Consider the following 72,089-nt stretch of genomic DNA (forward strand, 5'->3'; position numbering starts at 1 on the left):
AAAGGAAACTTAGTTTGATAGCATCCTGTCTGGCAAGAACTTACTTATCAATAACTGGGATGTGAAATCCTCATTTCTGTGTTTGTTCTATCACTGTAGTCCCCATTTCCCTATTGTTTGTCTGTATAATTTCTGTCTGGTTCTGTGATTGTTTCTGTCTGCTGTATAATTAATTTTGCTGGGTGTAAACTAATTAAGGAGGTGGGATATAATTGGTTACATAATCATGTTACAATATGTTAGGATTGGTTAGTTAAATTTCAGTAAAATGATTGGTTAAGGTATAGCTAAGCAGAACTCAAGTTTTACTATATAGTCTGCAGTCAATCGGGAAGGGAAGGGAAACTGGAATCATGTTTTGCTAAGGGGGAAATAGGAACATGAACACAGGTACGGCTCTGTGGTGTCAGAGCTGGGAAGGGGGACACTAAGGAAGGAAACTGGAATCATGCTTGCCTGAAGTTCACCCCAATAAACATCAAATTGTTTGCACCTTTGGACTTCAGGTATTGTTGCTCTCTGTTCATGCGAGAAGGACCAGGGAAGTAAGCGGGTGAAGGAATTAGCCCTTAACATCTTGGTGCCAGTGACTCGGATGGATCACATCAGATAGGTGAGTGGAAGCCTGTAAGTCCCCCTCCCCAACAGTCTGCACAGCTGCTTGGAGGGGGTATAGTGAACTCTCGTGATGGTAGTTGCGGGTTCTGGCAAGCCAGGGTAAAGGATTTTTTGGATAAATGGATAAGGAAGTACTAGGGCCCATACCAGGTGCAGGAGTCAACCTGGGATGAGATTAAAAAGGAAATGGAAGCAATGTTAGGGGATCCAGAAGGATGGGGGGTGGCTAAGGAGCCCACCATCCTTGGTATATGGGTAGTAGAAGAAGGTCCATGCCCATGGGAACTGGATGCCTTCCAGGGAAAGGAGGCACTTCAGTCTGCTTGTGAGAGGTTTGAAGTAAGGGCAGCATTATGGGAAGCTGCCAGTAATCTTTCAAGTTTGGTGCTGCTTCAGCATGGGCTGCTGAAGGGTTGTAAATTAGTTAGTGGTGGTTAAAGATGATTTGGCACAACAGGGTTTAAAGTCAAAAGCAGAGTTAACAGACTACCTTTAGAGACTGGAGCTGGGACTTGGTCCTGGGGGAGTGGAGAGAAAGAAGGGGAAGGGGAAAAAAAGTTTCAAAGTGCAAAATGGCAGGGTTTGCAGGAGCAGGTAACAACCCCTACTCTTCTCCCAGAGCCAGAATGAGAACCTGGGGATAAGGGTTCCCTAGTGTTTCAACCCAGGGAGCCTACTCTTGGCTCAGAGCTAGCTATGTCCTTTTCTTCTTTTCCTTCTTCTTTTTCTTGGTTTACTTAATTTGCTGCTGGTAGCCTATACTTTAAACTGACCTGACAGGCTTAATTGGTTTCTTTCCACCTCTTTCCCCTGCCTTTCCACACTTTTTTGTTTTTCTGAAGTTTTAATGGAGGGTATTTTGGATACTTATGTGAGATGTTTTTGGTTATTTTGGACAAAGTATGAGGGAGGTCTGCTGTATTCCACTGGAATTTTTGGAGTCAAAGATCCATGGGCATCCATGGAGACAAATGTTTTACTGCCTCTTTGAACAGTCTCAAGGTAAAGACAGCACAGGTTAAGGCAGCTGTGTGGCAATAATTGTACTTGGTGGCTAAGTTGTTACAGACAAATTGCACTACCTTAAAGAACTACATGTAGGAGTAAGTGATTTAGAGAAGTGAGTGAAAACTTACAAATAGCTTTTGCAAAAATTGATAATACAGGGTTTGGAGGAAAGTAAACATTTGGGAGTTGTGGAAATGGTAAAAGGTAACTGTTGTGAAGATGTTAAAAGAGTAACAGTTGTGGTGTTACAAGAAGGAGGTTTTTGTTTAATGATAAAACCCAGTTATATAAACGTAACTGTAGGTGCAACTCTGTGCAGTCACATTGGATAGAAGCTTGGTCATTAAATTATCCAAGGGGGTCAGGTAGAGTGGCTACTACCACCACTAGGCTTCTGTCCTCAGAAGCCTTTACAGCTATTCTGAGGAAAAATGGGCCCTTTTCCCACAGAAATGGTCTATAAGGGACTGCTGCAGGCAGCAGGTGGAGAGATAATCTGATCAAAATTATTTGACTATTGGGTAATGTAATCAAAATCACTAAAGGAATGTAAGGGGTTGCTATTGGAACTTAACTTGGCTGCCCCTGGTTGTGTCTAGTTGTACAAGATGGGAGTGTAATCAAGGTACAGTTGTGTAAAACAGTAATCGCAGTGCAAGGGATGTTAGGCAAAAGAGAATTGTGTGTGTGTGTGCACAGGAAAAAGAAAAGGAAAAGGGGAGGAATGATGGGAAAACTAAGCCTCGGGATGGCTCTGGGGGATCAGATTGTTGATTTGGTAAGTGTGCACAAAAACTCTGTGGGCATGGGGGAGGCAGTTACACCTTGTGTAAAATTAATATGGCTAATGTTATGGAGGTTAAACTATATGGAAGGAATGTGCATTTTCCCAGGACGTGTGCAATGTATATTGGAGAATGGAGGAAAAAATGCAAACAAAACATGGTACTTAGTTAAAATTCTATTAGGGCTCCAAAAGGAGCCACAATAGGTTGTGCTTTCTTTTTCAGATCTCTGTGTGATTTGGAGCAGGAGAGGAAAGTGGAAAGTAATCAGAACTCTAGTGGAAGTGGAATGTGTCCCTTTTAAGACAGTCTCTGAGCTGCTAATAGCTTTGGATCCAAAAGCAAGCTAGAAAGCCTCTGTGTAAATGCAAATTACCTAGCTGATGGGCACAAAGGAGCTACAAATAATGAATACATCTGGTCAGCAAACAAGCTACTAGAAGACTCTGATTATGGCCCTCCAGGAAAGGGAGGTGAAAAAACCAAATCAAGCTTGAAAATAAGGGGAACAGGTTAACCCTAAGGGGTGTGTGTGTGTGGGTACAGTTCTAAAATCTAAAGCTGTCTCTCAGCTATTACCTGAGAATAAACTTAAAGCTTGGTACAGCAGAGAAACTATTGCAAACCTAGTCAGTTGTACAAGAGGGGAAACTGAGGCACACCACCTCATGAATTTCATAAATGGCCAGTGAGTGGGGTAATTCACTAGCCTGACTATAGAACAAAATAAGGACAGCCTGAAAGTAATTCTTCTGTTTTTCCTGCAATTAGCAAGGAAATTTGTAAAAGAAAGTGGTATTGTTATTAAGCCATGATCTGTCCCCACCAGGGGGGTGGAAATTATTTCTTTTGTTTTTCAGACACTCTACAAGCAAGCTGGCTCCAGCAGAAGAATAATGAGAAGGGGAGGAGCTCACTGGGAATCAATGGAGGGGTGTGTAAAATAGTGTAAATCAAGAGAAGATGTTTGGATGTGCCCCTCTCATATGACTATGGAGGAGCAGGATCAATGGCCTATGCAAGGGGTAGACAATTGGGTGTATTGTGTATAAGGTGTTTTGCTGGGAATGTACATATTACTGGGGGCACAATTACATCAGCTCATAACCAAACTACACACATCTACTTGCTGCTATCTGAACTTTGGTGCACAAATGGATCTGTGAATCTTATTCCTGTGAATAATCAAACCAAGGCATACTGCCTGATTCCATACCAAGTAGTTAAGCTGGTTTGGACAATATCCCACTTCTCTGTGAACATTCAATGGACTTATGATATGGACAGAAGCACACAAAACCTGCAGGGGCAGCTTGTTGCAACTGCCAGCAACTGGACTCATAAGATCTTGACCCTGTCGAAGGAGGAGAGGCAGTGTTTTGGTGGTGGCTCGGATGTTGAGCCATACTGCAGTGGTCAGGACTCGGTATTGCTTTGGATTTTGTATTGTTAACTGTACTTGTGTTACGTTGCATATGGAGATAACCTATAAGTAATGTAATAAGCCCTCCAAACCCTACAGTGTACTAGACAACCTGGACCCAACCTTCTCGGGCCTGCTATAATGGGAAGTCTAATTGGAATAGGTGTGGTACACCCGTACGAGAGAAGGTGCAGGGCTCTATACTACACAAGGGGCAGTGGGACAAATGGAATATCGACATCTTCCACCTTGATGCCTGGCCCTATCAGGAAATGTGTCACCATATGTCCTATGCTTTTCCAGGGATACCTGGGCAGGAGGATCCCAAAAGAAAAGGAAAAAAAAGGGGTGGAGTGTTAGGATAAAGATATTCAGGCCAGTCTGTAAAGGCCTATACTCTAAGAATTTAGGTGTATTCTTATCACTTGGCTAGTTCTAGAGGTATAAAAGAAAGGAATCAAAATCACTGTGAGCCGGTGTAAGGGCCTTCTCTTACTGTGACAGTCTGAGGCCCTGTTCTTAGGCTAAGGACTTTGGCTAAGCAGCAGAAGCAGCCATAAGCTGGGAAGCGAACAGAGCCTGGGTGCAGGCTCTGGGCTGGGGCAGGGGGTAGGGGTGCAAGTTCTGGGATGGGTCAGGATTGCAGTGCTTAACTGGGCTCCAAGGCTTCTTATTGGCTGCAGGGGCGCTGGCAGCACGTGGAGGCACAGCCCTGCCCCGGGGACGCAGGGAGGGTCCGGCAGCCACTGGAGCGAGCAGGCAAATGCCTCTCGGCTCCGCTGCACTGCCGGTGCCCCTGTGCGGGAGCCCCCAGGGGCAGCAGGTGGGGCCAAGGGAGAGACCCAGACTCAAAACTGCTGGAGCCCCACAGGCCACATGCGGAGGTTTGCAGGCCGCAGATGGCCCGCAGGCCAGGAGTTTGAGACCCCTGCTTTGCAGGTTTGTTTACCTCCCTTACAGGCAGAGTCAGCCTTCAGCTAGGAGGCCTCCAGCTCCCTCCCTGACTGACTTCTCCCTGGCTGCCCCCTGCCTTCTGGCTCCCTGCCAGCCTTTATAGCCCTTGGCTTGTCAGGCCAGTAGGTGTTGCCAATCCTCAGGCCAGCATCAGGACTTTTCCATCAGCCCCAATCTGCTTCCCTTGACTGGAGCTGACTGGGCAGGGGCTAATTAGGTGCTTTTGCACAAGCACCCTGCTACAAATATATATAAAAATGGGGCCAAAGCTGGAGAAATGACAGATCAGAAACAGATGAATGAGACTGAAAGACCAGACCAGGAGATCCTGGGAGGATGACCATCATCGAGCAAGAAAGGACTTCTCAGTGTCCTGGAATGTGGAAACTTGGGCCCATTTACCTATTCTGTCTTGTCTGTTATTCTTTGTTTTGCATAAATGTATGCCTACACTCTATGTCACAATAATTCTGTCTGAGATTGTGTTAAATAAAGGTACAATAGATTAAGCCTACATTGGGTGGACGTGTGACTCCGTTTCCCACTCTACACTCTCAACAGCCACTTACACAATTTGCTAAAACAGAATACGTTCCACATAAGTTCCCTCATCTCTGCTTCATACACTAATTTAGCAAAGGTGTCGCACTGATCTAATAATCAGAGCAACAAGTGGGGGCCTGTTATCCAACACATACAGGTTACGTAAGTACATACCATATTATATAAATGTCTGGCAGTTATAAGAGCTGAATTGGTCTATGTTTTTTCCCCCACAGAGTTCTGTTCACTCATGCTAAGCTACATCTCACACTACCCTGCAATAGTATAACTGATCATTTAGCACAAGCAGATATGAAACTTGGTGCCTTCATGGACCAGTACCTGGAATATTGTGTTGAAAACAAAGGTAAGGAAGGTAAAGGTTCAGAACTACACATTAAGGAACTGGGATGAACTGTTAGGCTGAATTTTAGTGAGGTGTAAAAGAGTTTTGTAACTTGTAAAATCCTCCTAGAAGTAATGCTGTAGTATATTATTTTTGACTTTTAGCAATAAACCTGACTGACATTGGTTATTTGATCTCCTGAACATATTTCATACTGAACCAAAGTGTGGTCAAGAAATTGACTATACAGTTTATCAACAATAGGTAGCAGAGGGCAGCAGATGGTGAATGACAGGGAACTAGGCACTAGGGAACAGCAGAGAGACAAGACTAGGAAAGGAGTGGCTATAGTAAACAAATATATATAATGGACACTAGGGGCAGCAGAGGGTGGGGGTGGGGAAGGGGTGGTTACACTGTATAATGTGCACTAGGGGAACCAGAGGGTGAGAGATGGGAATATGGAGCTATATTCTTTAATGGGTGCTTGTGTAACTCACACACCTCTTTAGTGTGCTGCTCTGTCCCATCTAGTGGCACCGAGACCACTTAGAGATTAATGAGTGTGCTACAACCTTAGCTAAGAACATGTGGCTTTTAGCTCATGCAGTAGAGGCTTATACATTTAGCTCCAGAGGTCCCAGGTTCGATCCTGCCTACCGACAACTGGGGTGTGTCAGTGTTACACTTGATAGCTGTAGATGTGAGGGATAGAAAAGGACGTTTAACTGAATACGGGGGGGGGGGAGGCAACAGCAGAGTGTGTGATGAGAAAGGTGTGACTATATTAAATGTGCACAAGGTGGCCACAGAAAGTGAGAGATGGGATACAAATTTCTATAGGGTATATTGATCTGTATGAGGGACACAAGGTAAGAATTAAGAAAAAGGTGACTATACATAAAATGGGCGATAGGGGGCAGAAGAGAATAAGTGATGGCAAAGGGATGGCAATACTATATAATTAGGGCTTCTGGTTTTAAATTTTAACTGATAAACACCAATAAAATGTCCCCAATACAAAACAGATAAATTTAATAAAGTAAAAATGGATGTTTATTTAATGAACAACAGAAAAACATCAGAAATGGTTACTCAGTTCATGTTGACATTACCTCTTTTCCCTGTGCAATTTATTCATATAGGCAATATCTGAGCTTCCTGGCTTGTATCTAAGGGCTTCCCACACAGAAGCAATAATATGGATTACGGGGGCATGATTTTTAAGATGTACTAATGTGTTACGCACTAATTAGGAACAAATTAATCCTGACAATAGTAATGGTCCATGGTAGAAATATCAATAATTATGCAGAAAAGGCAGAAGTGTTCAACAAATATGTCTGTTCCATATTTAGAGGGAAAAACAGATTATGTAGTCTCATCATATGGTGATGATAGCACTCTTGCCATTCCACTAATATCTCTAGAGGATGATAAACAGCTGCTACATTTTTAAAAGAGCAGGGACTGATAACTTGCATCCAAAAGTTTTAAAACAGCTGGCTGAGGAGCTCACTCAATGTTAATGTTGATTTTCAATAAGTTTTGGCCCACTGGGGAAGTTTCAGAATACTGAAAGAAAGCCAATGTTGTGCCAACTTTTAGAAAGCGTAAACAGGATGATATTGACAAGATAATGGAGTGGCTGATATGGGACTCCATTAATAAAGTAAAGGAGAGTAATGTCATTAATGCCAATCAACTTTAAACTGTAGAAAATAGATTGTGTCAAGCTAAATTGATATTTTTTGATGAAATTACAAGTTTGGTTAATAAAGTTAATAGTGTTGAAATAATATACTTGGACTTCTCTACAATGTTTGACTTGATTAGGGTTAGGGTTAGGGTTAAGGTTACACAACTTTTGATATAAAAAAACCCCTGGAACAATATACAATAAATACGGCACACATTACATGCATTAAAAACCTGCTAACCAATAGGTCTCAAAATGTAACTGTAAATGGGGCATCATCACAGAGTGGGGTTATTTCCAATAGTGTCCAGAGGGGATCTGTTCTTGACCTTATGCTGTTTAATATTTTTATCAATTACCTGGAAGAAAACATAAAACAATCACTGATAAAGTTTGAAGAAGACAAAAAAAAGTGGGAGTGTTAAATAAGGAATAGGACAGGTCACTAATACAGAGTGATCTGTGTATGCAACACACTTTGCACAATTTGCTTCCAGAGTTTACTTTGGATGTTTGATTTGGGAACCCGGGTACAAGCAAACAATATTTGTTTTAATATGGCTAAATGTAAACATCTATAAACAAAGAATGTTGGCCGGGGGACTCTATGCTGGAAAGCAGTGACTCTAAGAAAGATTGGGGCGGGGGATGGTGGATAATCATCTGAACATGAGCTCCCAATGTGACACTGCGGGCAAAAGTGCTTATGTGATTCTAGGATTCATAAACTGGGGCTTCTCGAGCAGGGGTAGAGAGGTTATTTTGTTTGGCACTAGTTTGACCACTGCTTGAATATTTTGTACACTTCTGGTGTCCACAGTTCCAGAGGGATGTTGATAAATTTGAGAGGGTTCAAAGAAGAGGTACAAGAATAATTAAAGGCTTAGAAAACCTACTTTACAGTGATAGACTCAAAGAGCTCAGTCTGTTTAGCTTAACAAAGAGGTTGATTGACTAGATTGCAGTCTATAAGAATCCACATAGAAAACATACCCTCTCCCCCCAGAGTCTAGCTGCAGGGTTCCCCCCAGACCAGACACTCGCATGCACCACCTCAACCCCCAGAGCCCACCAATCCAAAGGAAGAAACCATTTCAAAGGTTCACTGAACTTCATACAATGCACAGTCAATCTGTAGAACTCTTTGCCATAGGATGTTGTGAAGGCCAAGACTATAACAGTGTTCAAAAAAGAACTAGACAAATTCATGGAGGATAGGTCCATCAATTGCTATTAGCCAGAATAGGCAGGGATAGTCTCCCTAGCCTCTGTTTGCCAGAACCCCCATGACGCTTCCATTTTATGTGCCTGGAGTGCCTTCAAGACCATGACCTGGTCTCCTACTTGGAAGGAACGCTCTCTGGCATGTTTATCATACCAGGCTTTTTGCTCTTTTTGAGCATCTTTTGAGGTTTTCTTTAGCAAGGGCTAAAGAGGTTCAGAGGGTGTTTTGTCAGTTGGTTACAAGTCCAGAATGTTAGTTCCTGGAGAAGGTGTCAACCCCTCCCACCACTGCCACTATTCTAGGGTACAGATGTGGGGACCCTCATTCCTCCAAAGCCAGTTACATCCCATCCTTTGAGCCATTTATCAAACAGATCTGTCATCTGGTTTACATAAGCCACATTACTTAGTCCAGGCCCTCTCTTAAGGGTTCAAAATTTTACTCTGTAAGTTTCAGGTGTAACTTGAAATTGTTTTAAAATCAAATCCTTGAATTTATCATAGTCAGAAGCCTCATCAAGAGGCATCTTGTTGAATATGTCCAGAGCTCTTCCAGTCAATTTTGCGACCAATGTGGTCATCTTGTGAGCATCAGGAATTTTATGGAGTGTGCACAGTCTCTCAAAGGTGAGAAAATAATCTGCAATATCACTGGATTCATCATACTGTGGACATAGTCGCTCCCATTTGAGGATTGTTGGGGAAGGATTGTTAGGGTTATTCAGTGTATTCTGCTGAGTCCTTGCCTTCTCTATCTCCAGTGCATGCTTCCTCTCTTTTTCCCTCTCCTCCATTTCTTTTTCTTTTGCCTCCATAGATCTCCAGTGGGCAGCCTCTTGGGCAGCCTCCTTTGTCTTTGCCCTGGCTTTTTCTCCAGCCATTTCTGCCTCCCTAGCAGCTTTTTCTTTGACCGCTTGTGCCTCAATCTCCATCTGTCTGAGTTCTACCCGTCTTTCATGTTCCTTCTGTCTTTCCTCAGCTTCAAATTGGCTAATTCCAGTTTCTGTTGGAGATTGCTTTCTCTCATCCTAGCCTCTCTGTGTTTAACCTAGCTATTCCAGAGAGTTAGAAAGAAAAAAAAACCTGCTTGTGAATTCCCAGTTCGCTGTGCTGTAACCTGATACCTTTGCCTCTGATAGCTGTTCCCAGCCTACAGAAAAATTCTTGTGTTAAAAAAACTAACACCTCTGCCTCCAGGCAGAGACAGAAAAAGCTCTAGCTGCTTTCAGTTAAAAAACCAAACCTCTTCAGGTCTGTGCTTTTGGTTCAAAATGATCTCTGGTTCAAAATGATCTCACTGCTGTGCCACCATGTCAGGGTTCACTCCCCACTCTGAACTCTAGGGTACAGATGTGGGGACCCGCATGAAAGACCCCCTAAGCTTATTTTTACCAGCTTACGTTAAAAACTTTCCACAGGCACAAGTTTTGTTTTGTCCTTGAACAGTATGCTGCCACCACAAAGTGATTTAGACAAAGAACAGGGAAAGGACCACTTGGAGTTCCTATTTCCCCAAAATATCCCCCCAAGCCCTTACACCCCCTTTCCTGGGGAGGCTTGAGAATAAACAAGATGAGCACAAATCAGCCTTGGATTTTTAAGACCCAAAAAACCCAATCAGATTCTTAAAAAAACCAGAACTTTATTAGAAGAACAAAAAAAGATAAGAGAACAACTCTGTAAGATCAGAATGGAAGATAATCTTACAGGCCGTCAGATTCAAAACATAGAGAATCCCTCTAGGCAAACCGTCAAGTTACAAAAAGACACAAAAACAGGAATACACATTTCCTCTAGCACAGCGAATTTCACAAGCCAAAACAAAGAAAACCTAATGCATTTTCTAGCTAGATTACTTACTAACTTTACAGGAGTTGGAGGGCTTGTATCCTTGATCTGTTCCCAGCAAAGGTATCACACAGAGAGACAAAAGCCTTTCCCCTTGCCCTCCAGATTTGAAAGTATCTTGTCCCCTCATTGGTCATTTTGGGTCAGGTGCCAGCTAGGTTACCTGAGCTTCTTAACCCTTTACAGGTAAAAGGACTTTGCCTCTGGCCAGGAGGGATTTTATAGCACTGTATACAGAAAGGTGGTTATCCTTCCCTTTATATTTATGACACTCCTCTTGACCTGCTGCTTACAAACAGGGAGGAATTGGTAGGGGAAGTAGAAGTGGGTGTCAACCTAGGCTCAGTGACCATGAAATGGTTGAATTCAGGATCCTCACAAAAGGAAGAAAGGAGAGTAGAAAAATATGGACCCTGGACCAGAAAAGCAGACTTTGACTCCCTTACGGAACTGATGGGCAGGATCGTGTGGGAAGCTAATATGAGGGGGAAAGGAGTCCAGGAGAGCTGGCTGTATTTTAAAAAAGTCTTATTGAGAGCGCAGGAACAAACCACCCTGAAGTGCAGAAAGAACAGCAAATATGACAGGTGACCAGCTTGGCTTAACAGTGAAATCTTTGCTGAGCTTAAACTCAAAAAGGAAGCTTACAAGAAGTGGAAATTTGGACAGATGACTAGTGAGGAGTATAAAAATGTTGCTAGAGCATGCAGGGGTGTAATCAGGAAGGCCAAGGCACAATTGGAGTTGCAGCTAGAAAGGGATGTGAAGGGTAACAAGAAGGGTTTCTGCAGGTATGTTCGCAACAAGAAGAAGGTCAGGGAAAGTGTGGGACCCTTAATGAATGGGTGAGGCAACATAGTGACAGAGGATGTGGAAAAAGCTGAAGTACTCAATGCTTATTTGCCTCGGTCTTCACTGACAAGGTCACTCCCCAGATTGTTGCACTGGGCATCACAGTATGGGGAGGAGGTGAGCAGCCCTTAGTGGTGAAAGAGCAGGTTATGGACTACTTAGAAAAGCTGGATGTGCACAAGTCCATGGGTCTAGATCTAATGCATCCAAGGGTGCTGAGGGAGTTGACTGACGTGATTGCACAGCCATTATCTTTGAAAATTCGTGGCGATTGGGGGAGGTCCTGGATGATTGGAAAAACGCAAATATAGTGCCTATATTTAAAAAAGGGAAGAAAGAGAACCTAGGGAACTACAGACCGGTCAGCCTCACTTAAGTTCCTGGCAAAATCATGGAGCAGATACTGAAGGAATCAATTTTGAAGCATTTGGAGGAGAGGAAGGTGATGAGGAACAGTCAACATGGATTCACCAAGGGCAAGTCATGCCTGACCAACCTGATTGCCTTCTATGATGAGATAACTGGCTTTGTGGATATGGGGAAAGTGGTGGATGTGATATATCTTGACTTTAGCAATACAATCTCCCACAGCATTCTTGCCAGCAAGTTAAAAGGTATGGATTGAATGAACATACTATAAAGTGGATAGAAATCTGGCTAGATTGTTGGGCTCAACGGGTAGTGATCAACTGCTCAATGTCTAGTTGGTAGCTGTTATCAAGCGGAGTGCCCCAGGGGTCGGTCCTGGGGCCGGTTTTGTTCAACATCTTTATCAATGATGACACTAAGCTGGGGGGAGAGGTAGATATGCTAGAGGGTAAGGATAGGGTCCAGAGTGACCTAGACAAATTGGAGGATTGGTCCAAAAGAAATATGATGAGGTTCAACAAGGACAAGTGCAGAGTCCTGCATTTAGGAAGGAAGAATCCCATGAATTACTGCAGGTTGGGGACTGACTGGATAAGCAGCAGTTCTGCAGAAAAGAACCTGGGGATTACAGTGGATGAGAAGCTGTTTATGAGCCAGCAGTGTGCCCTTGTTGCCAAGAAGGCCAATGGCATATTGGGTTCTATTAGTAGGAGCACTGCCAGCAGATCAAGGGAAGTGATTATTCCCCTCTATTCAGCACTGGTGAGGCCAGACCTGGAGTATTGTGCCCAGTTTCAGTCCCCCCACTACAGAAGGGATGTGGATAAATTGGAGAGAGTCCAGCGGAGGGCAAGGAAAATTATTAGGGGGCTTGGGCACATGACTTACGAGGAGAGGCTGAGGGAACTGGGCTTATTTGGTCTGCAGAAGAGAAGAGTGAGGGGGGATTTGATAGCAGCCTTCAACTACCTGAAGGGCGGGGGGGGGGCGTTCCAAAGAGGATGGATCTAGGCTGTTCTCAGTGGTGGCAGATGACAGAACAAGAAACAACAGTCTCAAGTTGCAGTGGGAGAGGTCTAGGTTGGATATTATGAAACACTATTGCACTAGGAGGGTGGTCAAGCACTGGAATGGGTTACCTTTGGAGGTGGTGGAATCTTCATCCTAAGAGGTTTTGAAGGCCTGGCTTGACAAAGCCTTGGCTGAGATGATTTAGTTGGTGTTGGTCCTGCTTTGAGCAGGGGATGGGACTAGATGACCTCCTGAGGTCTCTTCCAACCCCAGTATTCTATGATTCTATGATCTTACCTTACATGAACTGCACCAGAATCTTTGCATTCAATGTTCTGCAGTTAGCTACGGTTGCTGGCCATGCTGTGTTGTTATCAGGTAACATGCTGGTAAACATAATAAAACAGATATGTCATGGCATATATCAAAACTAACAGATAACAGTCTGACTCAGCACTTGCACTATGCAATATATACAGAGAGTGAGCAGTTGTCCAGGTAGAGTGGCGTTGATACTGGAGAAATTCCCCAGATTCTATTTTGTGTTCTTAACCTCCATTCTGTGTCCCTGGTTTCTCTCTTGAATAAGCAGGAGTCACTTTGCCACCTATAAGCTGCAGTCACTTACCATTGGATGGTACAGGTCACATGACCAGAGCTCAGCGTAGAATGAGGTACAGCTACTAAGTGTTTCTAGGTGGAGCAGGCCAAGTAGAAGATTCTAAGGGTTACTAAAGGTCATTAGCAAAAAGCCAAGTGGTTCCAAGTTGGTGCCTTGACAAAAAGCCCAGTTGGGAAGGTCATAGCTCTGAAGTAAACAATGGGAAACACGTGTGGACCTCTGGCAGCATCCAAGGATGAGTTAATGCCTGACAATGAGCATGTGCTATCTAAGGTTAAGAATAGCTCATATAAAAGAACTGAAGCCTAGGACAGTATAAAAGGCAGACTATCGACAGACAGAAGACAAGGAGGTGCTTGCCAGAAGAGCTGCTGGAAAGAAGTTAAAGGCTCCTGAGAGATCTGGCAGCAGACAGAGGAGCAGAGCTGACTGACCAGAGCTGACTAGGAAGAAGCAGAAGAAGCAAGCAGCAGATAGAAACAAGCAAATAATACGTCAAAGCCAAAGGATAGAGTAAGCCTGCTAGTTTTTAATTATAGTATTGCATAAAAGTTAAGAATTGCGGTCAGTGATTTGTTACAGTCCTGCCCTGCCCCTGTGCCGCTCCGGGAAGCGGCTGGGAGCTGGAGGAGGGGGGGCACAGGGGTCTGTGTCTTGCCCTGGTCGCTCCTCCAGGTACCTCCCCCGAAGCTCCCATTGGCCACGGTTCCCAGTTTCCAGCCAATGGGAGCTTCGGGGGAGGTACCTGGAGGAGTGTACAGGGCAACACACAGACCCCTGTGCCCCCCAGGTCCTGGCCGCTTCCCGGAGTGGCGCAGGGGCAGGACAGGCAGGCAGGCAGGGAGCCTGCCCTGCCCCCGGTGCGCACCGGGCCGGACCCGCCCCCCGAACTCCTCCTGCAGCCGAACCCCCTGCCCTGAGCCCCCTGCTGCACCCCACACCTCTCCTGCACCCCGACCCCTTGTCCTGAGTCCCCTGATGCAACCCACGCCCCTCCTGCACCCCAACCCCCTGCCCTAAGCCCCCTGCTGCACCCCGCACCCCAACTCCCTGCCCTGAGCATCCTGCCGCACCCTACACCCTGTCCCCCTGCCCCACCCAGCACCCCAACCCCCTGCCCTGAGGCCCCTGATGCACCCTGCACCCCTCTTGTACCCCAACCCCCTGCCGCACCCTGCACCCCTCCTGCACCCCCTGGGGGCAGGGAGGGGACAGAGTTGGGGTGGGGATTTCAGGGAAGGGGTTGGAATGGGGGCAGGGAAGGGGTGGGAAGAGGTGGGGCCTCACGGAAGGGATGGAGTGGGGGCGGGGACAGGGCAGTGGGTGGGGGGTGGTCAGTGGTGCGGCCCTCGGGCCAATGTACTAGTTCTCATGTGGCCCTCGTGGTCATTTGAGTTTGAGACCCCTGAGTTGCATTAATAAAAATATACTTTGTTTTGAAAAGAATGCTGCCTGTGTCAATCACTTTATCAGAAGGTTACATACATGTCATAGAATATCAGAGTTGGAAGGGACCTCAGGAGGTCATTTAGTCCAACCCCCTGCTCAAAGCAGGCACAATCCCCAATTTTATTGCCCCAGGTCTCTAAATGGCCCCCTCAAGGATTGAACTCACAGGCCTGGGTATAGCAGGCCACTGCTCAAACCACTGAGCTATCCCTCCCCCTGTCCTCCAAGTGTTTTCCTTGACTAACCTGGAGGCCTATACCTTGGGAAAGGCAGATTAAGAGGGTGATAGGCTATTCCAGGGGCATCAAAGCCTATTTTTCAGGGTTACAGCATCATTATAGATGTGTATCATAGAATCGTAGAAGATTAGGGTTGGAAGAAACCTCAGGAGGTCATCTAGTCCAACCCCCTGCTCAAAGCAGGACCAACACCCACTAAATCATCCTGACGTCCCCTGAAAGGAACAGTGCCAGCTGTGATCCACAATCCTCTCTTGGGTCAATTCCATGCGTATGCTTTCTTGAGAGGATTTGTCAAAAAACAGTGCCAATGACAACATTGGAGTGGGCTTATTTTATTTGTTTATAGCTAACTTTAAAAGAATTGGAGCTATGTGAATGTATGATGTCTCTGTTCCTTTATAGCAAGAGGAAAATACATTAGTAACATGACAAGAATGTTCAGCAGAACCTATAAGAAATGGGAGCCCAAGTCCAGTTTAAATTCAAAAGCAGTTGGGTGTCTGGAAAAATTAATTAGGTTGGCTTGAAAATCCTAGGACTGATCTATCTATCTATCTATCTATCTATCTATCTATCTATCTATCTATCTATCTATCTACCTATCCTCCTGCACCTCCAATTATTAAGCAATATCATTCAGGTAATTAGGACCTAGAGTCTGATCCAGTATTTCAGCACTTCCTATGTCACTATATTAAATGTTCATTTTCTCTCGTATACTTTAAGGTAAAGAAGAATAAATTAGATGTTGGCCTGAGCTTTTGGATTTCCTGAAAGAGGTGGAGCTTTCCTTTTTCACTGGCAGAGGAATTTAAAATTACAGGGCAAACAGGAAAGCAAAGATGGAAATATTTCATAAACACAAGGTATACCATTCCTCTTACATTTTGCAGTTTCACTACCGATTGTCTTGGAAATGCTTCATCACACTTCATATGAAGTGTGAATGCTTCATATGAAGGGTACATTCACAAACAGCTCATAAAGAGTTCATAAATGATAAATAGATTTTTTAAATAAATGGCTAATCAATTATTATAGGGTACAACAGCTCAACAGGTGGTTTTAGTCTTGGGGTATAAGCACCCATAATATCTTTTACTGATGTGCTTATCTATAATGCACACTACTCCTGTCTTTCATGAGCTTATAACATCTATTAACCATTTATTAACTAATTATAATATGAAGCATGACCAAATAATTTCATCTCCAGCTTTTTTTTTCCGAAACTATTCTGAAGTTCATTTGCTCCATTTATTCAAAGACAATGCCACATTGTTTCATTGTAGCTATGCAATACAGACTCGGGCCCAATCTTGTTATATTTGGGAGCACCTAATATACATCCTCTGAACTGTAGGGTTCATTTTGACCAGTACTTATTTCCTATTTACCCTGTGTGATGGGGTGTATCAACCCAGCACTGGTAATGCAGGGGTTAAGAAACTGCTTTGGGCCCAAGAGGCTCCACCCCCTCACTCTTGCTGGGCATGCTTCCAATAGAGGGAGCAGATAAAAAGAAACAGCTCAGCTCAGTCTGGCCTGGATGAGGAGGACTCAAATGTTCGGAAGTGTCTATGAGTTTCTCAGCTGTTTTCATTGTAGTTGTAGCCATGTTGGTCCCAGGATATTAGATTTTGAATGATTTCTGGTAACATGTTAAGTCCTTATGTTTAACAAGCTGTATCACCTTGTATTTAGCTGCGACACTCTGAGTACCTTTCCCAGATCTGAAGAGCTCTGTGGAGCTTGAAAGCTTGTCTTTCTCACCAACAGAAGTTGGTCCAGTAAAAAATATCCCCTTACCCACTTTGTGTTTCTTTCTCTTCACAGTTTTCCCCCCATGTTGTTCCAGTGTAGGAGAAATGTCTGAAATCTCTCTAAACAGGCTCTGGGTTCCACCTGGAACATGCTTTAATGGATTTTCTGGATCTCTGTAGATTGTCCCATCTCTTACAGATTTTTGAGAGATGATACATTCTCTTGACATTTTTTTCCACAGAGTGAAGGTAAAATCCGAATTTCCCGTGAGCTCTCAGAAGGGGAAAAATTAGGAACAAGCAACAGAAAGGTGCAGGTGAAGAAATGCCTGGATAGCCTGGGGATTACCTGTAATCTGGTAGGAGTCAATTAATGTCTTACAGAATTGTAGAGGAATATATAGGACATTGACAATGGTAACGAATACTCATACAGAGCTGGTGAAAATATGTTCATCAAAAAGTTATGGGTTGTTGGGTTTTTTATTTTATTTTATGTTTTTGTTTGTTTTGTTTTCTGGTTTTATTTTAAAGGCTTTTAGAATAAAACAAACTGAAATAAATGGGACTTAAGTGAGTGGCTAAAATTAAGTGCATGTTTAAGTGCTTTGCTGAATTGGGATGAACTTAAATACACATTTAAATATAAATGATGGATAGAAAAGGCTGGGAAATATATTTTATTTTCAGAGGGAAAAAAGAAAAAAAAATTCATTTATATTGAATTTTTTCACAGATTCTTTTAAAACCTAAAACCTAATTTTTTCTGTTTCCTAAAACTAAGTATATTGTATGAGGTGTGTGCGTATATACATATGGCAGTTTTTTATTGTTAAACAATGATTTTTTCCAGGTTTTGGGCAAAACCCTAACAAATATCAATAAAAATGTTCCTTTTAATAAAAAAGACATTTTCCATCCCCCAAACTCCAAAACAAAACAAAACAAAAAACCTTGTTCAAAAATTTTCCAGCAGTTCTAATAATTAACAGTAGTTATGCTACATGGAATACGTAATATACACACACATCATCTATTATAACAGCTATTGGAGTTATTCTTGAAGAAGTAGAATTCAGGAAAGCTTGTGAATAAAGTTACTCATGGAAGTTGTCTCATTCAAATCAGTGTAAATAAAGACAGGTTTCAGAGTAACAGCCGTGTTAGTCTGTATTTGCAAAAAGAAAAGGAGTACTTGTGGCACCTTAGAGACTAACCAATTTATTTGAGCATGAGCTTTCGTGAGCTACAGCTCACTTCATCGGATGCATACCGTGGATTCCGATGTGGAATCCGATGAAGTGAGCTGTAGCTCACGAAAGCTCATGCTCAAATAAATTGGTTAGTCTCTAAGGTGCCACAAGTACTCCTTTTCTTTTTAGTGTAAATAAAGAAGTGTAAATAAAGACACTCCCAAATGTAAATGCTTGCAGAATTGGATCCTACGAAATATTCTTTCAAATTCCATGATGGGGGATATCCTAGGTGGGAATGGGAGGTGTTTGACTGCAGATGCCGTGAAAGTAACTTAGATGAGCAATGGCGGCTCCTCAGTAATCCCAGTTTATATGTTGTTGAGTCTTTTCCCTTCCTCAGGACGATGTGCCCAATATCGCCATCCTGGGAGCTGGTGGAGGTCTGCGGGCCATGATCGCCCTTCATGGAACCCTGCAGGAGCTACAAAACCATAGTCTCTTGGACACCATCATGTACCTGTGCGGGGTCTCAGGTTCCACTTGGTAGGTGCATGTCAAGAGATGTGGTGAATGAAAGTGTGTCCCTCTGTAGAACTGACAACCAGGGGAAATTATTGCTATTGTTATAATTAACGAAAGGATACGCTGGGTACTTCATCATCAATAGGAGAAAACTGTCTGTCCATTTCCTGAGGAGATGAGAATGGGTGAGTATGCCAACATGTTACCCGCACAATCTAGGGCACCATACCTTTACCCTACCATGGGCTCAAGGCATAACCCAGTTAATTTAGTCACCCCAAACTTTTCCATCCTGGGCTCGGGGGATAAGGCACCCATGCTTACCTGTCCTGGGCTCAGAGCGAAACCTAGTCAATTTATGTACCCTCCCTTACCCGTCTTGGGTCCAGGGAATAATCTTCAGTGGGTTTATGGGACCTTTTTACCAGTAAAAGAACCTTACACAGTAATATCCTTAACTTCTATTTATGAACAGTTACCAAAACAGAATACACAAGCTACGCATACAATTCTCACCACTCCTAATAAGGCAAATGAACATTTCTTGATGGCCAGTCAAGATTAGAAGTTTCAGGGCTCCAGCTTCTGCACGGTATGGTCAGTAGAGTGCTGAGGTCTGTCATCTCTGATCTTGAGCTGTGTCCTGGAGTTAGGTTCCAAAGAACTTCCCTTTGGACCTCAGTTTATATGGTTAAAACTTGGGTCCTACTTACCTGTACCTAAACCAATTATTTTAAACTAAACAGTATTTTTCACCAATCCTGGTCCATTATGAAACAATTATTTAACCAATCATACCCCATCACCTTAGTTGATTTAAATCTTTCAAAATTATTTATGCAACATACAGAAACAATTAAAGAAATAGACAGAGGCCATACAGAGAAACAATAGAGAAGTAGGGACCATAATGGCAAAACAATAGAAATATAGATTTCACTATCACAACTGTTGGTAAGTGGTTTCTTGCCAGACCGAATACTATAAAACAAAGTTGTCTATAAGCATCCTAAGATCTGTTTATTTATCTGGCAATGATGGGTACTATTAGGACAGGAGTGCCTTCTTAACAACCCAATATTAAATTTTTTGATGCAAATTAGATGGGACATGACTCCCTGGTTCTTAGCTCCTGGTGGCTGTTGTCCTACGGCTGTTGCGTCTTACTACAGAAAGGCCTTGGCCTACATACATTGCAATGTAAACCCAGGGTTCAAACTCAGACTCAAACTCAATATCTCTTCCATCTACACACAAATCATGCAAACCCAGAGCAAGGATCCTAGGACTCCATGAGAGTGGAGGGTCTGAGCATGAGTCAGGTGAGGACCAGGATTCAGGACTAATTGCTTTGCAGTGTAGACACAGTCCCACTGGACTCATGCTCTGGGAGTCAACCAAAGATGACCCACAGGCCAACTTCCTTTGTCCTCTTGACAGTCAAATTTGGTAGACCGTGAAGTTTTCCCACATTGAAGCAAGAACAAAGGGCTAATGCAGCCACGTTTTGGGAGGGTGCTAGAAAGTCTGGGATATGGGTGGCTGAATTCAGTCCCACATAATGCAGTGTAGACTCTAGAGCCCCAGGTTGTGACCAGGAGTTTAACAATTCCAAACCTGGGGTTACACATGAGTCTAGATGCTCAAGTCAATGAGTTGGTTGAGTTCAGGATCCTGACGCAGGGAAGAAAGGTAAGCAGCAGGATACAGACCCTGGACTTCAGGAAAGCAGACTTCGACTCCCTCAGGGAACGGATGGCCAGGATCCCCTGGGGGACTAACTTGAAGGGGAAAGGAGTCCAGGAGAGCTGGCTGTATTTCAAGGAATCCCTGTTGAGGTTACAGGGACAAACCATCCCGATGAGTCGAAAGAATAGTAAATATGGCAGGCGACCAGCTTGGCTTAATGGTGAAATCCTAGCGGATCTTAAACATAAAAAAGAAGCTTACAAGAAGTGGAAGGTTGGACATATGACCAGGGAAGAGTATAAAAATATTGCTCGGGCATGTAGGAATGATATCAGGAGGGCCAAATCGCACCTGGAGCTGCAGCTAGCCAGAGATGTCAAGAGTAACAAGAAGGGTTTCTTCAGGTATGTTGGCAACAAGAAGAAAGCCAAGGAAAGTGTGGGCCCCTTACTGAATGAGGGAGGCAACCTAGTGACAGAGGATGTGGAAAAAGCTAATGTACTCAATGCTTTTTTTGCCTCTGTCTTCACTAACAAGGTCAGCTCCCAGACTGCTGCGCTGGGCATCACAAAATGGGGAAGAGATGGCCAGCCCTCTGTGGAGATAGAGGTGGTTAGGGACTATTTAGAAAAGCTGGACGTGCACAAGTCCATGGAGCCGGACGAGTTGCATCCGAGAGTGCTGAAGGAATTGGCGGCTGTGATTGCAGAGCCATTGGCCATTATCTTTGAAAACTCGTGGCGAACCGGGGAAGTCCCGGATGACTGGAAAAAGGCTAATGTAGTGCCAATCTTTAAAAAAGGGAAGAAGGAGGATCCTGGGAACTACAGGCCAGTCAGCCTCACCTCAGTCCCTGGAAAAATCATGGAGCAGGTCGTCAAAGAATCAATCCTGAAGCACTTGAATGAGAGGAAAGTGATCAGGAACAGCCAGCATGGATTCACCAAGGGAAGGTCATGCCTGACTAATCGCCTTTTATGATGAGATTACTGGTTCTGTGGATGAAGGGAAAGCAGTGGATGTATTGTTTCTTGACTTTAGCAAAGCTTTTGACACGGTCTCCCACAGTATTCTTGTCAGCAAGTTAAGGAAGTATGGGCTGGATGAATGCACTATAAGGTGGGTAGAAAGCTGGCTAGATTGTCAGGCTCAACGGGTAGTGATCAATGGCTCCATGTCTAGTTGGCAGCCGGTATCAAGTGGAGTGCCCCAAGGGTCGGTCCTGGGGCCAGTTTTGTTCAATATCTTCATAAATGATCTGGAGGATGGTGTGGATTGCACTCTCAGCAAATTTGCGGATGATACTAAACTGGGAGGAGTGGTAGATACGCTGGAGGGGAGGGATAGGATACAGAAGGACCTAGACAAATTGGAGGATTGGGCCAAAAGAAATCTGATGAGGTTCAATAAGGATAAGTGCAGGGTCCTGCACTTAGGACGGAAGAACCCAATGCACAGCTACAGAGTAGGGACCGAATGGCTAGGCAGCAGTTCTGCGGAAAAGGACCTAGGGGTGACAGTGGACGAGAAGCTGGATATGAGTCAGCAGTGTGCCCTTGTTGCCAAGAAGGCCAATGGCATTTTGGGATGTATAAGTAGGGGCATAGCGAGCAGATCGAGGGACGTGATCGTTCCCCTCTATTCGACATTGGTGAGGCCTCATCTGGAGTACTGTGTCCAGTTTTGGGCCCCACACTTCAAGAAGGATGTGGATAAATTGGAGAGAGTCCAGCGAAGGGCAACAAAAATGATTAGGGGTCTGGAACACATGAGTTATGAGGAGAGGCTGAGGGAGCTGGGATTGTTTAGCCTGCAGAAGAGAAGAATGAGGGGGGATTTGATAGCTGCTTTCAACTACCTGAAAGGGGGTTCCAAAGAGGATGGCTCTAGACTGTTCTCAATGGTAGCAGATGACAGAACGAGGAGTAATGGTCTCAAGTTGCAGTGGGGGAGGTTTAGATTGGATATTAGGAAAAACTTTTTCACTAAGAGGGTGGTGAAACACTGGAATGCGTTACCAAGGGAGATGGTAGAATCTCCTTCCTTAGAGGTTTTTAAGGTCAGGCTTGACAAAGCCCTGGCTGGGATGATTTAACTGGGAATTGGTCCTGCTTCGAGCAGGGGGTTGGACTAGATGACCTTCTGGGGTCCCTTCCAACCCTGATATTCTATGATTCTATGATTCTAAGTCCCAGGTTAACAGATCCAGAGCCTGCTAACCTGATTTATACTAACATTGCTGTATGTACATGCCTTTTAAGTCTGACCCTTCTAAGATTTCTACATGGGCAAAAGTGACAGGGGCCCAGCCCTATAGTTCTAATTTAGTATTTATAACTCATATAGTGTCATTGTGAATCTCTTGAATTCTGGTGTTTCCCTTAGAGCCCAAGCTCCATCAGTCATGTGATTTTTGTGAGTCTCACAGCTCATCGAGGCTATAGAGGCACAGCTGTGCCACTGCAGTTTAGCTGCTGTAGTGCTTCAGTGTAGACACTACCTACACTGGAGGGAGGGGTTCTCCCGTCAGTACAGCTAATCCAGCTCCTTGACAGGCCATAGATAAGCTGACAGAAGAATTCTTCCATCCACCTAGCGCTGCCTACATAGGGACTTAAGTTAGCTTAAATATGGCACTCCGAAGTGTGGATTTTTCACCCCTTGAGCAACACAGTCATGCTGGCCTAACAGTCTAGTGTAAACCAGGCGTCAGCTTTCATTATTTTATGAAGCATACATGTCTGTCTCTGGTGGTTGTGGAGAAAAGCTTGGAAATGTGAACCCTACCAGCTCAAATGACAGAAGGCAAGTGAAAGGAACCCAAGTTTTTAAAATAAATCTCATGATTTTTAAGCCAAACTTGGGATTTTCTGTGACCTGACGTGACTTTTGGCATACTTGTAGTTTGCATTAGGGCTGAAATCAGGATAGCAGAACAGTGCCTACTACCTTCTTTGTCCCTTTTTCTCCAGTCGAGAGACTTATTTTAGTTGTGATTAAAGAGAGGCAGAGTGTGAACAATGGTTTGCGCCATAGGAAAAGTGAGAAATGCACATAACTGGTGTTTGTTAAACTGGAACAAGTGACAGGGTGTAACACAAGATGGGGATAACCAGGTGCAAAAGAGACAACAATGGTCGCAAGTTTGTAGGATAGGGTGGAGAGTTAGTTTCTCAATGGAAAAGGAGACTGTGTCCTTCAGAACATCCAGCTAATCTAACAGGGCCACATACTGATAGCCTTGCTCACAATGAGTAGCAGTTGACACAGGACCCTAAGGGAGTTAGGCATTCCATTGGTGATGCAATTCAATGGGAGACTGATACCAGTGGGTGACTTCCTAATTATCATAATTACTTATCTGCCCCACATTAACATAGTATCTGAGCACCACTGTATTTATCTCCATAACACCCCTGTGAGTTAGGAAAGTGCCTGTATCCCCCTTTTCCTATGGGGAACCAACGTTACAATCTCTGGGAGAGCAGGGAGCAGAACCTACATTTCCTGAGTTCTAGGCAAGTTTCCTAACCACTGAACCATTCTTCCCCTCCCAAACTTTCTGCACAAATAGTCCCACTGAAGTCAATGTTAGGGTGAAAGAGTCATCATGGGCAGGACAGATCTGTGGATGTTACAAATATCCTGAATGTAACCAGAGCTGTTCAAACTCGGTGTCATGGACCCTGTGTATTGCTAATGGAGATTCCCCATTTGCTCAACCTAGTAAGTACCTGGGGGATTTGGATTTTATCTCTGCTGATGCTGTGGCTTTCCACAGCAGCCATCCAGACAGCCATGTGATCCTTGGGGGTTACAAATGCATTGCCATGATAGAACAATAAGTGAAAATATTCTAATAAATAATTATGCAGACATTGAAAGGGCTGGGGGAAATTGCCCATATCCTGTTCCCCGTGCAAAGTGTGTTTTGTCTCTGTAATAGGTGTATGTCATCTCTCTACAAAAATGGGGACTGGGCAGAGAAATTGCAGGCCTTGGAGGAAAGTATGTGTGCTAGACTTTCCAAATACACCTGGAGCATCCCAAAGGCAACGAAAATGCTACTCGAGGCAGCTAAAGATGAAAATTACTCCCTGACTGAGTTCTGGGCCTACACTGTGGTCTATGGAATGTTACATGAGGTGGGTGAAAAACTCTCCCTTTTGTAACTTTCTAAGGTCCCCATCTAGCCCCACTCACCAACCTACCCAACCTTATGACTTGGGATTGCACGTTGATTTGAGTCCACACAGGAAAACGAGAGGGCTTGGACCCAAGTTGCTGTGGCACACCGGCTCTGACCTACCCCTCTATTAAGGACCTAAGACCTTGGGTCCTGAGTGCATGCTGAGCCAAGTCAGACTGATTTTTGTGTGCAGAGAAACGGGTCTTGGGCTCACACCTGAGTCAGACCCTGGGCTTAGTGTATAGAACTTCCCGCAGGGAGTCTGCAGGGGAAGTGGGGACTAAGTCTTAGGCTAATGGCTTGACCACTTAGTCATTGAGGAAGGTTTATTCTCATAGATAAATAAATGCTGAGTGGCTCCACTGAATTCTGTGGAGTTACTTGAGTTACTTCATCTATACACTTGGGTGACTGAGGGCAAACTCCACATCTGTCTAGCTATCATCTCAGCATGTGGAAATGTGTTGGCGCCCTGAGCTCAGGCTTGGACTGAGCTGTCAGCGCAGAGACTATAGGCAATGTTACAATCACAGTTTAAAAGTAGGAGTGTGTTTGTCTGAACTTATAAAATCTTGTCTGTACAGCTGGACAAGGGACACTTGTCTGAGCAGTGGAGTGCTTCTGAGAACGGACATAACCCCTATCCCATCTATGCAGCAGTGGATGAGCGAAGTTTTTCCAAAGTAACTGAATACTCTCCAGGTAAAAATAAACAACCAAATCTATATGTAATCTCAGTGTAAAGAAGCCTGTCATTTATTTCACCTCCATACAACTCCTCGAGGCAGCAGAGATGTTGAGGTTGTCTTTAGAGCTGATTGAAAATGAAAAAACAAATTGTGAAAAAAAATTAAAAAATTTAAATCTTTTTTGTTCACCAGGATTATTAATGGGCCCCTTTTTCTTGTTGCATGACATTTGTTTCCTTTGTTTCCCCTAGAAATTGTATCAAAACATATTTTAATAAGATTTTCTTTAACAAAATCTTGATTTTCAGTAAGAAAAGAGTAAGTGAAACAAAACCTTTAAAAAATTCCTTAAAATATCAGTAAAACTATGGCAGAAAATTTCACAAAACAGGGAAAATCCAGGTAACATTTACAACTGCTGGGAATAAGTTTTGTTCATGCAAAAATCTTTTTTGAGAAAAATTCAAACTCACTCTCTTGTTTTCTTTTTTCCTTTCTCCTATTTTGGAAAATCTTTCTAGGTGGAGACACACTTTATTTATTATCTTATTTACTTATTTAGATTTAACAATATAAAATTATGTGTCTTGAAGCATCTAGGAAGCTAACATCATTAATAACGCAGTAAAATTCCTGGAGCATGAAAGAATAATTTCACAAGAAACTCACCAGCCATCACTCCATTCACTTATAGATATGACTTGAGCTGATCAAAAATGATCCAACAAAGTCAAAATTTTTCATGAGTATAGGTCAGTTTTGACCCCCCCTCCAAAAATCATTTAGAAAAATACTGAAATGAAGTCTTTCGATTTTTAGTTTCAAGAAGACATTTTGTTTCAAAATTAATTTTACTTTAAGTTTTATAAAAACTAAATGAACATGAAATAAAAAGTCAAAATCACAATGAAACTTTTTTGACTGACCAAACTAAAATTGTCTTGAACACTTCTTTTTGCAGGGAATTTTTAGTTTAGATTTGTTTTCATTCCAATTCAGAACAAAACCAAATTTCACAAATGTGGAGTTTCCCTCCAAATGGAAAATAACAGCTTCTGCACAGCCCTAGATGTGCCCAGAATTTCTCTTATATTTTGGATGGTTTAGAACCAGGTGGTAGCTCACACATTTTGGGGAGGTGCTTAGGGACTACGATGTGGGGAGAACCAATTGGAGGGATTGTAGATGAATTAGGGATCACATGGGCCTTCTGGAACACTGAGAGAACTCTGCATTATGGGGCATCTTGGAAGACAGCATGACGTTCATTATGGGAGAAGGTAAGGTAGGAGGTGCAGATGTAGGGAATTCAATGGTGAAGCAAAGGGGATGATCAAGTCAAGCTGGGAGCAATATTTTCAATAAATTGTTTTTTCACTAAAAATGCATTTTCAGGCCCCTTTTTGTTGAATTCAAATATAATGAATAGTTTCAGTTGGGGAAACAAATTTTAAGTGTAAAACATTTTGTTTTTACTGTTTGATTTCAAATGGTCTTTTAATTTCAAATGTGGTCATTAAGAAAAGTGAAAACAGATTAATCAAGGAGGAAAGAAATGAGTCAACTAAAATGTTTTGTGGGACGTGAAATGAATAAAACAAAACAAAGTTTCATTTTCTGTCAACTCAAAATGATTTATTTATTTACTTTTTAATTTGGTGAAAAATTAGGTTGTTTTTTTCAGTTTGAATCAAACTAGATATTTCTCCAGAGTTTTTGGTTCAGCCCCTGAATTAAAAATTACATTATTTGCTCAGCTTTAGTGGTAAGAACTCTGAACTGAGACACAGGTGGTGTGGGGTTGTAGTTGGAGCCTGGGAGGTGAGGACCAATGGCTTCATACAGAATGTGAATAGGAGTCAAGGAGGAATATGAAGATGGGACAACATGGATGGGAAGAAACTTTATTAATGCAGATGTTGTTTGAAGCACGCTCACATTCCCCTGAGTTATGGATATCTCATGCCACCCTTTCCTGCTGATTCACCTGCAACCTCAAAACTCTTGCTGGGCTTTGTTTCCAAACTCTTTATTTTTCAGCATCCTGGTTTGAGTTCACCCCCCATGAAGCCAGCTTCCTTGGCTATGGAGCAAGTGTACCCATGGAATACTTTGGAAGTGAATACAAGAATGGAGAACTAAAGAAGCAGAAAGAAGAGAAAAGCATGAGTTACCTACAAGGTGAATGATCATGCCTCTTCTTCTTAGGAGATGGAGACAATTGACACAATTGAGCCTGGTTAGATGCATAGATATCGGAAATAAACCATGGAATACTAAAATGGAGAAATATTTACATATATTAGAAAGCTTTTATGTAGATAGTTGAGTGGGGTAAAAACCAGTTTTCATAAGCCATAAAAAATTTTGAGAATCAAAAGAAATTCCTTTCCTAAATCAGAACAAAAAAACAAAATTATTTTTTTTCACAAACTGAAAATAAAAAAAATGTTTTGGTTCAGGTGTGTCAAAATATTTCATTTAAATGAGAATATAAAAACAGCCACAATGAGTCAGACCAAAGGTCCATCTGGACTAATAGGTCCATCTAGCCTCGTATGCAATCTTTCGACAGTGACCAATGCCAGGTGCTTCAGAGAGAATGAACAGAATAGTCAATCATTGAGTGATTTGTCTTCCTATTGTCCACACCCAGCTTCTGGCAATCAGAGGCTAGGGACACCCAGAGTGTGGGATTGCATCCCTGCCTATCATGACTAATAGCCATTGATGGACATCTCCTCCATGAACTTATTGAAATCTTCTTTAAATCCCGTTATACTTTTGGCTTTCACAAGATCCCCCAACAACAAGTTCCACAGGTTGATTGTGTGTTGTGTTTTTGTTTTAAACCTGCTGCCTATTAATTTCATAGGGGGTCCCCTGGTTCTTGTGTCATGTGCACAGATAAATAACACTTCCTTATTCACTTTCTCCAGACCATTCATGATTTTATAGAATTCTAACATACGCCTCTTAGTCACCTCTTTTCCAAGCTGAAAAGTCCCAGTCCTTTTAATCTTTACTCATACTGTATCTGTTCCATATCCTTAATCATTTTTGTTGCTCTTCTCTGTACTTTTTACAATTCTAATATATATTTTTTGAGATGGAGGGACCAGAACTGCACACAGTATTCACGGTGTGAGTGTACCATGGATTTATATAGTGGCATTTGATACTTTCTGTCTTATCTAGCCTTTTCCTAATGAATCCCAACAGTCTGTTAGCTTTTATGACTGCCACTGTACACTGAGTGGATCTTTTCAGAGAATTATCCACAATGGCTCAAAGAGCTCTTTCTTGAGTGGTAACAGCTAATTTAGATCCCATAATTTTGTACATATAGTTGGGATTATTTTTTGCAAAGTGCATAACTTTGCATTTCTCTGCAATTAATTTCAAATGTTTCATTTCAGTTTTGACCCTTTTTATTTTTTACTTTTTCTTTACTATAATTAAATTAAATTTTAAAGTGTTCTTTTTAAAGAAAAAACAAAAAACAGTTTTTGTTTATAAAAAAGTAAAAATGAAACAATTTGAAACTTTATTCAAAAAAAAATCATGTAAAAAATTCATCCAAACTGACTCTTTTCAATCAACAGTTTAGGTTTGATCGAATGGAATTTTCTCCACAAGTGTTTCAGCAGAAAATCTCAACCAACTTTAGCACTTTTCATCCATAGCTCTTAAAGCACTTTTTCTGATTATCAATATGTGCATTGTACAGGTGGGGAAAAATGACATAGGAAGGGAAAATGACTCAAGTCACAACTGGGAAGTCACTCGGTGCAGTAACGGGAGATAAGGTTTAGGAACCAAGGTATCCTGATTCTCAGAGTGGTGCCCAATTAAGTAGACCATTCTGCCTCCTTTGAAGCTATGTCTACACTAGCACTTTTGTTGGTAAAACTTTTGTCTGTCAGGATGTGGAAAAAAATCCCTTTGACCAACGTAAGTTTCAACAACAAAACTACCCGTGTGGACAGTGCTATGTTCATGGTTTATGCCGACGGAAGAGAGCTGTCCCATCGGCATACAGCAGCTACATGGGAGACCTTACAGCAACATGGCTGCAGAAGTACAGCTGTGTCTCTCTAAGGTCGCTCTAAGGTCTCTAAGGTCTATAGTGTAGATATAGCCTGAGTTGATCACCCATGTTTGTGTTGCTTGGCCTTTTCTGCTCATTTGAAAACCCAGCCTTACCTTCTAGGGATTTTAAAAGGAGTTAGGTGCCCAAATCCCAATTTCATTGGGAATTGGGCATCTAATTACCTTAAGCTCCTGTGTAAATCCAAGCAGTAATTTTTTATTGCTCTCTAAAGGAAATGGGCCAATTTCTACTCTGTTACACCTCAGAGTAACTTCATTGACTTGAATAGATAGTCTTGTGGTTTACAGTAGTGTAACTGAGGTCACAATTTGACCCTTTGCTACATTTTGGGCCATCTGGAGGACAGTCCATTGGATACTGGTGAGGAATCTAATTAATGAATAACCTTAATTACCACACTCCCATATGTGGTCGCAATATGGAACCATTACATGTTCTCACAGTTTGGTCTTCTGAGGATTGTGAGACTTTTGTTTAATTCTGGTTGCTGGGTTTAGTGTGTGGATCTTGGGTAGTGTTTCTGTCTAGTGGTTTGCAGGAGGTGAGATTTGATGATCTCATGGTCCCTTCTGCCTCAAGGTCTATGACTGCAGGACTTTATGATCTATGGTATGTGTTTCTTTGGTTGTATTTCTTGACCCAAACTAAAGTCCTCCTTACATAGCAGAATGGTTCTTACCATGGAACTAGTAATTTTGGGGATTTCTCTCCCCACACTCTGGAAAATGGGATAATATTTTTTTTAAATACTGTGAAAATGTTCAGTGGAAATTTTTTGACTTTTCAGAAAAGAAAGGAAAAGAAAACCCCTCACAATAAAAATGTTCAGCGCAAAAGCAGTGAAAACCAAATCCTTTTGAAAACCAAAAAACATTTCAGTTTTCAGCCAATACATAAATAAATTAATACATAAAATAAAAAATAAAAAAAGTTTCTAATGAAAAAAACCCTTTTCATGAAAGCAGACATTTTACTTGACATTTTCATTTTGACAAAAACCCCAATTTTCTATAAAAAATAATGTGAAGAAAATACTGTTATGATCAACCCTAAGTAGAACCTGTGTAAGTAAACAGCTTCAAATCCTTTTATACTCTTTTCCTTCTTGTTTTCAGGTTTGTGGGGAAGTGCCATTGGCAGCAAAACGGAAAATGAAAAAGTAATAAAAGGTATGCCAGTTTCTGTTCTCATAGCACACTGGCGTCGGAGCTCAGGTCCTCAAGTTTGTTCTGGATGGGACTCTCTAGAGTGGAGTCTTCTTCATCAACTCCAGAACTAGCTTCCTGCATTGCTCTAAAATAACCCGCTGTAAGGACTTTTACAGCACAAGGCAAACTGCATCTCTTTGTGTGTGCTGCTGAATGTGAGGATATTTTGTGTTCTGCAGACTTTTTTTATTTAGTTATTTATTCTATTTTAATTCATGGCAAAAGTTCTTAGACTGGCTGTTTTAAATTTTTATTAGAGAAGATCAGAAAATCACAAATTTTGGTGGGAAAAATGCCCAACTTTTTCTAGTTGAAAAATAGTAAAATAAGTTTGAAAATTGGGATTTACTCCACTTTTCTCACATCTTTTTATATTCTTCCACATGCGACTTTCCCCAGTGAGTTAAAAAAAAGAGGACGATGAGTACAAAAGGGAGAGAGAGATTGTGAAATGCAGTGAAAATTCAAACACCAAAAATAGAAAAATGATATGTTTTGGTTTCTAAAAAATGAAATAAAGTGTCATCTTACACTGTTTTTTCTTTGTTAGGGTATGTCTACACTACGAAATTAGGTCGAATTTATAGAAGTCGGTTTTTTAGAAATCGGTTTTATATATTCGAGTGTGTGTGTCCCCACAGAAAATGCTCTAAGTGCATTAAGTGAATTAACTCGGCGGAGCGCTTCCACAATACCGAGGCTAGAGTCGACTTCCGGAGTGTTGCACTGTGGGTAGCTATCCCACAGTTCCCGCAGTCTCCGCTGCCCATTGGAATTCTGGGTTGAGATCCCAATGCCTGATGGGGCTAAAACATTGTCGCGGGTGGTTCTGGGTACATATTGTCAGGCCCCCGTTCCCTCCCTCCCTCCGTGAAAGCAAGGGCAGACAATCGTTTCGTGCCTTTTTTCCTGAGTTACCTGTGCAGACTCCATACCATGGCAAGCATGGAGCCCGCTCAGGTAACCGTCACCGTATGTCTCCTGGGTGCTGGCAGACGCGGTACTGCATTGCTACACAGTAGCAGCAACCCCTTGCCTTGTGGCAGCAGACGGTACAATACGACTGGTAGCCGTCATCGTCATGTCCGAGGTGCTCCTGGCCATGTCGGCCAGGAGTGCCTGGGCATACATGGGCACAGGGACTAAATTTGGAGTGACTTGACCAGGTCATTCTCTTTAGTCCTGCAGTCAGTCCTATTGAACCGTCTTATGGTGAGCAGGCAGGCGATATGGATTGCTAGCAGTCCTATTGCATCATCTTCTGCCGGGCAGCCATGAGATGTGGATGGCATGCAGTCCTTCTGCACCATCTGCTGCCAGCCAAAGATGTAAAAGATAGATGGAGTGGATCAAAACAAGAAATAGACCAGATTTGTTTTGTACTCATTTGCTTCCCCCCCACCCCCATCTAGGGGACTCATTCCTCTAGGTCACACTGCAGTCACTCACAGGGAAGGTGCAGCGAGGTAAATCTAGCCATGTATCAATCAGAGGCCAGACTAACCTCCTTGTTCCAATAAGAACAATAACTTAGGTGCACCATTTCTTATTGGAACCCTCCGTGAAGTCCTGCCTGAAATACTCCTTGATGTAAAGCCACCCCCTTTGTTGATTTTAGCTCCCTGAAGCCAACCCTGTAAGCCGTGTCTTCAGTCGCCCCTCCCTCTGTCAGAGCAACGGCAGACAATCATTCCGCCCCTTTTTTCTGAGCGGACGCCATACCAAGGTAAGCATGGAGGCCGCTCAGCTCACTTTGGCAATTAGGAGCACATTAAACACCACATGCATTATCCAGAAGTATATGCAGCACCAGAACCTGGCAGAGCGATACCGAGCGAGTAGGCAACGTCAGCGCGGTCGCGTGAGTGATCAGGACATGGACACAGATTTCTCTGAAAGCACGGGCCCTGCCAATGCATGCATCATGGTGCAGGGGGCAAGTTCATGCTGTGGAATGCCGATTCTGGGCTTGGGAAACAAGCACAGATTGGTGGGACCGCATAGTGTTGCAGGTCTGGGACGATTCCCAGCTGCTGCAAAACTTTCGCATGTGTAAGGGCACTTTCATGGAACTTTGTGACTTGCTTTCCCCTGCCCTGAAGCACATGAATACCAAGATGAGAGCAGCCCTCACAGTTGAGAAGCGAGTGGCGATAGCCCTGTGGAAGCTTGCAACGCCAGACAGCTACCGGTCAGTCGGGAATCAATTTGGAGTGGGCAAATCTACTGTGGGGGCTGCTGTGATGCACGTAGCCAACTCAATCAAAGATCTGCTGATATCAAGGGTAGTGACCCTGGGAAATGTGCAGGTCATAGTGGATGGCTTTGCTGCAATGGGATTCTCTAACTGTGGTGGGGCCATAGACGGAACCCATATCCCTATCTTGGCACCAGAGCACCAAGCCAGCGAGTACATAAACCACAAGGGGTACTTTTCAATAGTGCTGCAACCTCGGGTGGATCACAAGGGACGTTTCACCAACATCAACGTGGGATGGCCGGGAAAGGTACATGACGCTCGCATCTTCAGGAACTCTGGTCTGTTTCAAAAGCTGCAGGAAGGGACTTTATTCCCAGACCAGAAAATAACTGTTGGGGATGTTGAAATGCCTAGTTATCCTTGGGGACCCAGCCTACCCTTTAATGCCATGGCTCATGAAGCCGTACACAGGCAGCCTGGACAGTAGTCAGGAGCTGTTCAACTACAGGCTGAGCAAGTGCAGAATGGTGGTAGAATGTGCATTTGGACGTTTAAAGGCGCGCTGGCGCGGTTTACTGACTCGGTTAGACCTCAGCGAAACCAATATTCCCACTGCTTGCTGTGTGCTCCACAATATCTGTGAGAGTAAGGGGGAGACGTTTATGGCGGGGTGGGAGGCTGAGGCAAATTGCCTGGCTGCTGGTTACGTGCAGCCAGACACCAGGGCGGTTAGAAGAGCACAGGAGGGCACGGTACGCATCAGAGAAGCTTTGAAAACCAGTTTCATGACTGGCCAGGCTACGGTGTGAAAGTTCTGTTTGTTTCTCCTTGATGAAACCCGCCGCCCCTTGGTTCACTCTACTTCCCTTTAAGCTAACCACCCTCCCCTCCTCCCTTCAATCACTGCTTGCAGAGGCAATAAAGTCATTGTTGCTTCACATTCATGCATTCTTTATTCATTCATCACACAAATAGGGGGATGACTACCAAGGTAGCCCAGGAGGGGTGGTGGTGGAGGGAAGGAAAATGCCACCCAGCACTTTAAGCACAGCACTTTAAAAGTTTACAACTTTAAAATTTATTGAAAGCCAGCCTTCTTTTTTTGGGGCAATCCTCTGTGGCGGAGTGGCTGGTTGGCCGGTGGCCCCCCCACCGCGTTCTTGGGCGTCTGGGTGTGGAGGCTATGGAACTTGGGGAGGAGGGCGGTTGGTTACACAGGGGATGTAGTGGCAGTCTGTGCTCCAGCTGCCTTTGCTGCAGCTCAACCATACACTGGAGCATACCGGTTTGATCCTCCAGGAGCTTCAGCATTGAATCCTGCCTCCTCTCATCACGCTGCCGCCACATTTGAGCTTCAGCCCTGTCTTCAGCCCGCCACTTACTCTCTTCAGCCTGCCACTTACTCTCTTCAGCCCACCACCTCTCCTCCCAGTCATTTTGTGCTTTCCTGCACTCTGACATTATTTGCCTCCACGCATTGGTCTGTGCTCTGTCAGTGTGGGAGGACAGCATGAGCTCAGAGAACATTTCATCACGAGTGCATTTTTTTTTCTTTCTAATCTTCACTAGCCTCTGGGAAGGAGAAGATCCTGTGATCCTTGAAACACATGTAGCTGGTGGAGAAAAAAAAGGGACAGCAGTATTTAAAAAGACACATTTTATAAAACAGTGGCTACAGTCTTTCAGGGTAAACCTTGCTGTTAACATTACATACATAGCACATGTGCTTTCGTTACAAGGTCGCATTTTGCCTCCCCCGACCACGTGGCTACCCCCTCAACCCTCCCCCCTCCCCGTGGCTAACAGCGGGGAACATTTCTGTTCAGCCGCAGGCAAACAGCCCAACAGGAACGGGCTCCTCTGAGTGTCCCCTGAAGAAAAGTGCCCTATTTCAATCAGGTGACCATGAATGATATCTCACTCTCCTGAGGATAACACAGAGAGATAAAGAATGGATGTTGTTTGAACACCAGCAAACATACACTGCAATGCTTTGTTGTACAATGATTCCCGAGTACGTGTTATTGGCCTGGAGTGGTAAAGTGTCCTACCATGAAGGACGCAATAAGGCTGCCCTCTCCAGAAACCTTTTGCAAAGGCTTTGGGAGTACATCCAGGAGAGCCGCAAATGCCAGGGCAAATTAATCCTTTCATATGCTTGCTTTTAAGCCATGTATAGAATTTTAAAAGGTACACTCACCAGAGGTCCCTTCTCCGCCTGCCGGGTCCAGGAAGCAGCCTTGGGTGGGTTCGGGGGGTACTTGCTCCAGGTCCAGGGTGAGAAACAGTTCCTGGCTGTCGGGAAAAGCGGTTTCTCCGCTTGCTTGCTGTGAGCTATCTACAACCTCGTCATCATCATCTTCTTCGTCCCCAAAACCTGCTTCCGTGTTGCCTCCATCTCCATTGAAGGAGTCAAACAACACGGCTGGGGTAGTGGTGGCTGAACCCCCTAAAATGGCATGCAGCTCATCATAGAAGCGGCATGTTTGGGGCTCTGACCCGGAGCGGCTGTTCGCCCCTCTGGTTTTCTGGTAGGCTTGCCTCAGCTCCTTAAGTTTCACGCGGCACTGCTTCGGGTCCCTGTTATGGCCTCTGTCCTTCATGCCCTGGGAGATTTTGACAAAGGTTTTGGCATTTCAAAAACTGGAACGGAGTTCTGATAGCACGGATTCCTCTCCCCATACAGCGATCAGATCCCGTACCTCCCGTTCAGTCCATGCTGGAGCTCTTTTGCGATTCTGGGACTCCATCATGGTCACCTCTGCTGATGAGCTCTGCATGGTCACCTGCAGCTTGCCACGCTGGCCAAACAGGAAAGGAGATTCAAAAGTTCGCAGTTCTTTTCCTGTCTACCTGGCCAGTGCATCTGAGTTGAGAGTGCTGTCCAGAGCAGTCACAATGGAGCACTCTGGGATAGCTCCCGGAGGCCAATACCATCGAATTGTGTCCACAGTACCCCAAATTCGACCCGGCAAGGCCGATTTAAATGCTAATCCACTTGTCAGGGGTGGAGTAAGGAAATTGATTTTAAGAGTCCTTTAAGTCGAAATAAAGGGCTTCATCGTGTGGACGGGTGCAGGTTTACATCGATTTAACGCTGCTAAATTCGACCTAAAGTCCTAGTGTAGACCAAGGCTTAGTTTCCTTTTATAGTTTCCTACTGGATTTTTTTTTTAAAAAAAGGTCAAAACTGATATTTAATATTTCAACTTTGACAAAGATTTCAACTTTGGGAAGTAATAAGATCTAGATGATGGTTTGAGTCATATGAACAGACAGAAATGGATATATAAACCACTCCCACTCCAATTGTCACTTTGTTCCCCTTTAGTTCAACCACAAATAGAGGTGACATCAACTTCTGTAAGTGTCCCAAGCACCTCTAGAGAAGGACACAGTGCCACACTAAGTGGGTGTTCAACATGGGATAATGATAAGATAGAGATTTAGTGACAAGATTGATGGGGAGTAGACAGAAATAAATGTGGTATAATTTCATCAATATATTTTTCTCCTAAATCTTTGCCGCCTAAAAGTTGTGTTCTAAAGGACTGAATTATTGTCAATGTATTGTGAAATAACTGACTCGCCTAATTGAGGTTGTTTTTTTTTTCAGATATATTCTTTGGCTTCTTTAAGGGAGAAAAAGAATCACATTCACCATCTAAAGAAAGTAGGTCATTATAGACCATGGTCACTCCAATGATACAAGTGGAATTACTTACCAGATGTGCCTACTGCTGATGTCTATAAAAGGCCATTCCCTTCCCCTCCCCTGGGGAAAAAATACTGGTTGTTCACTGAAATACCAGAAATAAAAAATATTTCACTAACAGTTTTCTAAAAAATGATTGTTTTTATCAAAACCAAAACAAATTTACTGAAAAAAGTCAGTTTTCATATTCTAGTCACTCATGAAAACAATAGAAATATTCAACCCCCAGAAATGTTTCTGTGCAGAAATTTTATTTTGTTTACTTTTGTTTTTTGGTTAAAAAACTATTTCAGCTAAAAAAATTGGATTTCCTCTAATTTCTACAAATTTTGTTCCTTATGAAACTTGAAAATATTGACTTGACCGTGATCTTTGTAACATGAATTGCTTCCTAGTTGATTATGTGATTGTCCATGAAATAACTGATAATCCTAATGGCATTTTCAGATTGTCCAGAAGGAATAGTCGAGGGGTTTCCAGCACCCACCCTTGAACCTGAAGCTGGTAAGTATATACATATGGCTGCCTGTTTTGTTCTGCATCGTTAGCCAATAGTTGGGGTCTTCAGGGCCATGTTGTTTGGGGGAGGAATAGATGAAACAAGTCAGGTAAATCATGTCTCCCTGAACAGAGTAGAAACAAAAAAACGAGCAGTTTCCTTCCTCAGAAATCCCCAAGTCTGTCACTCAAAGAGCTCTGTGCCCAACCAGCTCAATCTCTGTGCTTCCTTTTCACAGTCATGCTCACAACTCCATCTCTTGGCCTTCTGCCTCTCTGATACCCAGCCTTCAATAAATATCGTAGCCTCTGCATGTACAACCAGGGAAACCATTATCATAGAATCATAGAATCATAGAATATCAGGGTTGGAAGGGACCCCAGAAGGTCATCTAGTCCAACCCCCTGCTCGAAGCAGGACCAATTCCCAGTTAAATCATCCCAGCCAGGGCTTTGTCAAGCCTGACCTTAAAAACCTCTAAGGAAGGAGATTCTACCACCTCCCTAGGTAACGCATTCCAGTGTTTCACCACCCTCTTAGTGAAAAAGTTTTTCCTAATATCCAATCTAAACCTCCCCCACTGCAACTTGAGACCATTACTCCTCGTTCTGTCATCTGCTACCATTGAGAACAGTCTAGAGCCATCCTCTTTGGAACCCCCTTTCAGGTAGTTGAAAGCAGCTATCAAATCCCCCCTCATTCTTCTCTTCTGCAGGCTAAACAATCCCAGCTCCCTCAGCCTCTCCTCATAAGTCATGTGTTCTAGACCCCTAATCATTTTTGTTGCCCTTCACTGGACCCTCTCCACATCCTTCTTGTAGTGTGGGGCCCAAAACTGGACACAGTACTCCAGATGAGGCCTCACCAATGTCGAATAGAGGGGAATGATCACGTCCCTCGATCTGCTCTCTATGCCCCTACTTATACATCCCAAAATGCCATTGGCCTTCTTGGCAACAAGGGCACACTGCTGACTCATATCCAGCTTCTCGTCCACTGTCACCCCTAGGTCCTTTTCCGCAGAACTGCTTCCTAGCCATTCGGTCCCTAGTCTGTAGCGGTGCATTGGATTCTTCCATCCTAAGTGCAGGACCCTGCACTTATCCTTATTGAACCTCATCAGATTTCTTTTGGCCCAATCCTCCAATTTGTCTAGGTCCTTCTGTATCCTATCCCTCCCCTCCAGCGTATCTACCACTCCTCCCAGTTTAGTATCATCCGCAAATTTGCTGAGAGTGCAATCCACACCATCCTCCAGATCATTTATGAAGCCATTCAGTATGCATGGCTGAAATCTGACCTGCCATAGGAAATACTCTCATTGTTTGCATTTGTTTCACTAAAAGGGTGTAATTGTAGAGATGACTGGGAATTTTTTTGACAAAATAGTTTTTTGTTCCTGAAAAATGCCACTTTGACAAAACTCAAACTGTCAGTTGGAAAGTGTTAATTTCGATTAACACCCCAACTAAAAAAGCTGGAAAAAATACTTTGAAATTGATGAAAAATCCTGTTTCAGCATACTTTAAACTAAACAAATATTTTTTCAGTTTAAAAAGCTTTTCATTTTGAAAGTGAACTTAATTTATACTAATGAAAAGGATTAACATTATTTAAATGAAACATTTCAATTGATCTGAACTGATTTTAGGGGTGAGGTATGTCAGTTTGCAAAGCATTTTGAGATTTGACTATTTGAATCAATTCAAGACAGGCACATTTTGGAAATCTCCAAAATTTTTGTGGAATGGGAAAATCATTTCCTACCTAGGCTGATTTATATGAGCCTTCTGAGTCTGAAGTATGCATAACAGGCCCACTGGCATGGAAGAGGTCTATGAATGTCTTCAGATCAAATACATACCAGATGGCAGTCATTAATATGTTTCAGTATAACAATACATTCCTGGAAACCTGTAACTCTCTTTACAAGAGTAATGTTGGTTCTGATTTTTACCTGAATTGGGCAAATTGTGTTGTGAGTATTGGTTATCCATTCCAATAAATATTAACTCTCACATTCTCTGTTTGACAAAGGATCATAGAATCATAGAAGATTAGGGCTGCAAGAGACCTCAGGAGGTCATCTAGTCCCATCCCCTGCTCAAAGCAGGACCAACACCAACTAAATCATCCGAGCCAGAGCTTTGTCAAGCTGGGCCTTAAAAACCTCTAAGGATGGAGATTCCACCACCTCCCTTGGTAACCCATTCCAGTGCTTCACCTCACTCCTAGTGAAATAGTGTTTCCTAATATCCAACCTAGACCTCCCGCACTGCAACTTGAGACCATTGCTCCTTGTTCTGTCATCTGCCACCACTGAGAAAAGCTGAGCTCCATCCTATTTGGAACCCCCCTTCAGGTGGTTGAAGGCTGCTATCAAATCCCCCTTCACTCTTCTCTTCTGCAGACTAAACAAGCTCAGTTCCCTCAGCCTCTGGTCGTAAGTCATGTGTCCAGGCTCCTGATCATTTTAGTTGTCCTCCGCTGGACTCTCTCCAATTAGTCCACATCTTTTCTGAAGTGGGGGGCCCAAAACTGGACGCAATACTCCAGATGTGGCCTCACCAGTGCCGAAAAGAGGGGAATAATCACTTCCCTCGATCTGCTGCTGATTAACCTGAAATCCTTTTGAGATCAATTTGAGATTTTTTTGAGCCAGAAATACAGATTTTAAAAAGGAATTTTTTTTTCCTTTGGGGCTGCTGGAAAGGAGGTCCAACTGAAAGCAGCTAGTTTTTTCTCTGCTTTGGGGCCAGAGCAGAGACAAAAGGGGATTATCTTTGTGAATTGCAGGTTTTCTTTGCCTGGAGGAAGTGTACTTAACCTCCTGCAGGGAAATTCACAGTCTTCGCAAACCAGAGGTTTTTTTCCCCTAAAAGTAAATAGGGGGGTGTTCTACCCATTTGCCTGGAGACAAAAGTGGTAGGGTTTGTTTTTTTTTTAGGATTTTGATTTTTTTTAAAAGGAGCACAGATTTGAAAAGGAATTTTTTTTTCCTTTGGGGCTGCTGGAAAGGAGGTTTCCAAGTAGTGGAGCTTTTTTGCTTTGATTTGGAGCCAGAGCAGAGACAAAGGGAATTGTCTTTTTCTGTAGGCTGACAATCACTATCAGAGAATAGGTATCCTATTCCAGCAGGGCAAAATTTTACAAGCCAAGTTTTGTTTGTTTTATTTCTAACCCTCGGGTGTAAAGTTAGTTAAAAACAGAGAGGTAAAGATGACAGACACCAAGGCACTACACAAATTGGAGTTAGCTAAACTGGAGACAATGAAAGAAGCTGAAAAAGCTCTAGAAGCTGCTCACAGGAGAGCAATGGAGGCAAAGGACAAAGAGATGGAGGCAAGGGACAAAGAAATGGAGGCAAAGGACAAAGAAAGCGAGGCAGCGAAAGACGCAGAACAACACCAAGTGTCTGCTCACAGGACAGCTATGGAAGCAAGGGCCAAAGAAATGGAAGCAAGGGCCAAAGAAATGGAGGCAAGGGCCAAAGAACTGCAGGAAAAGGAAAAAGAGAGGAAGCATGTGGAGGAGATGGAGAAGATAAAGGCTCAGCAGAATATACCAACAAACCCTAGCAATCCTTCTCCAGGTACCACTTCCCATCCCAGAAAGTTTCCCACCTACAAGGCAGGTGATGATACTGAGGCCTTCTTAGAAAACTTAGAAAGGGCCTGCCTTGGGTACAGCATCTCTACCGACCAATACATGGTAGAGCTGAGGCCGCAGCTCGGTGGACCCTCAGTTGAGGTGGCAGCTGAAATGCCTAAAGAACACATGAACAAGTATGAACTGTTTAAATCCAAGGCGAGAGTCAGAATGGGGATCACACCCGAGCAGTCTCTTCGGAGGTTCAGAGCCCTAAGGTGGAAACCAGACGTGTCATTTACCCGACATGCCTACCACATTGTGAAACGTTGGGATGCCTGGATATCAGGAGCAAGTGTTGAATCTCCAGTAAATTTGCCCTTCCTAATGCAAATGGAACAATTCTTAGAGGGTGTTCCTGAGGAAATAGAAAGATACATCCTAGATGGGAAGCCCAAAACTGTAATCGAGGCAGGAGAGATTGGAGCCAGATGGGTGGAGGTGGCAGAGAAGAAGAAAACTGGTCGCTGTTGGAGTGGAGACCAGAAGGGACAACCCCAGATCACACGCTATTACCGGGAGCCGCCAAAGGCCCCACCTACCCCCCGAAGAACCCTCCAGACACCTTATCGTCCCACCACCCCATTCTCCAGCAACCCACCTCGCCCCAGTGACCCGTCAGCTGGACGATGTTTTAAATGTAACGAGCTGGGGCATGTAAGGGCCAACTGCCCCAAGAACCCCAACAGATTACAGTTCATTGCACCGGAATCACACCAGAGGTCCGCAGGCCCAGATACCTCCCAGATACCCTTGGAGCGGAGGGAAACTGTGAGTGTGGGCAGGAAGAAGGTCACCGCGTGGAGGGACACCGGAGCACAAGTGTCAGCTACCCATGCTTCCTTAGTGGACCCCAATTTAATCAACTCAGAGATCCAAGTGACGATTCAACCCTTCAAGTCCAACTCTTTCGATTTGTCTACAGCCAAGTTGCCTGTCCAGTACCAGAGCTGGTCAGGAACTTGGACTTTTGCAGTCTATGATGATTGTCCCATCCCCATGCTGTTGGGGGAAGACTTGGCCAACCATGTGAAGAGGGCCAAGAGGGTGGGAATGGTCACCTGCAGCCAGGCTAAACAAGCCGTGAGGCCTAGCTCTGATCCGGAAACTTCTATCAGGACCCGGTCAGAGGTGATGGACCCGGACCCCAGGCCAATGTCTGCAACAGCAGTAGCGGATCCAGTCCCAGAGACCCAGACACTTGCATCCTCAGAGACAGTTGGTAGTTCCAACTAAATACCGGGCCAAGCTCTTGAGCTTAGCCCACAATCATCCTAGTGGCCATGCTGGGGTGAACAGGACCAAAGACCATTTGGGGGGGTCATTCCACTGGGAGGGAATGGGTAAGGATGTTTCTACCTATGTCCGGTCTTGTGAAGTATGCCAAAGAGTGGGAAAACCCCAGGACCAGGTCAAAGCCCCTCTCCAGCCATTCCCCATCATTGAAGTTCCATTTCAGCGAGTAGCTGTGGATATTCTGGGTCCTTTTCCAAAAAAGACACTCAGAGGAAAGTAGTACATACTGACTTTCATGGATTTTGCCACCCGATGGCCGGAAGCAGTAGCTCTAAGCAACACCAGGGCTAAGGTGTACCACATTAATTCTCTAAAGCCCTTTTATTCCAGAGAATTAAAGGTTTGTCAGGTTACAGCCGAGGGAGGAGACAACGCTGAGTGGCCTGAAGGTGTCTACTACGAAGGGAAAAGTGCTGGTGGTGTGGAAGAGGTGAACCTCTCCATGACCCTTGGGTGTATGCAGCGACAGCAGATCAAGGAGCTGTGCACTAGCTACGTGCCAACGTTCTCAGCCACCCCAGAACTGACTGAACGGGCATACCACTCCATTGACACAGGTAATGCTCACCCAATTAAAGTCCAACCTTACCGGGTGTCTCCTCAAGCTAAAACTGCTATAGAACAGGGGATCCAGGATATGTTACAGATCGGGGTAATCCGCCCCTCTGGAAGTGCATGGGCATCTCCAGTGGTTCTAGTTCCCAAACCAGAAGGGGAGATACGTTTTTGCGTGGACTACCGTAATCTAAATGCTGTAACTTGCCCAGACAACTATCCCATGCCATGAACAGATGAACTATTAGAGAAACTGGGACGGGCCCAGTTCATCTCTACCTTGGACTTAACCAAGGGGTACTGGCAAATACTGCTAGATGAATCCGCCAAGGAAAGGTCAGCCTTCACCACACATCTCGGGCTGTATGAATTTAATGTCCTCCCTTTCGGGCTGCGAAATGCACCCGCCACCTTCCAAAGACTTGTAGATGGTCTCCTAGCGGGATTAGGAGAATATGCAGTCGCCTACCTTGACGATGTGGCCATATTTTTGGATTCCTGGGCAGAACACCTGGAACATCTACAAAAAGTCCTTGAGCGCATAAGGGAGGCAGGACAAACTGTTAAGGCTAAGAAGTGTCAAATAGGCCTCAACAGAGTGACTTACCTTGGACACCAGGTGGGTCAAGGAACTATCAGCCCCCTACAGGCCAAAGTGGACGCTATCCAAAAGTGGCCTGTCCCAAAGTCAAAGAAACAGGTTCAATCCTTCTTAGGCTTGGCCGGTTATTACAGAAGATTTTGTACCGCAATACAGCCAAATCGCCACCCCACTGACAGACCTAACCAAAAAGAAACAGCCAAATGCCATTCAGTGGACCAAAAAGTGTCAGAAGGCCTTTAACCAGCTTAAAGCGACACTCATGTCTGACCCTGTACTAAAGGCCCCAGACTTTGACAAACCATTCCTAGTAACCACAGATGTGTCCGAGCGTGGTGTGGGAGCAGTTTTAATTCAGAAAGGACCTGATCAAGAATTCCACCCTGTAGTGTTTCTCAGGAAAAAACTGTCTGAGAGGGAAAGCAACTGGTCAGTCAGTGAAAAAGAATGTTACGCCATTGTCTACGCCCTGGAAAAGCTATGCCCATATGTTTGGGGACGGCATTTCCACCTGCAAACCGACCATGCTGCACTACAGTGGCTTCATACTGCCATGGGAAATAACAAAAAACTTATTCGGTGCAGTTTAGCTCTCCAAGATTTTGATTTCGACATCCAACACATCTCAGGAGCTTCTAACAAAGTGGCTGATGCACTCTCCCGTGAAAATTTCCCAGAATCAACTGGTTAAAATCATCCTTGAGATGTGGAAAATATTGTTAGTCTTTATGTACTTGGTAGTATATTTAGAGGTGCATGTGTCTTATTAACTCTGTTTTTCCTAGAGCTCCAGGAAGAAATCCCAGCCAGCATTTCACCCTAGCTGAGATTTGGGGGGGCGTGTCATAAATATAAAGGGAAGGGTAAACCCCTTTAAAATCCCTCCTGGCCAGAGGAAAAATCCTCTCACCTGTAAAGGGTTAAGAAGCTAAAGGTAACCTCGCTGGCACCTGACCAAAATGACCAATGAGGAGACAAGATACTTTCAAAAGCTGGGAGGAGGGAGAAAAAACAAATGGTCTGTGTCTGTCTGTATGCTGCTTTTGCTGGGTACAGAACAGGAATGTAGTCTTAGAACTTTTAGTAAGTAATCTAGCTAGCTGTGTGTTAGATTATGATTTCTTTAAATGGCTGAGAAAAGAACTGTGCTGAATAGAATGACTATTCCTGTCTGTGTGTCTTTTTTGTAACTTAAGGTTTTGCCTAGAGGGATTCTCTATGTTTTGAATCTAATTACCCTGTAAGGTATCTACTATCCTGATTTTACAGAGGTGATTCCTTTACTTCTATTAAAAGTCTTCTTGTAAGGAAACTGAATGCTTTTTCATTGTTCTAAGATCCAAGGGTTTGGGTCTGTGGTCACCTATGCAAATTGGTGAGGATTTTTACCAAACCTTCCCCAGGAAGTGGGGTGCAAGGGTTGGGAGGATTTTGGGGGGAATGACGTGTCCAAACTACGTTTCCCAGTAAACCCAGTTAAAGTTTGGTGGTGGCAGTGGAAATTCCAAGGGAAAAGGGTAAAATTAATTTGTACCTTGGGGAAGTTTTAACCTAAGCTGGTAAAAGTAAGCTTAGGAGGTTTTCATGCAGGTCCCCACATCTGTACCCTAGAGTTCAGGGTGGGGAAGGAACCTTGACAGCTGGCAATGTACCTACTAATATAGCCAAATATGCTGTTAGCCTTCTTGGCAACAAGGGCACACTGTTGACTCATATCCAGCTTCTCATCCACTGTAATGTCCAGGTCCTTTTCTGCAGAACTGCTGCTTAGCCAGCCTGTATCAGAGCATGGGATTCTTCCATCCTAAGTGCAGGACTCTCCACTTGTCCTTGTTGAACCTCATTAGATTTACTTTGGCCCAATCCTCCAATTTTTCTAGGTCACTCTGGAACCTATCCCTACCCTCCAGTGTATCTACCTCTCCCACAGCTTAGTGCTGAGGGTGCAATCCATCCCATCATCCAGATCATTAATAAAGATTTTGAACAAAACCAGCCCCAGGATGATGGCTAAAGAAGAAACCATTTTGTAAATATAGAATTTTTTATTTATGGAATTCATTATGGTGCTAATCAACAAACTAGACCTTGTTGTGTGTGTGTGTATGTGTGTGTGTGTGTGTGTGTGTGTGTGAAAAATAACTGTTTGATTAAATGGAATTATTTTAAATATATAACATTTCTGTTTTCATTGACATTTTGGGGATATTCATAATAATGTCCCCGACAACCCAAACTCCCCACACCCTAATTTTGCAGCTAAAACTATTTAAAAATAGTTTTGACAGAAAACTTTCAAACAGCCCTCGAGGTGATGTGGCCATCTTGCCAGACAATGAGGAAGATGATATTGGGGTAGAATTTTGGTCCAACCATAGGTGGATTAATGAATGTTTTTGTGAGACAATAGAGGAAAAGGCTGCAGTAGTTGAGAAGAGAAATAATAAAATTTGGACACTGAGGCTTGGTCTTCACTAAGAGGGCGGGGGGATTGATCTAAGTTACGCAACTTCAGCTACATGAATAACGTAGCTGAAGTCGACGTACTTAGATCTACTTACCGCACTTCATTGCAGTAAGTCAATGGCTGACACTCTCCCATCGCCTCCGCCTGCGCCTCTCACCCTGGTGGAGTACCAGAGTCAACGGGAGAGTGCTCGGCAGTTGATTTATCGCGTCTAGACTAGATGCGATAAATCGACCCTTGCTGGATCAATCACTGCCTGCCAATGCAGCGGATAATGTAGACAAGCCCTGATTGTAGCCATGTGGACACAGAGGAAGGGATAATTTTTTTTTCAGATGAAAAGTAAAAAAAAAAAAATGGCAAAATGTGGAGACATCCCAGACTAGAGGTAGGGAAGGAGGGGGAAGAATCTATCCTGAGGCATTTCAACTAACAACTTTGTCCTTGGGCTACTTGACAATATCTTCATTGTACTCTGTGTGTTGTTTCTTAAGCTTTGTCTACACATCTACAGATGTTAAAATGGCATAGCTATGGCACTACAGTTGTGTCACTGTAGTGCTGTCTTGTCAATACTTCCTGGACCGATGGAAGGGTTTTTTCCATCATTGTAGTTAGTGTTCCCCCTTGAGAGGAGGTAACTAGGCTAATTCTTCCATCAAACTACCTGTGTCTATACTGGGGCTTACATCATTTTACTGCATCTCTCAGAGGTGTGAATTTTTCACACCTGTGAGTGAAGTAGCTAAACTGACCTAGGTTTTCAGTTTAAACTAGCCCTTAGATGTTTATGTTATTGTCTGTGGCTGTGTGAAATGACTGGAAATCCTTATGACATTTTCAGGTGATATGGAAGGTGCATTACAGTGTAAGCCAGCAGGATCTGCACCAGGTGGCTTTTCACTAGGTAAGTGTATATCTTCCTGGATCTCTCACCCTGACCTTACAGTTGTAACTGCTTTTATGTTCATAGCATTCAAACAGAGAAGTTAGATTAAAAATTGCATAATTTTGCTCCAAGGTTGCGAGGTATCACCATGTTTTTCTGAAAATGCAGAACCTTTCCACACAAGAAACAAAAACAGAGAGAGAAAAAGCAGGCTGCTTGTTAAGGCAAGCTGGCACAACTCAACCATCTTGCTCCAGGCTGCTTCTTTGTAGACTGAGTGCTGAAACACCCACATTGCATGCTTCCCTCAAAGTCCTTTAACCTGCAAATATGACCAGGAAACCTCTTACAAGGAAAGTGATAGCATGTAATTATAACACTTTTTAACACTGATTTTTGCAATGTGGACACACAGTAAAGGATAATTTTTCAATTTCTGGAAAAGGAAAAAATGTGGAGGCAACCCCAGATTAGCAGTAGCAGAAGGGGAACTCAATTCTGCTGTAGCTCAACTAATATTTTTGTCCTTCTGTTACTAGCAAATGTCATCATTGTAACCTGAATACTGGTTCTTAAATTATTATATTGTTGTCTGTGGCTGTGTGAAATGACTGGAAATCCTTATGACATTTTCAGGTGATATGGAAGGCTCATTGCAGAGTGAGCCAGCAGGAGCTTCACCAGGTGGCTTTTCACCAGGTAGGTGTGTATAATTCTGGATCTCTCGCTCTGACCCTGTAGCTGTAACTGCTTTTATGTTCATAGCATTCAAACAGAGAAGTTGGATAAAAACATTAAAAACTCTTGCTGGAAGGTTTCAGTGTAATATTACATTATTTTTTAAAAAAATCCAGAACCTCAATACTCAGGAAATAAAAACAGAGAGAGAAAAAGCAGGCTGCCCCCTAAATCAGAGAGGCAAAACTCTCCCCACCTTGATCTAGGCTGGCTTTATTCAGAATGACTGCTTAAAAACCTAGATCACATGCCTCCCTTAGAGCCCAATAGCCTACAAGCCTGATCAGGAAACCCCTTACAAGTAAAGTGAGCACTACCACATTTTCAGACTAGCACTACCAACAGTGGAATTGCTTCTGATCTGCTCCTGCTTGAGAGGATAATCATATCCAGATTGTTAATGATATAGTCTCATGAGTAATGCTCATGTTCTCTGTTTTCTAAGTGTGTGCTCAGAACCAAAGCCTCCTGGGAAGCTCCTGTTTCTTAAATAATATAGGCAACTCTTTGATGGTTACCACCAAAGTATCTGAGAAGCTTTCAAAAATTCAGGATGGGGAACTGAGGTTCAATGAGAAATAAAGTTGGGAAATTCAAAGGTATCTCAACAAATTAAAATTGATGTTCAGTGGGATATGAGTGTTCAATCCCTTACAAATCCCAGCCTAAGTGACTTCTCAAATATCACCTAGAAAACTTTTGGCAAAGGCAGGAGTAGAACTGGCTTGAGTTGATTCCCAATCCACTGCCTGAAATTGATACTTGAATTCTGTCTCTGGTTCTGGTGTCCATATTTGAAAATGGGTCACTGAAACATTGGAGATGAATGCAGAGAAGTGTCACAAAAATTATGCCAAGTCTTATACAGTGAGAAATTTAAGGAGATCAGTCTGTTTAATATATGAAAAAGAAGTCCAAGAGGTGACTAGATTATGGTGTTTAAATACAGCGGACCCTCACTAGAGCGCGCATCACTATAGCACGGATTTGTATATAGTGCGGTCCTGGCGATGGATCCCAAATTTAAATATTTAAATTGGGATCCATGGTAACGTGGCCTCCACTATAATGCTGTCCCCACGTTAATGTGGTATCACTCATGGATCCTGACCCCGCGTTCTAGTGAGGGTCCAGTGCACTTTCACAGTGATAAAATACAGGCATACTCTTGAATCTAGCAGGGAAAGGCATAAAAAGAAGCAATGGCGGGAAGTTAAAGTGAGACAAATCAAAGTGAGAAATAAGGCACACCTATTAATGATGAGAGTGATTAACCATTGGAACAAACTCCCAAGGGAAGTGGTGGAATCTCAATCTCTTTGGCTTCAAAGTCTGATTGGATGCCTTTCTGGAAGAGATACTTTAGTCAAACACAAGTTACCAGGCTCGGTGAAAGTAACTGGATGAAATTGTGTGGCCTATGCTATGCAATAGATCAGACTAGGTGATCTAATGGTCCCTTCTGGCTTTAAACCTATATATAGAGAGAGGTTTCAGAGTAACAGCCGTGTTAGTCTGTATTCACAAAAAGAAAGGAGTACTTGTGGCACCTTAGAGACTAACCAATTTATTTGAGCATAAGCTTTCATGAGCTACAGCATCCGATGAAGTGAGCTGTAGCTCACGAAAGCTTATGCTCAAATAAATTGGTTAGTCTCTAAGGTGCCACAAGTACTCCTTTTCTTTTTATATATAGAGAGAATACTGAAGCTTATAGGACTTTGGCATTCTGTAGTCATATGCTATTCTCTGCAACAGTGGCATATGTTAGGAAGAGGAAGTCATTGGAGTTATGTGGCATGGCAGGGGCCCTTTAAGGCCCTGCCAAAATGCTGGCTGCAGCCTTCTCTCTGGCCAGGAGGCCAGGGGTAGAGACACAGGTACTCAGCAGGGTGCCCAGCTGCAAGCCCTAAGGAGATCTGGCTCCAAGGAACATGCTGAGCTAAGTGCTGACAGCACTTATTTATTTTTATTTTTAACTGAGAACAGTCTAGATCCATCCATATATTGTCTATATATTTTAAAGGAGAAAGTGGCAAGACATTGACTCAGCCTAGTAGGAGAATTGAAGATACTGCATATCAGATCATACATTTCTCCCATTTTTTTCTTTCTTATGATACTTACAACCTGCAGGAAATGCAAACTTGGCCTTAATCATTGTACCCTGAATGTTGTTGCCTAGGTGATTGCATTATTGTCAATGATAGTATGCAGTGATTGATAACCCAAATATATTTTTCAGATACGAAGAACAAGTCAATTACTGAAAACATTAAAGGTGGAGTAGGTAAATTATTTTAATCCCCTGTGGATTGAGTTTGAAATTCCTCTTTTACACTGCTGCATGAGGAGTTATTGGCATCTTTGTGAAAAGAGACTCAGGCCCAGTGAACTGTTCAGTTAAACAAATCCCTCGGCTCTTGTTCACCCTTCCTCATGAATAATAATTTTTATGTTGTCATTTTTTGAAAAATGTCTGCTCAGCACAAAGCTGTTCCGGAATAGCCTTGTTTATGTTCAGGTTTTCTGTCGTGCCCTTTATGAAAGTTTCTGGGCCCCTTCACCAATATCAATGATTGTGTTTTTAAAATGTCCTTTTCAGGTAGTGCAATGTGATTATTTCTGCTTAGAGATGTGGATCTGATGCACCATGACAGATATATGGTGAAGTTTTCAAAAGGCATGAAAAGGAGGTCAGAGTACAAACCCTGTTGACTTTCAGTAGGACTTTGCCCCTAAGTCACATAGCACCAGATTTTCAAAGATATTTAGGTGCCTAGTGGTATTTTCAGAAGCACTTAGGCATCTAAAAGCCATTTTGTGTTGACCAAAATGTTTAGATTGACTCAAATTATTATTATTATAAGTGGGCCGTATTTGGATTTTGACGATTTTTAGTGTTTAACAATTGAAGGTTGTGTTTCCTCAGCTCAAACCAATTCTAGTGGGAGTTGAGGGAACTCAGCATTAGAAGGGGGTGAAATTTTTCAGCTCAATTTTCTTTCCTGAAAAAAGCACGTTTGGGTCAGCCATGGTTTGAGTATTGGCCTGCTAAACCCAGGGTTGTGAGTTCAATCCTTGAGGGGGCCATTTAGGGATCTGGGACAAAAACTGGGGGATTGGTCCTGCTTTGAGCAGGGGGTTGGACTAGATGACCTCCTGAGGTCCCTTCCAACCCTGAGATTCTATGATTATAATATTTCATGAATTTGCATCAAATTTGCGAAACTGTTTATTTTACAACAAAAACAAATCAGAAAAAAACCACACCAAATATTTCATACTGAAATTTTCAAAGTGAAATGTTTTGATTTTTTGGATAAAAACAGTTTTTTAAGAAAATTAGTAAAAAAATTTGGTTCAATTTCACTTAAAAAAAACTTTTAGAACTCAAAAACCAAAATAAAATATTTCATTCTGAGTAAAGCCAAACATTTAATTCTACATACAATGATTTTTTTGTTTTCTTTCTCTTTTCACTGAAATTTAAAAAAAAATCATTTGGGATTTTTTAATTACAATTGTTTGTTCGACAGTGAAACCAAAATTCAGTTATTTGCACAGCTCAAATCAGCAGCTAAAGGAACTGGGCCACATATCTTACATAGTGGAATATAGGAAATGGTTTATACTACCATCAGGTGTTCTGTACAGGGGAGAACTTGACAGCTGACACATCTCAAACCAGATAAGTGTGTGGGGGTCATTATGTGGTACAATGAGGGAATCCAGGATTCTGAAAATTCCACAACTTTTGCTCTGCTGTGATTGTTCCCACAGCTCCTGGTTGGCACTAGCAAATAAGAGATAAGAAAAACTCTGCTGGTTTTCAGAAGTTCCTGAATATATATATAGATAGATAGATAGATAGATAGATCTGATATTTGAATTCTGGTTTGTGCCCTCTCACAGGCTCAGTGGTGGATTTCGCTAGAATGTGGCAAAAAACCACTCATGGTCTCTTGACCTGGAAATGGGGAACGAACAATAACTTTCTTTACAAATGCTGTAAGTAAAAAATGGGTTTACAGACTCTGTGGTGTGGATGTCTCCTTTTCCTAGGGTCCCGTTCTGACAGTAAATACATCACACAGAAACATGAGAAAGGGTTGTCTTCCTATACGGTATTTTTACGGTTAGAAGAATTCAATGTTTATTTTTAAATTTTGACAGACAGTGTCATTGTTTACTTTAAGCATTTTTAAGATTTTTATTAATTTAAATTTTCAGTAGCATGAAAATATAGATTTTAAACATTTTTTAGTCTTACCAATTTAAATCTTCATGGTTGATGAAAATAAAGAGGAGAATCAAATGATTATTTAAACCATTAAAACACAAACTGTCAACATCATATGCCAAAATGTACAAACTAAATATCCTTAAATCAAGAAATCATTCTGGTTTTTAATGTTAATTCTCTAGTCTATTTTATAACTGCCCTAAATCAAAAGTCTAAATCACTGGATTTTGACTTTAAATTCTCAAGAAGCATTTTTCATATTTTGTTTATCAGTAAATTTTGATTATCAGTGGAAACAGGTTTTCATTGGTTTATATAGAAAGAGTGAAATCCATGGTAACTGACCAATAAAATCTAATACTTTCAAGCCAAAGTATTATATTCTAAATATTATGTTAAAATTGTAAAGTCAAGCACTCAAATGTTAGGACAATTCAGAATTCTGCTGAATTCCTTGATATCTGCTGGGAGAGCAATACAGCGGTGCACAGACAATCCAAGAAGTTTTTGGAAAGGGTAGGGGACAATTTCCTGGTGCAAGTGCTGGAGGAACCAACTAGGGGCAGAGCTCTTCTTGACCTGCTGCTCACAAACCGGGAAGAATTAGTAGGGGAAGCTAAAGTGGATGGGAACCTGGGAGGCAGTGACCATGAGATGGTTGAGTTCAGGATCCTGACACAGGGAAGAAAGGAAAGCAGCAGAATACGGACCCTGAACTTCAGAAAAGCAGACTTTGACTCCCTCCGGGAACTGATGGGCAGGATCCCCTGGGAGAATAACATGAGGGGGAAAGGAGTCCAGGAGAGCTGGCTGTATTTTAAAGAATCTTTATTGAGGTTACAGGGACAAACCATCCTGATGTCTAGAAAGAATAGTAAATATGGCAGGTGACCAGCTTGGCTTAACAGGGAAATCCTTGCTGATCTTGAACACACAAAAAAAGCTTACAAGAAGTAGAAGATTGGACAAATGACCAGGGAAGAGTATAAAAATATTGCTCGGGGATGCAGGAGTGAAATCACAAAGGCCAAATCACACCTGGAGTTGCAGCTGGCAAAAGATGTCAAGAGTAACAAGAAGGGTTTCTTCAGGTATGTTAGGAACAAGAAGAAAGTCAAGGAAAGTGTGGGCCCCTTACTGAATGGTAGAGGCAACCTAGTGACAGAGGATGTGGAAAAAGCTAATGTACCCAATGTTTTTTTTGCCTCTGTCTTCACGAACAAGGTCAGCTCCCAGACTACTGCACTGGGCAGCACAGCATGGGGAGGAGGTGACCAGCCCTCTGTGGAGAAAGAAGTGGTTCGGGACTATTTAGAAAAGCTGGACGTGCACAAGTCCATGGGGCCGGATGCGCTGCATCCAAGAGTGCTAAAGGAGTTGGCGGATGTGATTGCAGAGCCATTGGCCATTATCTTTGAAAACTCATGGCGATCGGGGGAAGTCCCAGATGACTGGAAAAAGGCTAATGTAGTGCCCATCTTTAAAAAAGGGAAGAAGGAGGATCCAGGGAACTACAGGCCAGTCAGCCTCACCTCAGTCCCTGGAAAAATCATGGAGCAGGTCCTCAAAGAATCAATTCTGAAGCACTTAGAGGAGAGGAAAGTGATCAGGAACAGTCAGCATGGATTCACCAAGGGCAAGGCATGCCTGACTATTCTAATTGCCTTCTATGACGAGATAACTGGCTCTGTGGATGAGGGGAAAGCAGTGGATGTGTTGTTCCTTGACTTTAGCAAAGCTTTTGTCACGGTCTCCCACAGTATTCTTGCCAGCAAGTTAAAAAAGTATGGGCTGGATGAATGGACTATAAGGTGGATAGAAAGTTGGCTAGATTGTCGGGCTCAATGGGCAGTGATCAATGGCTCCATGTCTAGCTGGCAGCCGCTATCAAGTGGAGTGCCCCAAGGGTCGGTCCCGGGGCTGGTTTTGTTCAATATCTTCATAAATGATCTGGAGGATGGTGTGGATTGCACCCTCAGCAAGTTTGCAGATGACACTAAACTGGGAGGAGAGGTAGATATGCTGGAGAGTAGGGATAGGATACAGAGGGACCTAGACTAATGAGAGGATTGGGCCAAAAGAAGTCTGATGAGGTTCAACAAGGACAAGTGTGGAGTCCTGCACTTCGGACGGAAGAACCCCATGCACCGCTACAGACTAGGGACCGAATGGCTCGGCAGCAGTTCTGCAGAGAAGGACCTAGGGGTGACAGTGGACGAGCAGCTGGATATGAGTCAACAGTGTGCCCTTGTTGCCAAGAAGGCCAATGGCATTTGGGGCTGTATACGTAGGGGCATTGCCGGCAGATCGAGGGACGTGATCGTTCCCCTCTATTCGACATTGGTGAGGCCTCATCTGGAGTACTGTGTCCAGTTTTGGGCCCCACACTACAAGAAGGATGTGGTAAAATTGGAAAGAGTCCAGCGGAGGGCAACAAAAATGATGAGGGGACTAGAACACATGACTTTTGAGGAGAGGCTGAGGGAACTGGGATTGTTTAGTCTGCGGAAGAAAAGAATGAGGGGGGATTTGATAGCTGCTTTCAGCTGCCTGAAAGGGGGTTCCAAAGAAGATGGCTCTAGACTGTTCTCAGTGGTAGCAGATGACAGAACAAGGAGTAATGGTCTCAAGTTGCAGTGGCGGAGATTTAGGTTGGATATTAGGAAGAACTTTTTCACTAGGAGGGTAGTGAAACACTGGAATGGGTTACTGAGGGAGGTGGTGGAATCTCCTTCCTTAGATATTTTTAAGGTCAGGCTTGACAAAGCCCTGGCTGGGATGATTTAGTTGGGGATTGGTCCTGCTTTGAGCAGGGGGTTGGACTAGATGACCTCCTGAGGTCCCTTCCAACCCTTATATTCTATGATACTATGGTTCTATGAATTAAGCTTCCCCATGAAATTCCAGTAAAGCTGCCTTCTGCATCGGCATTATAATAGAGCTTTAATTCCAGGGCTATATACTATTCCCCCCATTCCCTGAACTCATAAGAAAATTGAAAACATGGAACGGGAAGTGTTAGGCAACCTAAATGATAGGTGTTGCTTCCAGATGTGCCTATAATGATGCCCTGTAAATAGCAGGAAGGAGAAAGTGGTGGTTGTGCTGTATAATGGCCAGTGGATGGAAGGATCAAGTATAAGAGAACTATACTGTATAATAGGCACTAGGGACAGCAGAGGGCGAGGGGTGAGGAAAGGGCAACCATACTGTACAATGGGCACTAAGGGAAGCAGAGGGTGAGGGTGGGGAAGAGGTGGCTCTACTTTAAGGGCAGAAGATACACACACTTTACCAAAGCACCGCTGCAGTGAATATTATTTATTAATCCTGCCACTGGCAAGGTGCAGATTCTAATTTCTTAGTATGAAAACTTTATTTTTGGATACATTCCTTTAGCTGCTCTTGACTCTGCTGAGCTGGTGAAGGATAAAGTCATCTCCTTGGTAGATGCTGGAATAGCCATAAACTGTGCTTTCCCTCTGGTTCTCCGCCCGGAAAGGAAAGTGAAACTGATCCTCTCCTTCGACTATGGCCCTTTTGAACCATTTAAGGTAACTCCTATCATTATTACATTTCTACAGTCATTCAAATTAGGAATGAGGGGCCATTGCCAGGTGATATTTGAACACAGAAAAATACATTGTCCCTGACCCCAAGAGATAAGAATCCAAAGAAAGAAACAAAGAAATTTCCAATCTAAAAAAAAAAAATCTAACAGTATTTTCTTTACTTTATTTCTGGAAAACAGTTCAGGACAAGAAGGGAGCAAAGAATCCCATCCCCTTCTAACCTGCTGGGGAAATGTTTAGTGGAAAGAATCCTACATTCCAAGTAGCAAGTTGGTCAGCCGACTTGAGTCAACACTAATACTTTTGCGAGGTGTCCCAGGACCCAATGGCTCTCTACAGGAGGAGATTTTCAAATGCACAATGGACAGTTTTCAAAAAGAAAAGGAGTACTTGTGGCACCTTAGAGACTAACCAATTTATTTGAGCATAAGCTTTCGTGAGCTACAGCTCACTTCATCAGGACAGTTTTGTGACTTAATCAATGGAAGCAGGACAACACATTCCCATGTGTGCCTTAGAAAATATACCTCATAGTGACCTTAAAGAAGGAAATCTGTTTTTCACCTTAAGTGAAAGATGAACCTTTGGTAGCCTTGAGCATTCATGTGTCGAGTACTGGAGATGAATATTGACCCATGTCTCCTACTGTACCAAGGTGGGTGAGGTAATTTCTTTTACTGGACCTTCTAGCATTGTGCAAGAGACAAGCTTTCAAGCTTACATGGAGCGCTCCTTCAGGTCCTACTGAACCACTGAGATCTATCCCAGTTGAACAGTTATGGGCTGCTGTGAACCTTCTAGCTCTGTTCTTGGGTACTGAACTCAGTGTGCCATGTTTGATCTATGCTTACGGCTGTGGGCTGAGATTTTTAAAGGCTCTTAAGTGAGTTCAGTGTCCAACCCATATTGACTTTTCCTGGGAGATAAATTCATGCTCCTTTAAGCTTCTTTGGAAATCCCAGCTATGGGGTTTCCTTGTAGACAGTCATGCATTGCTACACAAACATTCTTCCTATCCCAAGAGCAGAGGGTATGGTTTCCACTGGAGGTTTTCTGCGTAGTCAATTAGTAGAGGACTCAGAGAGAAAGTTTGATTTTGAGCTATCTGTTTTGAGCTATCTGGTCTTGTGGACAGCAGTTCTCTTCAATAAAATAATCACGATACCTTCACTTACAGGCCCTCAAGCAAACTGCCAAATACTGTAAAGAAAACTGCATCCCATTTCCTGAGATAGACGAGAAATTGCTCCAAGAGCCAGATAACCCCTCCGACTGCTACATCTTCAGAGGAGAGGGTGCACCTACCGTCATGCACTTCCCACTTTTCAACAAAGTGAATTGTCCAGGTAACTTTCATGTCACACCCATTTTCTTAAAGGCTACTGACCTCACTGTCCTTTCACTTACATGGATGAGTTAAATACTGCTGCGTCTGGTTTGCTCTTGGGTAAGGTAGCAAAGGGACATAGGGAATGGGATAAAATGTCAGATTTATCTAGTCCATTATCCTATGTTAAAGAGGGTATCCAGTAATAGAAGCTTAAGAGGAAGTTGTGAGAAATCACAGATTATGTAGTTATAGAATTATCTGCCATAGGGGATGTTTGTCACTAGACTCTGTGGGGGGTGGGGTGGGGTTGGCTCTGATTTCTAAACATTTTAAGCCAAATTTTTAAATGTATGTAGGTGTCTACAGATGAAGGTAGCCACCTAGTGGGATTTATAAAGTGCCTAGGTGAATTAGGCACCTAACCTACTCAGCTGCTTTTGAAAATCTCACCAGTTGCCTATCTTTATCTTTCCACAACTCAATACATTTCAAAATCTGGCCTATATCGCTTCCATTTTTTAAAAAATATTAACTAATTTAAATGTGAATCTTGAAAATATTCATGAAGTTGTCTACCTGTGTTTTGAATCCTACTGTACTCTTGGCTTTAATGTTATGTGCAGTGAGTCCCATAGGTTATTTTTTGTTGTGTATAAATAAAACTCTTTGCTTTTATGATTTTTACATTTACAGATTTTCAGTTTCATCAAATGACTCCTTGAGCTCAGAATCAGGCACCTTCTTTCTTTAGCTCCCGTCTAGACACAGGGACCACATCTTCTCTCTGTTACACAAATGAAGTTGAAGGAATAAATGTAGATTTACACTAGTGCAATGAAGAGATGAGTCTGGCATATAAAGAGAAATTCAGAAAGGAATGCAAAGGAGTCTAAAAGTGGGAAAACTTTTAACCTTCTCTCAGCTGTCTGGGCATGTGAGTTACACCAGCTCAGACACCCATATGTTCTGTACAAGTTCTATTTCTCTTTATTTTTGATCCACTGTGAATGCAGAGTGTCATGCCATTAGCTACTCTGTTCCTATAATGATGGGAGTCTTATAAGAACTCAGGGGCAATATTTTTAAGGGAGCCTAATGGAATTAGGCACCGAAATTCCATTTTTTCCATTGAAATCCCTAGATAGGTAGATGCATAGGTTGTACTCTAGATTAATTTACCTTAGTGCAAATGAGAGCAGAATCTGCTCCTTGTTTTTTTCACAAACATGCTGAATATAGGACACTACTGAGAAAAGCAAAGAGACAAAAGAATAGCTGAGGGACGGGTAGAAAGCAGGGAAAATAGGAGAATCAATTTGATAGAATTAAAGGAAGTCTCCAAGTCTGTAGAAAACCTGATTCAATAGCTCTGAAAAGTGCAAAAGTATCCATTTCAGTTCAGGAGGTTGTTGACTCTGAACCCTAAAGATGACAGTTCAACTATATTAACTATGTCACTGCTGATCGCTGTAGACAAAACATCCAGATGCTTTTGGATTAGGAGTAGAGCATTTGTGAAACCCTTTTCCCCATACATGAGCCTCACTTGATTCTTCTCCTTAAGTCTCGGAAGCAAGATATTCCTCTCACGATGGCCTGGGAACCCTAGAACACAACCAAAATAATAGTATTAGTTGTTATTGACACTACAGTAGTATTATCATCCTAAAAATGTAATCACATCTTTTCTCTCTTGCTTTTAGCCTATGTGACAGAATGGAGAATTAGATTCACCCCAGTTCGCTGTCTCTACCATGTGGGAGACATCACCAAACTCCTCCAGTCGGCAAGACTGAATGTGTCGAACAACAAAGACAAGATCCTTCAAGAGATCAAATACATTGTGGCTCACTCCAGCAAGAAGAGAAGCTCTTAAGAAGAGTTTCTCATCTATGCCCCACATACATTAAAGCCACCCAGTAGATTTTGAGAACTACAGAATTGTCACGTGGCTGGAAAATGTCATTATTTGGGATTACAGTGGGGAGAGGACTCTCAGCTTCTGCTATGAAAGCACTAGTACCTAGCTCGTGAGTTAACCCCTTAAGTTGATTGCACTTTAGTTCAGCAATTCTGATTCTGCGCATTAGTCAAAGAAAAATTCTCTCTTGGTATAAATCATTTTTTGCTTGCTGTTGTGAATTATTGCTCAGTCAGTCTCTGCTCTGTGTGATGACAGATGCCCTTGTCTCCTGATGCACAATTCACATTCAATCAATAAAGCCTATAGAATCAAACCATTTGCACACAGTGCCTCCATCCTAGAAATGGCCTGCAAAAGCACAAGCACCTGACACCTATGGTAAAAGCCATCTCCCCTAGCTCTTATCACACTTTATACATAGACAGGTTAGAAAAATAATAAACTAGTTTTGGGGGGGGGTCATTTTTATTCCAAAGGTGTGTGTGTGGGTTTTTTCGTGAAAACATTATTGAAAATGTTGAAATTGTTATCAATATTTTTAACAGAAAACAATATTTTGGATCAACAGAATATTTTGATAAAGTTTTTTGCTGGTAAATTCTGATTTTGAAAGCATAGATAAAAATGAAAACAAGAAGAATGAGTAATGGTGAGTTTCCTCTTCCAATCCAGCAAGGCTCCACTGGAGTCTTTGGAGTCGGTCCAAAGGTATAATGGGGAGTAGAATCCTGTCCAGTATTTTCAACTTCTTATGGGAGCTGGGTATTAATATGAACAGGAAGACTCTAATATTCATGGTGTGAAAAGCCACATATTGCAGAATCTCAAGTCCAATCCTCGTAGTCCATCTGGTTGAGAAGGAGCAAACGGAGTGGCAAAGTGCTGGCCCCTAGAGGGATTTAAATTGATATTGATCTGTGCTGTTTGGACAAGCTTCCTCAGCCAGGGGCACTGTACAACCCATGGTAGCCCCGCCTGGCTGTTTGTCTCCCTCTAGTGACTATACCACATATAAGTGATGAGTAAGGCTGAGATTTAGTTATGGGTATTTTTAATAAAATCATGGACAGGTCACGGGCAATGAACAAAAATTCACACTATAAATACATATGACTAAATCTTAGGAACTCTGGGGCACCGCTGCTGCTTCTCAGGGGACTGTGTGGACTGGGGCCTCACTGCTGCTTGGAGGGGTGGCCCAGGAGCCTGCTGCAGCCCCGGGGCAGTGCCCGAGACTGGTGCTGCTCCAGCAGCCCCTGGGGCCAGCTGCCTAGGGCTGCCCGATCAGTGGCCAGTACCACTGGCCCCGGAGCTGCGCAAGCAGCTAACCCCTGGGGCTGCCCGAGCAGAAGCCAGTGCGGCTGGCCCCAGGGCTTCCTCAGCTGCTCAGACAGCCCTGGTATCAGCCACACTGGGTGCTGCAGAAGTCATAGAGGTCCTTGAAAATCATGGAATCTGTGACTTCTGTGACCTCCATGAAAGACTCGCAATTTTAATGATGAGTCTTCTGCAGACTTTCATCTGTGGTAGCCGGTTCTTTAGTGCCGGCAGTACGGTGTGTGCTTACAGATCTGGCATTCCTGGGTTCAGTCCATCTGGAGATGGCATTGTTAAGACACAGAGCTTTCAGATGCACCCTGTGAGGTGAATGAACTCTATTTGAAAAGCCAATGAATAAAGATCCCAGATTGTTCCCAGGACCTTTGCACTTCATATTATTGTAAATCAGGCGTTCTCAAACTGGGGGTTGCCACCCCTCAGGGTGTCACAAGGTTATTATGTGGGTGTCACATGGTGTGAGTCCCCGTGCATGCCAGGTATCGGCCTGTCAGCCATGCACGGGGCTGACAGCCCAAGCTCTTCAGAGGTGGGCAGCTGGAAAGCAGCAGCTGCTGGCCAGGTACCCAGCTCTGAAGGCAGCGCTGCCCCCAGCAGCAGTGGAGAAGTAAGAATGGCATGGTATAGGGGGTAGTCATTGTTTTGGGAGGGTCATGACAGCTGAAATATTTTCAAATTGGGTCCCAGCAAAACAAGTTTGAGAACCCCTGTAAACTAATATGGAGGATGGTCCCAGATCCCTTCCCTGTTGGATGAGCCCTGCCTGTGTAACTCAAGGTAAAGAAGCGTGTGAGAGTGAGCAGGAGAAAATATCAAACAGTAAAATGAAGCAGGCATGAGACTCTTTGCACTTGGCATAAATAAACCAGGAGTTAACTACACAGAAACCAGTGGCCATGGCTCTCCTTTCACTTTGGACATGATCCAACATCCAGTTGAAGCTATTCCACTGTGGATAAATAAATAAAGTGTCAGTGGGCAAAAAAGAGAGACAGAGCAACCACTAAGAGAATGCCTGTAAGGCCCCACTGGTCTAGAGCCCAGGCCTGTAGAGCTACCAGGTAGCTAACAGTTCCAGGCTGTCACCCAGGAGCAGCGGTAATCAGCCTGCGCTCCACTTCCCATGACCTGCTGTGGATCCCGACCACGGGAAAATCCACCTTAACGTTTGACAGGCAACAGCCCTGTGACTCCTGATTGGCTCCATGCCCTATATAAACCCAAGGTGCATGACCAGGAAGTGTCCAGGCAACAGTGTGGATCTCTGTAGTTGCCATGACTGTTCCTGCTCCTTGCTCTAGAGTCCTGGCGTGACCTCAGCTTTTTTTTTCCCTCATGACTGGGACCCTGAAACCTGACTTGGACTCTGACGGTCGGTGTCAACCCCAGGCTGGAACTGACTATGAACTCCTCAGCTACTCACAGCCTCCAGTTTGCCCCTGCTGTGACCCTTATCACTGACTGCCCTTGGTGGGATCCTGGTGATCATACTGTAGCCTGGTGGTTAGAGCACTGAGGTGGGAGACCAAAAATCCAGTGCTCCAACTCCAGTGATTTTCTTTTCAAAGTATTTATCCATCATGGAGCTTCAACAGGAGAGATTAAGAGAGCCTCTGGCCCAGTCACTCGGGCACTCTCCTGAGAGGTGGTAGATCCCTGTTCAAATCTCTTTGGCCCCTTAGGAAGTGGGGGTCTGGGCACCCTCACTGCAGGGCTAAAAGTTATTAGGGAGATTCTCCTCTTCTCTTCCCCCCTCCCTGCCACGTGCATGAGTTTGCGTGAGTCTTGTGCATGAGTTTGCATCCAGAGCCCAGTCTGCTAAGAGAGCTCTGAGCATGCTTATCTTATTGGGCCCCACAGGCGAATTAGGGGGCGTGATGCTGATCTTCCCCTGGATTGTGCATCACTGTGGGGCTTTGGTATCCAGGTGCCTACAGTGCAAGCAGAAACAGCTGCACAGGGAATATCTTACTGCAGAAATTTAGGCACCTACAGTATTTAGGCACCAACAGTGTTAAGACTAGAGGAACTCACTGTCTCCTCTACCTCACGCTTCCTCTGCCCTGACTCCATCTCCTCCCTTGTCTGAGGGCTCAGGCCTCACTGGGTAAATGGCCGGCACCTCCAGCTCTCTTGGTTCCCAGAAGCAAGAGAGAGACACGCTCACATTTTCTCCTCGTTAGCCCATACCCGCAGCTGAACACTGCTCCTCTGCCAATCGGTGACATGGGACGGCCCTCTGCAGCCCTGGCCCAGCCCTGCCTCTTCCAAGCACCCCTGGAGAAGGTTCTGGTTATGGGTGACCTAACACAGCCCTCTGCAGCCTGGCCCAGCCCAGCTACCTCTCCTAACTGCCCATGGAGATGGCTGTGGTTGCTCCTCAGATCCCCATTTTGTCAGGCCTGTGGTAAATACGGCACCAGCATCTCCTGCGCTCCTGACTCCTGTGAGTAACCTGTAATCAGGAAAGTGGCACCATTAAATGCAATGGAGGTGCTGGTGTAAATAAGGGCTGATGCAGTGAGGCAACTGAGCCAGAGTCGGGGACGTGACAGGGATCAGTGTTACGTTTCAGCCATTCAGAGCAATCATTTCATCCAGTGTTTGTACAGCACCTAGCACAACGGACTTCTGGGCCATGACCGGGGATCTTAACTGATTGCACAATGCAAATAATAAATTATATTGTAATTTTTAGGGTTTCCATTAAAAAAAGCAAAACCTTTAAGGAAAGCTGATAATTTGCTTGAAATCGTCCTTTTATTAAGATCCCAAATTTCCTTCAGAAAAAGATTTCGCAGAAACTTTGTGACCATATTTTACACCTGGTTAAGAGGTGTAAGCAGAGAGAGCTCATATGATTTAGAAAGTTGTCAGTGTCAGGGCTGTTGCCTGTGCCATCGACACAGAAGACATAGCAATCATTCCCCAGACTCTGTCATTTAAATTGCTTTCACAAGCACTTTCGGGGACGACATGGCCTTCTCCTGAAAAGCTACAAACATGAGCAAGCATCTCCAGTTCACAAGGAACTTGTTCTTCCACATGATCCAATATTGTGGCTTGTGCTCATCATAAGAACAGCCATATGGCATGAGACCAATGGTCCATCTAGTCCAGTATTCTGTCTTCTGAAGGTTTTGTATAATATTACTATTCCCCAGGAGTTTATTTCTTCACAGTTTACTTTCCTGTTAACTATTTTTATGGGAGGTTTGTGTGTGTCTGTGTGTGGTGGGGGGTTGGATTCTAACAGTGCAAACTATTTAGACAAAAATTACTAAAAATCTTGATTTAAGTTGTGCCACAGGGATGCTAATTATGTAGTTATGGGAATTAAATAAACTTAATTTTCCTCCCTCGGCATTTCTTTAGGATTTAAACCATGCTTATGTTATTTTTAAAATGTATGATAATATAGCTTTGAATTACTTGATTTCAGTTCCCATTTTATTTACTTTTAGCATTGTGATTAAAAACTCTTTCACTGCAGAAATTAACAGTTTGCTTTTTTTCTTTTAAGCAGGAGGGGATGTGGGGCAACACACTTCTTCATTACTATATCATTTCTCTCCTTCATGTTGTTACTCAGCCCCTCATGATCACACATGGCTTTTGTGTTTTGAACTGTTAGATTTTATTAAAACACATAGGTAAATAAGGTTGATCTGTAGTGACCTTTCCACCTGTGCTTTAAATAAAATTTTATTGTGAACCCCCTCAATTGAGGATTTTTATATTACACCCAGGCATCTATTAGCAGATATCCTCAACAGCCAGAGATTGGGCACTAGATAAGGAGGGCTCTGAGTTATTACAGAGAATTATTTGCCAAGGGTCTGGCTCATGTGTCTCGCCAATATGCTCAGGGTCTAACAGATCATCATATTTGGGATCAGGAAGGAATTTTCCCTTGGTCAGATTGGCAGAGACCCTGGGCGGTTTTAACCTTGCTCTGCAGCCTGGGGTCACTTGCTAGTTTGAACTGGAATAAATGGTGGATTCTCTGTAACTTGAAGACTTCAAATCAGAATTTGAGGACTTCAGTGACTCAGCCAGTGGCTATGGGTCTGTCACAGGAGTAGGTGGATGAGATTCTATGACCTGTAATGTGCAGGAAGTCAGGTTAGATGACCACAATGGTTCCTTCTGGCCTTAAACTCTGCAAGTCTAATCCACATAGGAGAGAGACATTATATATTTATTAGAACTCAGACTTCCAAAGGTGCCCATAGGATCTGAATGAGCAGTTCTTATTTTAACAGGAATTGGGCATCAAAATCCCTAAGGCAGATTTGAAATCTCAACCTCAGTGTGAGAAATACTTCAATCAGCATTTTAATAGTGATTCACAGATAAAGGGCCAGGTTTCCAAAGGTGTTGAGGCACCTAAAATGGCAGATGGAAAGTGGGATTTACTAAAGCATCCAACTAAGTTAGGCACCTGTCAAGGTTCCTTCCCCACTCTGAACTCTAGGGTACAGATGTGGGGACCTGCATGAAAACCTCCTAAGCTTACTTTTACCAGCTTAAGTTAAAACTTCCCCAAGATACAAAATTATTTTTCCCTTGGATTTCCACTGCCACCACCAAACTTTATCTGGGTTTACTGGGAAACGTGGTTTGGACATGTCTTTCTCCCCAAAATCCTCCCAACCCTTGCACCCCACTTCCTGGGGAAGGTTTGGTAAAAATCCTCACCAATTTTCATAGGTGACCACAGACACAAACCCTTGGATCTTAGAACAATGAAAAAGCATTCAGTTTTCTTACAAGAAGACTTTTAATAGAAGTAAAGGAATCACCTCTGTAAAATCAGGATAGTAGATACCTTACAGGGTAATTAGATTCAAAACATAGAGAATCCCTCTAGGCAAAACCTTAAGTTACAAAAAAGACACGCAGGCAGGAATAGTCATTCTATTCAGCACAGCTCTTATCTCAGCCATTTAAAGAAATCATAATCTAACACATAGCTAGCTAGATTACTTACTAAAAGTTCTAAGACTCCATTCCTGTTCTGTCCCCGGCAAAAGCATCATACAGCCAGACACAGATCCTTTGTTTTTCTCCCTCCTCCCAGCTTTTGAAAGTATCTTGTCTCCTCATTGGTCATTTTGGTCAGGTGCCAGCGAGGTTACCTTTAGCTTCTTAACCCTTTACAGGTGAGAGGATTTTTTCCTCTGGCCAGGAGGGATTTTAAAGGGGTTTACCCATCATAGAATCATAGAATATCAGGGTTGGAAGGGACCCCTGAAGGTCATCTAGTCCAACCCCCTGCTTGAAGCAGGACCAATTCCCAGTTAAATCATCCCAGCCAGGGCTTTGTCAAGCCTGACCTTAAAAATCTCTAAGGAAGGAGATTCTACCACCTCCCTAGGTAACGCATTCCAGTGTTTCACCACCCTCTTAGTGAAAAAGTTTTTCCTAATATCCAATCTAAACCTCCCCCACTGCAACTTGAGACCATTACTCCTCGTTCTGTCATCTGCTACCATTGAGAACAGTCTAGAGCTATCCTCTTTGGAACCCCCTTTCAGGTAGTTGAAAGCAGCTATCAAATCCCCCCTCATTCTTCTCTTCTGCAGGCTAAACAATCCCAGCTCCCTCAGCCTCTCCTCATAAGTCATGTGTTCTAGACCCCTAATCATCCTAACCTCTCTGTTTTTAACTAACTTTACACCCGAAGTTTAGAAATAAACAAACAAAACTTGGCTGTAAAATTTTGCTGTGCTGGAATAGAATACCTATTCTCTGATAGTGATTGTCAGCCTACAGAAAAAGACAATTCCCTTTGTCTCTGCTCTGGCCCCAAATCAAAGCAAAAAACCTCCAACTACTTGGATACCTGCTTACCAGAAGCCTAAAGGAAAGAAAATTCCTTTTCAAACCGGTGCTCCTTGTAAAAAAATCAAAATCCTAAAAAAAGCCCCTGCCACTTTTGTCTCCAGGCAAATGGGTAGAACACCCCCCCCCCCCATTTACTTTTAGGGAAAAAAAACATTCTGGTTTACCAAGACTGTGAATTTCCCTGCAGGAGAAAGAAAACCTGTAATTTACAAAGATAATCCCCTTTTGTCTCTCCTCTGGCCTCAAAGCAGAGAAAAAAAAAGCTGCTTTCCAACAGCTCCAAAGGAAAAAAAATTTCCTTTTTAAAATCTGGTTTCAGAGTAACAGCCTTGTTAGTCTGTATTCGCAAAAAGAAAAGGGGTACTTGTGGCACCTTAGAGACTAACCAATTTATTTGAGCATAAGCTTTCGTGCACGAAAGCTTATGCTCAAATAAATTGGTTAGTCTCTAAGGTGCCACAAGTACCCCTTTTCTTTTTTTAAAATCTGTATTTCTAGTTCAAAAAATCTCAAATTGATCTCAGGTTGATTTCAGGTTAATCCCACCACTCTGCCACCATGTCAAGATTCCTCCCTCACTCTGAACTCTAGGGTACAAATGTGGGGACCTGCATGAAAACCTCCTAAGCTTACTTTTACCAGCTTAGGTTAAAACTTCCCCAAGGTACAAATTAACTTTATCCTTTGTCCTTGGAATATCCACTGCCACCACCAAACTCTAACTGGGTTTACTGGGAAACGTAGTTTGGACACATCTTTCCCCCCAAAATCCTCCCAACCCTTGCACCCCACTTCCTGGGAAAGATTTGGTAAAAATCCTCACCAATTTACATAGGTGACCACAGACCCAAACCCTTGGATCTGAGAACAATGAAAAAGCATTCAGTTTTCTTACAAGAAGACTTTTAATAGAAATAGAAGTAAATAGAAGTAAAGGAATCACTCCTGTAAAATCAGGCTGGTAGATACCTTACAGGGTAATTAGATTCAAAACATAGAGAATCCCTCTAGGCAAAACCTTAAGTTACAAAAAAGACACACAGACAGAAATAGTCATTCTATTCAGCACAGTTCTTTTCTCAGCCATTTAAAGAAATCATAATCTAACACATACCTAGCTAGATTACTGACTAAAAGTTCTAAGACTCCATTTCTGGTCTATCCCTGGCAAAAGCAGCATATAGACAGACACAGACCTTTTGTTTCTCTCCCTCCTCCCAGCTTTTGAAAGTATCTTGTTTCCTCATTGGTCATTTTGGTCAGGTGCCAGCGAGGTTACCTTTAGCTTCTTAACCCTTTACAGTTGAGAGGATTTTTCCTCTGGCCAGGATGGATTTTAAAGGGGTTTACCCTTCCCTTTATATTTATGACATGGTGTATTCTCTATCACTGAGAATTTTTAACTCAAGATTTGATATATATTTTCCCTAAAAGATGTGCTCTAGGAATAATTTTGGGGACGTTTTCTGGCCTCTGCTATATGATATCTCAGACTAGAAGATCACAGTGGCCCACTCAAGACTTGGAATGTATTAATCCATCTACAAATCAATTATTAGAACCATAATTGCAGGCCTGTGCCTCTGACTCTATAGCAATGTATGAGCAAAGCATGGATTTTTTGTAAAGGAATGATAAAGAAAAGGCATCCCTACTTATTCAAAATAACTCTGAAGGGCACCCCAAATTATTGCAGCCCTCATTAGAGATGATATACTACCTTTTACAATCAATGAACTATGACAACTACTGTTGTCAGTTAGGTGTGTGTGTGCTCTCTCCATATGCTGTCCCAGCCCTGCACAGATAGTTGGTTCAGCAGACCTCAATAGTACTACCCAGAAAGAACAACCACCAGCACGGTTCAGTGACAAAGACATTCGACCAGATTTATTGCACTCAAGACACAGTCCCCCCACAGTATGGGGGGAGGGATAGCTCAGTGGTTTGAGCATTGGCCTGCTAAACCCAGGGTTGTGAGTTCAATCCTTTGAGGGGGCCATTTAGGGATCTGGGGCAAAAATTGGGGATTGGTCCTGCTTTGAGCAGGGGGTTGGACTAGATGACCTCCTGAGGTCCCTTCCAACTCTGATATTCTATGATTCCTAGTGCCCTGGCTCTGTGGCTACAGGTACACTAACACATGAGTGCCCAGTGGCAAAGAGCAGCACAGTCAGTAGAGGGACTTTTTGCTTTCCTCAGGTCACACAAAGGATTAAGGCGAGGCACCCCAATTTGTATAGACTGAGATAAACAACTCTCATACTATCTTGTGTGTTGCATGACATCGGCTCATTACCTCCACTTGTATCATGCCCCAGGTGTCTCTGGCACAGCGTCCCTATTCATCACTTCTGTCAAACCCACTTATCTGATGTTAGACCAAGATGTCTTTTGTACCAAGAGGTACTGTGTTCTCGCACATATCCAGTATCTGTTGCTTCTTAGGAGTGTCTGTGTTTTAGCAACACTAGCAAAACTTTTGCCAAGGTCATAGAGTGAACTTGTTAATATCGACATTAACACATGGCCGAACTTTGATTCACAGCCTCTAGTTCAGGCATCAGATCTTCCACAAGGCCCAGAGGTTAGGCTTTCTCTTTCTCCTACAACTACCAGGTGCAATCAATAAGCAAAATAGCCAGTATGACCTAGGGACAATCATGGACTTCGGTTTCAAAAAAATTGAAGAAAGGCGATGGCATTTTCTTCCAAAGCTCCATTTTGCTTAATTGAGACAACAAGTTTCCATAAGTCTGATGACACCCCAATGTTGGATCACATCAATGGACCTGATTTAAGAGTTTTTCTGCTTTTCTTCTAAGCCAAGTGGTCCAGTGAAATCAATGAGATGACTCTTATGCTCAGAGCCAAGTATGCGCTTAAGTGCTTGGCTGTAAAGAGGTCTATGCAAGCTTTGTAATTCCTACCCCTGAAAAATCTCTCTCTGATCTGAAATTCCACCTGGGTTTTCATTCCTACATAGTATTATTCTAGAAATCAAATCTGGCTCTCATTAACTTCCCAACAATGGCACTACCTTCAGAGTTTGCATGCCATGACTACTGTGTAGTTCCATTCAGTCACCTGCAGTTAAACAGAGCAAAATCAATGGAGCTCTGCTGGTTTACCCCTTGCCTTTGAACCTGGTCCACTGATTTTGATAGAACGAATTTGATTTACACTAGCTCTGGAAATATTTACTTGACTGTGAGGGAGATATGCTGATTCACAGCAGCTTGAGATGTGTCTCATTGACTTCACAGGACCAATGGAGAAGTAAGATACTACTCAAGAGTTATCAGAACCTGGCCTATAAATAGTATTGGTGAAGACAACGGAGGCATTCTACCAGGGAGAGTCAGCTCAGCTGATTCAATGTGGACTAAGGATCACTGATAGTAGAAGTCACTGTGGACTATGTGGCTCTGGGAAGAAGGATAAAGGAGTTTCAGGCGCAAGTGGTGTTCTCGTCCATCCTCCCCGTGGAAGGAAAAGGCCTGGGTAGAGACCGTCAAATCGTGGAAGTCAACGAATGGCTATGCAGGTGGTGTCGGAGAGAAGGCTTTGGATTCTTTGACCATGGGATGGTGTTCCAAGAAGGAGGAGTGCTAGGCAGAGACGGGCTCCACCTAACGAAGAGAGGGAAGAGCATCTTCGCAAGCAGGCTGGCTAACCTAGTGAGGAGGGCTTTAAACTAGGTTCACCAGGGGAAGGAGACCAAAGCCCTGAGGTAAGTGGGGAAGTGGGATACCGGGAGGAAGCACAAGCAGGAGCGTGTGAGAGTGGAGGGCTCCTGCCTCATACTGAGAAAGAGGGGCGATCAGCGGGTTATCTCAAGTGCCTATACATCAATGCACGAAGCCTGGGAAACAAGCAGGGAGAACTGGAAGTCCTGGCCCAGCCAAGGAATTATGATATGATTGGAATAACAGAGACTTGGTGGGATAACTCACATGACTGGAGTACTGTCATGGATGGATATAAACTGTTCACAAAGGACAGACAGGGCAGAAAAGGTGGGAGAATTGCACTGTATGCAAGGGAGCAGTATGACTCCTCAGAGCTCAAGTACGAAACTACAGAAAAACCTGAGTGTCTCTGCATTAAGTTTAGAAGTATGAGCAACAAGGGTGATGTCGTGGCGGGAATCTGCTACAGACCACCGGACCAGGGGGATGAGGTGGACAAGGCTTTCTTCGGGCAACTCACAGAAGTTACTAGATCACAGGCCCTGGTTCTCATGGGAGACTTCAATCACCCTGATATCTGCTGGGAGAGCAATATAGCAGTGCACAGACAATCCAGGAAGTTTTTGGAAAGAGTAGGGGACAATTTCCTGGTGCAAGTGCTGGAGGAACCAACTAGGGGCAGAGCTCTTCTTGACCTGCTGCTCACAAACCGGGAAGAATTAGCAGGGGAAGCAAAAGTGGATGGGAACCTGGGAGGCAGTGACCATGAGATGGTCAAGTTCAGGATCCTGACACAAAGAAGAAAGGAAAGCAGCAGAATATGGACCCTGGAGTTCAGAAAAGCAGACTTTGACTCCCTCAGGGAACTGATGGGCAAGATCCCCTGGGAGAATAAGGAGTCCAGGAGAGCAGGCTGTATTTTAAAGAATCCTTATTGAGATTACAGGGACAAACCATCCCGATGTGTAGAAAGAATAGTAAATATGGCAGGCGGCCAGCTTGGCTTAACAGTGAAATCCTTGCTGATCTTAAATACAAAAAAGAAGCTTACAAGAAGTGGAAGATTGGACAAATGACCAGGGATGAGTATAAAAATATTGCTCGGGCATGCAGGAGAGAAATGAGGAAGGCCAAATCACACCTGGAGTTGCAGCTAGCAAGAGATGTTAAGAGTAACAAGAAGGGTTTCTTCAGGTATGTTAGGAACAAGAAGAAAGTCAAGGAAAGTGTGGGCCCCTTACTGAATGAGGGAGGCAACCTAGTGAGAGAGGATGTGGAAAAAGCTAATGTACTCAATGCTTTTTTTGCCTCTGTCTTTACGAACAAAGTCAGCTCCCAAACTGCTGCACTGGGCAGCTCAGCATGGGGAGGAGATGACCAGCCCTCTGTGGAGAAAGAAGTAGTTCAGGACTATTTTGAAAAGCTGGATGTGCACAAGTCCAGGGGGCCGGATGCGTTGCATCCGAGAGTGCTAAAGGAGTTGGCGGATGTGATTGCAGAGCCATTGGCCTTTATCTTTGAAAACTCATGGTGACCGGGGGAAGTCCCGGACGAGTGGAAAAAGGCTAATGTAGTGCCCATCTTTAAAAAAGGGAAGAAGGCGGATCCAGGGAACTACAGGCCAGTCAGCCTCACCTCAGTCCCTGGAAAAATCATGGAGCAGGTCCTCAAGGAATCAATTCTTAAGCACTTAGGGGAGAGGAAAGTGATCAGGAACAGTCAGCATGGATTCACCAAGGGCAAGTCAAGCCTGACTAATCTAATTGCCTTCTATGACGAGATAACTGGTTCTGTGGATGAGGGCAAAGCAGTGGATGTGTTGTTCCTTGACTTTAGCAAAGCTTTTGACATGGTCTCCCACAGTATTCTTGCCAGCAAGTTAAAGATATATGGGCTTGCTGTATGGACTATAAGGTGAATAGAAAGTTGGCTAGATTGTCAGGCTCAACGGGTAGTGATCAATGGCTCCATGTCTAGTTGGCAGCCGGTATCAAGTGGAGTGCCCCAGGGGTCGGTCCTGGGGCCGGTTTTGTTCAATATCTTCATAAATGATCTGGAGGATGGTGTGGATTGCACCCTCAGCAAGTTTGCAGATGAGACTAAACTGGGAGGAAAGGTAGATATGCTGGAGGGTAGGGATAGGATACAGAAGGACCTAGAAAAATGAGAGGATTGGACCAAAAGAAATCTGATGAGGTTCAACAAGGACAAGTGTAGAGTCCTGCACTTAGGATGGAAGAATCCCATGCACCGCTACAGACTAGGGACCGAATGGCTCGGCAGCAGTTCTGCAGAAAAGGACCTAGGGGTTATAGTGGACGAGAAGCTGGATATGAGTCAACAGTGTGCCCTTGTTGCCAAGAAGGCCAATGGCATTTTGGGCTGTATAATTGGGGGCATTGTCAGCAGATCGAGGGACATGATCGTTCCCCTCTATTCGACATTGGTGAGGCCTCATCTGGCGTTCTGTGTCCAGTTTGGGCCCACACTACAAGAAGGATATGGAAAAATTGGAAAGAGTCCAGCGGAGGGCAACAAAAATGATTGGAAAAAAGAAAAGGAGTACTTGTGGCACCTTAGAGACTAACCAATTTATTTGAGCATGAGCTTTCAAATAAATTGGTTGTCTCTAAGGTGCCACAAGTACTCCTTTTCTTTTTGCGAATACAGACTAACACGGCTGTTACTCTGAAAAATGATTAGGGGACTGGAACACATGACTTATGAGGAGAGGCTGAGGGAACTGGGATTGTTTAGTGTGTGGGAAGAGAAGAATGAGGGGGGATTTGATAGCTGCTTTCAACTACCTGAAAGGGGGTTCCAAAGAGGATGGCTCTAGACTGTTCTCAGTGGTAGCTGATGACAGAACGGGGCGTAATGGTCTCAAGTTGCAATGGGGGAGGTTTAGATTGGATATTAGGAAAAACTTTTTCACTCGGAGGTTGGTGAAACACTGGAATGAGTTACCTAGGGAGGTAGTGGAATTTCCTTCCTTAGATATTTTTAAGGTCAGGCTTGACAAAGCCCTGGCTGGGATGATTTAGTTGGGGATTGGTCCTGCTTTGAGCAGGGGGTTGGACTAGATGACCTCCTGAGGTCCCTTCCAACCCTGATAGTCTATGATTCTATGATTCGAGCTGGCCAGTGATGAGGCTAACTGACTGAA

General features: G+C 43.4%; 1 protein-coding gene across 1 annotated transcript; it reads left to right on the forward strand.

Annotated features, from left to right (window-relative positions):
* Nucleotides 1-15,835: 15,835 nt before the first annotated feature.
* Nucleotides 15,836-58,014, forward strand: LOC311529738 (cytosolic phospholipase A2 gamma-like; the record flags this gene model as incomplete). The annotated part of the gene is made up of 16 exons (XM_084645935.1): nt 15,836-15,859; nt 16,999-17,115; nt 18,353-18,495; nt 24,110-24,308; nt 24,937-25,054; nt 27,082-27,222; nt 30,271-30,324; nt 36,180-36,236; nt 36,726-36,782; nt 46,189-46,251; nt 46,870-46,932; nt 49,217-49,261; nt 50,887-50,982; nt 54,617-54,771; nt 55,967-56,135; nt 57,823-58,014. 16 exons carry the CDS (start codon nt 15,836-15,838, stop codon nt 57,993-57,995), a joined length of 1,674 nt encoding a protein of 557 aa, XP_084502061.1. The 3' UTR covers nt 57,996-58,014.
* Nucleotides 58,015-72,089: the final 14,075 nt, after the last annotated feature.

Source organism: Lepidochelys olivacea, assembly GCF_965140295.1.
Source record: "Lepidochelys olivacea isolate rLepOli2 genome assembly, chromosome: 13".
Taxonomy (NCBI): domain Eukaryota; kingdom Metazoa; phylum Chordata; order Testudines; family Cheloniidae; genus Lepidochelys; species Lepidochelys olivacea.